Source organism: Gouania willdenowi, chromosome 8, assembly GCF_900634775.1.
Source record: "Gouania willdenowi chromosome 8, fGouWil2.1, whole genome shotgun sequence".
Lineage (NCBI taxonomy): Eukaryota > Metazoa > Chordata > Actinopteri > Blenniiformes > Gobiesocidae > Gouania > Gouania willdenowi.
The window spans coordinates 30,841,366-30,898,125 of NC_041051.1; the positions used below are offsets into that span (position 1 = coordinate 30,841,366).

At 37.7% G+C, this 56,760-nt stretch overlaps 4 protein-coding genes and 2 non-coding genes across 8 annotated transcripts; all 6 read left to right on the forward strand.

Annotated features, from left to right (window-relative positions):
• Positions 1-532: 532 nt before the first annotated feature.
• On the forward strand, positions 533-13,865 carry slc25a39 (solute carrier family 25 member 39). Of its 2 annotated transcripts, XM_028454268.1 has the most exons (12): positions 534-812; positions 4,746-4,837; positions 4,917-4,976; positions 5,751-5,801; positions 8,082-8,191; positions 8,261-8,328; positions 9,421-9,545; positions 9,634-9,807; positions 11,368-11,477; positions 11,556-11,640; positions 13,083-13,163; positions 13,254-13,865. In XM_028454268.1, exons 2-12 carry the CDS (start codon positions 4,753-4,755, stop codon positions 13,370-13,372), a joined length of 1,068 nt encoding a protein of 355 aa, XP_028310069.1. In that variant the 5' UTR covers positions 534-812; positions 4,746-4,752; the 3' UTR covers positions 13,373-13,865. The 2 variants fall into 2 exon arrangements, with proteins under 2 accessions (XP_028310071.1, XP_028310069.1); XM_028454270.1 differs by lacking the exon at positions 5,751-5,801 and having other exon boundaries at positions 533-812.
• A 1,458-nt stretch (positions 13,866-15,323) lies between these two features.
• rpl3 (ribosomal protein L3) lies at positions 15,324-22,516 on the forward strand. Its single transcript, XM_028454264.1, has 9 exons — positions 15,324-15,386; positions 15,649-15,841; positions 19,476-19,644; positions 19,920-20,055; positions 20,558-20,744; positions 21,388-21,650; positions 21,726-21,821; positions 21,994-22,113; positions 22,416-22,516. The coding sequence occupies exons 1-9, from the start codon at positions 15,384-15,386 to the stop codon at positions 22,458-22,460; spliced, it is 1,212 nt and encodes a 403-aa protein (XP_028310065.1). The 5' UTR covers positions 15,324-15,383; the 3' UTR covers positions 22,461-22,516.
• On the forward strand, positions 20,397-20,489 carry LOC114469097 (small nucleolar RNA U83B). The gene has a single exon (XR_003674722.1). It is a non-coding gene; the product is annotated as a small nucleolar RNA U83B (small nucleolar RNA).
• LOC114469092 (small nucleolar RNA SNORA54) lies at positions 22,210-22,342 on the forward strand. Its single transcript, XR_003674719.1, has one exon. It is a non-coding gene; the product is annotated as a small nucleolar RNA SNORA54 (small nucleolar RNA).
• Positions 22,517-25,470: 2,954 nt separating the features above from the next.
• grna (granulin a) lies at positions 25,471-43,930 on the forward strand. Of its 2 annotated transcripts, XM_028454263.1 has the most exons (11): positions 25,471-25,570; positions 26,677-26,817; positions 27,998-28,126; positions 28,589-28,643; positions 32,810-32,907; positions 32,994-33,260; positions 33,341-33,478; positions 35,222-35,389; positions 37,745-37,984; positions 42,371-42,610; positions 43,421-43,930. In XM_028454263.1, exons 2-11 carry the CDS (start codon positions 26,677-26,679, stop codon positions 43,562-43,564), a joined length of 1,620 nt encoding a protein of 539 aa, XP_028310064.1. In that variant the 5' UTR covers positions 25,471-25,570; the 3' UTR covers positions 43,565-43,930. The 2 variants fall into 2 exon arrangements, with proteins under 2 accessions (XP_028310064.1, XP_028310063.1); XM_028454262.1 differs by lacking the exons at positions 42,371-42,610; positions 43,421-43,930 and adding an exon at positions 38,795-39,304.
• An 807-nt stretch (positions 43,931-44,737) lies between these two features.
• rundc1 (RUN domain containing 1) lies at positions 44,738-54,398 on the forward strand. Its single transcript, XM_028456263.1, has 5 exons — positions 44,738-45,256; positions 48,710-48,868; positions 50,169-50,367; positions 51,366-51,443; positions 52,742-54,398. The coding sequence occupies exons 1-5, from the start codon at positions 44,876-44,878 to the stop codon at positions 53,617-53,619; spliced, it is 1,695 nt and encodes a 564-aa protein (XP_028312064.1). The 5' UTR covers positions 44,738-44,875; the 3' UTR covers positions 53,620-54,398.
• Positions 54,399-56,760: the final 2,362 nt, after the last annotated feature.

Consider the following 56,760-nt stretch of genomic DNA (forward strand, 5'->3'; position numbering starts at 1 on the left):
GCAAAAGATAAAGATATGCATAATGCTTTTATATCATATTTAATACTAATTGGCGATTATGTATGCAATGAAACACATAGCCATAACTCCGTCGGCCTAATATCCTAAAAAATACTGTAAAAAAATAAATAAAAATAAAAAATGTAAATATTGACCAGCAAGTGTCCTCAGTTCCTCATTGAGTAACGTTTGTAACCAAGGTGAGTAATTATAATAATACAAAATTATAAAATAAAAATAAAAATAGGCTTTCACGATATATGTAGCCTATATATTACAGTGCTAAATATTAGCACTAAATATTAACGAGCTGCATACACACACACACACACACACACCTCTTTCTCTCTCTCTTTCAGCAAGCTGCAGATGTATGCTAACCTATATTACAGTGCTAAATATTAAAGCTACGGGCACTGCACTAGTATCTGAAAAAGCAGTTCTGGAGGTGCACTGCAGCATTTGTCCGTTAGAGGGCGCCAGAGAAGCCTCTACAGTGAGCGGGGCCAATCAGCGCTGACCTGTACACCACACGCACGAGCCTTACGTCTTTAGCTAGCATAGCCGCTAACGCTCCACACCTTTGTTCGATCTGTGCGCGGGATACGTGCGCAGTGGGCCTGCGTGTAACCCTCATTCATATGCGGGCTTTTAGCCCCACAGAACCGACTGTTCACAGGCCTCCTGTCACCGATGGAAGACGGAGAGCGGGTAGCACGGAGCGTGTTAGCCGCTGAGGGACGTTCTTCAGGCGGACTCATGGACGAGGACAGTCGGGTTTCTCCAGCGGGCTGGAAGAAGATCCAGTAGAGGTGAGCAGACAGGCCGGCTGGAGGCCTACCAGGCCACAGACACACTGCAATGTTATCCAAGTAGTGTTTGTTTAATGTTTAATCTACAATAATTCAGCAGGAAAACATGTAAACAAAGGAAGAACGTGTGAAAGTACAAAGTGTTCCCAGTCGCTGTGGATCACCTGGGAATGTGTTCCAGTTCACCTTAGAACCAGATGTAAACACATTAAATCCACTCAAAAGTATTCATACAATGAGAATTATTCATTTATGGACACTTTGGATAACAATTACTAATACTAATGCTAATACTGCTGCTTTATTAGAAACATTTCACTACATTATATTATTTTAAATAATGCGACAAACGCATCAGAGTAAGTAAAGCCCCACGTGCTGAAGGAGAACAAGCTGCTGATGTCACTCATGGCCTTTAGTAGAAAATTATTATTATTGTTGTTATTGTACTAAGCAGAAAGCAAAATTAAACACAATAGTAATAAATATAACTAACACAATAATAAGAAGAAATGAGGAACAATTTTCAATCGTTTGAAAATAAATATCTCTTGTGAAAAAAATACACAAATCATGATATATTTAAATCCTATTAGAAGTTCCTCTATTATAGAGAATATGTAAATTCAGGAGTCACATTCACTATTCATAGAATAATTAATGTATCATGTACTGGCATGTTTTATTCATGATTAACTTATAGATCACAAGTATATAAAACATTTGAGTGATGATGAATAAAGTCTCTGAAGGTTTGGTGAGACATTGTTCTTCTACTCTCTTTAATCTTCTTTCATTTCGTTATGTCCGAATATTATTTTCAAATGTTAATTTTGTGAACTTGATTAATACTGTTTCATGTATTCACTTTGGTTTGGATTAAATTAAATCAGAACAGTCATTATATATATGTATATACATATATATGTATGTATGTATGTATGTCATGGACAGTGTAAGGAGTCTGATTTAGAATGAAAACATCTGAACTCGGCCTTTAAATTCCAAACAGTGAAAAAATGGACAAAAGTCAGGATTTGAACCTTTTTTTTTCAGTCACTGTAAGGTATGTACATGTGGGACAACACATGAACTACAGTGAAACCAACGCAGCTGTATTTTACTGCAGAGAACTCTGATCCTTGTAGGGATCATTAACAGAAGTGCACGGTCATTGTCGTCTGAAAGCAGCTGCTGCAGTGCGACGCCTCTGTTAAACCGTCCCAGTAAAACCAGATAGAGCCAGAAAACACCAGAGAACTCCACCAGAACCCTCCTTTATGTTTCTGTTCTCTGAGCTGGGAGTTTGTGTGATTTGTTGTGTGTTTGTGTTGGTGTGTGTGTGTGTGTCGCACACGTTGAGAGGCGGGTCAGCGTTAGAGAACTGCATGGAACAGATAAGATATCAGCCTTTTTTTAACGTCCTCACATCTCCGCCCAGACTCTCTAATCGATCTGAAACCACCTCTGATTATCTCGGCTTATTCAACCATCTCTCACTGACCCTGAAACACACATTTAAACTGGGATCCTCCACCGTTTTTTTACAAATGTGACCTAAAACCTTTGAAATGTCCTTATTAGAAGATCTATGCCTAAAAAACACATTGTTTTGCGCCATATTCATTTTATTATCTTTTAAAAATGGGACTAGTTTACCGTTGGAGAGCCTGTGCGCCGCCATGTTGAAATGACATCATTGGCCACGGTTACATGATGTTTTTTAATTCCGAATTAAATCATTCGGAATTAAAGTGTTCCGCTTCGTGTTTACATGGAAATGGAAATTCCCGAACGAGGTTTACATGGAAAACAGGTTTGTTTGGCTTTCGTTAATTCCGCTTTAGGTCTGTGGGTTGGGAAGGCTCTGATTGGACGGGGAGAACGTGACGTATCACGTCTATCAGGAAAAACACACAACAAACCTTTAATTGTCTGTTACATCACAGAACACCACACATGAGAACTGTTTTCACCGTGTATACTGAGGTCCGTGTGAAAGTCTGCATGTTTATGCCTCCGTCCATCCACTCTTTTCATTATATCCATGTCTTTTAAGGCTCTTATTAAATAGTCTAGGCTGGAGTCCGGGCCGCCGTTATCTTGGATTATGTTGTCACCTGCGCCTCATCGCGCAAGCGCAAATCGATCCGAATTAACTTAAAGCGGAATTAGGCAAGTGAAGTGTTTACAAGAAAGAGGAATTATCTCATTTGGAATTAAAAACGGAATAAATCAGCCACTTAATTCGGAATTAGCTGTAATTCGGAATTGAATTAGCATTAGGAATTATATGGGTACAAGGACAGGTTAAAGAGGAATTAACTAACTTGTATTCCGCTTTAAAGAGGAATTAAAGCTCCCATGTAAACGTGGCCACTGATGACGTGAATCGCCCCTTTTAGTCCATTTAGTTCTATATGAGGTGAAGCATTCAGGATCATTCAATTCAACTTTATTTATTTAGATAAATACAACAAAGTCATCTCAAAGTTCAAAATTTATAGTAAGAAAGAAAGAACCCAACAACAAACAAGATTTAGCAGCTTTTTCAGTCAAAATAACAACTTGTGCTGCTTTGGGTTGCTCTAAAAATCAGTGAAAGTTAAAAAAGTCGATGTAAACCTCTTTAGTTTACCGAAATTTGATAAAGAAAATCCGTGAGCTGAAAATATAAGTGACCTCAGGCAGTGACAGTTCCAACTGCTGTTTTGTAGACGACATGAAGAGAGAAGAGCAAAAAATCTGGACTTAAACCATTAAACCAATAAACCAAACCCATTATTGCAACACACAGATTCTACTTGGGTCAGCATTAATGAGCAGCAGTCGATCCTGATTGCCTGTATTTATATGTTACTCATGCTTGGTATAGGTCCTCCACTAATAATACTCACTAACCAGACACTGTAGAGACAAGAAATAACATTTTGTTCAAAAAAAATTTTTAGAGATGAAAATTAACAGATGAAAGCATTAAAATATGGACTTTTATAATGTTTATTTTTAGTCAAAAAATTACAATTAACAATAATCTCACCAGCAACTAACAAAATGACAACAAAAACACACAAAATAAGAGAAAAATATACTGACTAATAAAAAGAACTGACAAATAACAACAAAATACACAAAATGACACCAAAGACACGCTAAATGAGAGAGAAATAACCAAGATCACTGCAAAATACACAAAAATAACAGAGAAACATACAAAACGACATAAGAAACAACTACACAACACCAAAAACACACACACTGAGAGAGATTAATTTAAATAAAACAAAAATATTCTGAATGATAAAAACAACAAAATGACACTAAAACACACAAAATGATGATAGAAATGATCTTGATTAGAACATGAACTGATGAACCAACATTCAGTCTTCATCCCACATCAGAAGCGAGATGACCAGAAATGATAAAAACTATAGAAATAAATCTATTCAGGATGCACTAAATACTGTTTATTTCCACATATTTACTAAATGAGTTTCTTTAAAATGTGTGTTATCACTCATTCATTCATCATTATGATTTATAGTTGTTAGTCAACAGAATTCTGAGTAAAATGTAGTATTCAAAAGTTAGAGAAAGGGGGTAGTTGAGCATAAAACGTTTGATAACCACTGCTCTACAGCACCACCTGCTGGTGACTTTGTTTACTTTCTCTGTGTTCTCGTCCTGTCTGTCTCTTTGTGTAACTTCCCAAAGGGTCGTGTGTTACAATCCTCCTGAAATAACAGGGGACTGATCCACACAGGGTGTAAGGTTACACACACACACACACACACACACACACACCACTCCAACCTAATTGTTTTATGTAACACGGATCCTCCTGTGGTGTCACACATGTCCAGTCTGCTGTGGTGCTGGGAGACGCTCCCTAGTCCCTGGTTTGACGTTCTTCTCCTTCCTCCCCGACAGGTGCTTCATGATGGGGGAGCGGACCACCTCCATCTCTCCTGTGCAGCAGATGCTGGCCTCGGGCACTGGAGCCCTCCTCACGTCTGTGTTTGGTGAGACAGGAAATATGAAGAAGTGCAGGTGTTAGACATTATAGACGATGTTTTATTGGTGGTTTGTAATTGGCTGCAGTCACACCGCTGGACGTTGTGAAGATCAGGCTGCAGGCTCAGCAGAGGCCGTTCCACCAAGGTAGGACCACGATTTAATAGACACACAGACACACACACACACGCACACACACACCAAATCAAGGAAAATGTCAATTGAATTGAATTTCTTCAAAAGGAGCAGTTTGATCCTGAGATGATACAAGTTTAGCTTTCCTTAGTTTAAGATGAACCTTTTTTTTCTGAGCTACTGATAAACATTTATTATTTAAATAAATAAATAAATGTTTAAAAATAACAAATCTATCTTAATAAAAATAAACAAAACAACACAGTGTGATTAAATCTTTTAGAACAGTGGTAATAAAGTTGTTTGAGTGCAAAGAAAAAAATTATTTTTCAGCCCGACATGTCATGACATCACGTCCCCTTTAGGGTGCACATCCCCCAGTTTGGGAACCACTGGTTAAAAACATTGTTCAATAATAATGATGATGATAATAATAATATATTTATTTTTCTATTATCATGATTATTTCTTTAAAACAATACAATATTTTCTTAATACAAATTGGGAATTATATTTTGAAATAATATTATATATGGTATTGATTACAATTTAAGAGTCAAACTTTTACACCATCATCTGAGATATTTTATTTGTGAAAAATATATTGTGAAAATAAAATTCACACAATCTTTGAAGTGGGTGTGTGTGATGCAATTTGGGTGGAAGCCAGAGTTTGAAGAAACAGGTGTATGAGTGCATGTGATGCTGGTTTGCTGCTTTGCCTCCAGTTCTCATCCTGCTTCACTCGTGTCCGTCTGCTGCTCTTTGTTCTGCTTCCTCTCGCAGCTTTAGCCTGTGGCTCGGCTTCTTGGGCCGGCGTCTCCCGCCCGTCAAAATGTGAGTATCACTCAGAGCATGCAAAAGGAACAACAAATATATGCACAAAACCACAGGAAAATGTACACAATTACGAGCAAAAAGATGCAAATTCACTTCTAAAACTACAAAAATGGCAGAAAAATTCATAGCATGATAACAAAGATACACAAATGGCTCCTTAAAACACACAAAATGACTAAAATACACACACAAAATAAAAATAACTACACAAAATGACAGAAAACAACATGATGCCCAACAACATAAATACACAAAATGACCCCATAAACACTCATAACAACAAAATAAATACATTAAAACTTCAGGAAAATACATAAAAATGACAAAAAATATACGAATGACAGAAAAACATGTGACAACAAAGCTACACAAAATGAAAAAACACACAAAATAAACATAACACAAAATGACAGAAAAATATGCAGAACAACAACTGAAATGTACAAAATTACTCCTTAAACACTATACAATAATACTAGAACATTTACAAAATGATAAGATAAACATGTAAAACTACAAAAATTACGAAATGACAGAAAAATACATAGCATAACAACAAAGATACACAAAATGACTTCTAAAGTAGACCCAATAAAACAATACACACAATTGCTCCAACAACACACAAAAGAAACATAAATACACAAAAATGACAGAAAAACACATAGAAGGACAACACAGATACACAAAATGACTCAAAAAAACATACACAAAATAAACATAACTACACAAAATGACAGAAAAACACATAGAATGACAACAAAGATACACAAAATGACTCAAACACACACAGAATAAACATAACTACACAAAATGACATAAAAATATGCCAAACAACAACAGAAATACACAAAATGACTCCATATACACTCAAAACAAGAATATAACTACATTAAAATTGCAGGTCAATATAAAAAGTGAGAATATAAACACAAAAATGACAAATATACAAAATGAGAAAAGGTCTGGCTTGGCTTGCTCTGTCACTGAGGGGGCGGGACTTCACTGTCAAAGATCCTTTATTCATTTAAGATGGACGCCCACAGTCTCCTGTTTCACTGCTGGTTGATAAATGAGCGTCACTTGTCACATGGTGTAGAACAGGCACGTGATGATTGGTCAATAACACAAGAGAACTTCAGTGATTGATTAGATAGCCTGAGTAAAGAGAAGGAGCTGATTCATCGTAGCAGCAGAAGACCTAATGACGACACGTGGGTTGTCGACCCCTGAGCCATCGCAACTTCACTGTAATCAGCCGTGAGTAAACGGACGACAGCGAAGACGGCGTTCCTGTCCTCTGGTTACCATCGTGGTCACTGACACGACCGTGACTCGCTCACTTCTCACACACAAACCTGTTGTGTTTGTAAACATCTAAACGTGATATCGGTGATAGTAACCGTAGTTAAACTACTAGTCATGTCCCCCACTCACATGTGGGGGGCTTGTACTGTACTGTGCGTGAGTACACTGTACTAGTGAAGTAGATTATGTTACTAGTTAAAACACAAAGCTTGACTAGTGTTCCTTCCTAGTGACACAATTGTCTATTAGATGATTTTACTTTATATTATATATTTATATATATATATATATTTTTTTATTTACTGGTAAAACATAATTGTTTACTAGTACACTTAAAATCTCTTGAGTAGTACTTGTTTACTAATGTTACTAGTAAAGCTAATGCAAATTAAGTAGGGTGGCGCAGTGGTAGAGCGGGTCCTCCAATAACCGTAGGGTTGGGGGTTCATATCCCACTCTATCCAAGTCATTGTCGTTGTGTCCTTGGGCAAGGCACTTTACCCACATGGGTATGTTGGTGGTGATCAGAGGGGCTGTCTACTGGTGCCTATCTCCAGCTTTCTTCAGGCGATAGGGGGCGGGGCTATTCCCTGGACAGGGTGACAGTGGATCGTATTTCACATATTAATATTGCACTTATCCATAGTTGAATCTCAATAATCTCCACAAAAGCTGATCTACAGAACAGAACCGAGTGGATTTCCTTCTGTTCCTCTCCAAGGACACAATGGAGTGTGTGTATGGCTTTGTGCTTCTCTTTGTGTTCACTACACCTTTATATATCACTAGACCTCCTGAAACTCTATGCTCTACTGGCATAAAGACTTTTCCCTTGTGTTTTAAACTAAATAAACACCTCTCACAACATGTTAAAGTTTGGTTACAACAGGCAGCATTAAAGGTGGATTGTTGACAACGGTTTTGCACAGGCAAACATTTTGTGACTAAATTAATGTGTTCCTCCCACAGGGAAGTGTTTTCTGTATTGCAACGGTCTGATGGATCATATCTACGTGTGTCGGAATGGGACCAGCTGCAGCAGCTGGTACGCAGCCCCCACTCATTTCAGCGGGACTCTGGTGAGCAACAACACACACACACACACACATGCACACACACACTTCAGACTGAAACTGGTTTTCCTTCAGGACGCGTTTGTGAAGATCACGCGTCACGAAGGTCTGCGTTCTCTGTGGAGCGGACTCCCACCAACGCTGTGAGTGTTTTTTCACGCTCAGAGAGAACATGCAAACTCAGCGTTGAAAAGTATTCAAGCTTTGCTTTTGATAACGCTAACTTCCATCACACCAACTGACTTAAAAGTGATGAAACCTGTCACATACTTCAGTTTAACATTTACCTAAATATATTTGTTGTTTTTTAGTGTTTAAAGATATATTTTTGAATTTATTACAAATTTCATCCTTTATTTTTTTTCAGCTTATATTATTGGTAAAAAAAATAATTAAACCTAAATCTGGCTCTAATTTCAAGAGTTTTGATTGAACGACATGCAGAACATTGTCGGATCAACACAAGCTCAGAGAGAACATGCAAACTCCACTTAGACTGACCTGAATGAAAATCACATTTTATCATCTCGTCTCTTTATTAGAATAAGAGCTGATTATTATGAATTGGAAACATTTAGAAATGTGTTTAATCCTATTTAAAAATGACAGAAAAACACAGTATGAAAACAAAAAAACACAAAATGACCAAAAAACACGTAAAATAAACAAAATGACAAAAAAATATGCCCAACAACAACAAAAATACACAAAATGACTCCTTAAATGCTCAAAGCAAGAATATAAATACATTAAAACCACAGGAAAATATACAAAAACACAACATAAACACACAAAAAAGACTGAAAAATATACAAATGACAAATGACAGAAAACACATAGTATGACAACAAAAAAAACACAAAATGACTTCCAAAGTAGACTTGATAATACAATACACAAATTTGCTCCAGAAACACACAAAACAACTAAAAAATACACTTAAAATAAACATAACTACACAAAATGACAGAAAAAAACTCAAAACAACAACATAAATACATTAAAACTTAAGGAAAATATACAAAATTACAACAAACACACATAAATACTCAAAAATGACAAAAAAAACCACAAAGATACACAAAAAGGCTCCAAAATACACACAAAATAAACACAACTACACTAAATGACAGAATTTAAAAATTAAAATCAGTCCAACTGAGGCAGTAATGTGTCAGGTTTCTTTCTACTTCCTGTTTGTGGAGCGTTCCTATTGGTTCCTTCTCTTTTTGCAGTGTCATGGCCGTTCCCGCCACCATCATCTACTTCACCTGCTACGACCAACTACGAGACGCTCTACGCTTCAGTCTGGGTTTCCAGGGCAACCACGTCCCCCTGTTAGCTGGCGGCCTCGCCCGATGTAAGCGCCCCCCCCCCACACACACACACACACACACACACACTGTGCTCCCGTCGTGACCCCAGCCTCTGACTGCTCTGCGTCCCAGTGGGAGCCGTGACGGTGATCAGTCCTCTGGAGCTGGTGCGCACTAAGATGCAGTCCCGTCGGCTGCCCTACAGCGAGCTGCGTGTGTGTATCCGCTCGGCAGTGGCCCAGGACGGTGTGCTGTCGCTGTGGAGAGGGTGGGGGCCGACAGTCCTGAGAGACGTCCCCTTCTCTGGTAAGATCTCCAACGCCACACGGGACAGCAGTGGAAATAAATCACACATCATAATCAGCCCCCCAAAGCAAACGCACAAAACGTCTCCAAAAACACACAAAACGTCTCCAAAAACACACAAAACAGCAAAAATACACACAATAACTGTTTTTGAATAAACATAAAACGACTGCAGATGTACACAAAAACAACATAATAATAAAATACACAAATTTACTCCAAAAATACACAAAGTAACTCCAAAAATACACAAAGTAACTCCAAAAATACACAAAATAACTCCAAAAACACACAAAACAGGAAACCTATACAAATTACATTTTTTTAAAAACATAAGACAACTGCAAATATACACAAAAATAACAAACAATATAATGCACAAAATAACTCAAAACACACAAAGCAATCGAAGAAATTCACACAACTTCAATAACAGACAAAACAAGAATAATACACAAAATTACAAAAAATAAAAAAACAAGACAACTACAAATATACACAAAAATAACATGTATATGGCAATTTCAAAACACAAATACTCATTATGACTCATAAAATACAAAGCAACAACAAAAATGGACAAAATGGCATGAAATCATAGACAACAAAAATACACAAAATAACTCCTGAAACACACAAAACAGGAAAAATACCCAAAATGATTTTATTTGAAAAAAAAAAAAAATATATATATATATATATATTATAAATAGTACACAATTACAACAAAAATACATAAAATGACTTTTTTTTAATCATGAGACAACTCCAAATATACACAAATATCATGATTAATACATGTTTTAAATATTAAAACAAAAATACATAAAATGACTCCAAAAAGACAAGAAAAAAATTACATAACTTCAATAACACACTAAACGGGGAAAAAACAAAACTTTTTTTAAAAAACACGAGACTACTGCAAATATACATAGAAATATCATTAAAAAATTAAAGATTAAAACAAAAACTGAAAGGCTCAAAATCAGGAAGAATACACAAAATTACTTGAATCTTAAAAAAAAAATTGACAACTGCAAAAATACACAAAATGACTCCTAAAACTGACAAAACGACTGAAAGCAATCACATAACATCAATGGTAAATGAATTTAATTTATATAGCACTTTATCCTTACACTGAACTAGTCTCAAAACGCTTTAAAATATCAGCCCACTGTCTCACAAAGGGAAGTGTTAATTTTGACGGAGCTTACAAGTAAAATTCACTACAGGTACGGTTTAAAACGATAGCAGTGGCCATTATTGTTTGTTTTTTGCACCCCCTGGTGGCTTTTCTCCATACAAATTTACAAATCACAACTCTAAGGAGAAACCATCTATTTTGGGATATATATATATATATATATATATATATAAATATAAATGACCATTTTCATTTCATGTCATTTTAGTTTTTTTGAGCTATATGAATACAGTTGAACATGGTTATCAGGATATAAATCATAATATAACATACAACATATCGCACACCACCAGGTCCAGCTGCTGAAGTCACCAACAGTTTTATTGTGAAAGTTTGTGTTGGTTTTTCAGCTCTCTACTGGTTCAACTATGAGCTGGTGAAGGCGTACCTGTGTGAGCAGGCGCGGACGCCGCACGCCAACTTCTCCATCAGCTTCACGGCCGGAGCCGTCTCTGGATCTGTGAGTTCATCTGGACTTTATCCATTCTGTCCATGAATCCAGGACCTTCTGACTCTGTCCTCTCCTCGTACGTTTCAGATCGCTGCCGTCCTGACACTGCCCTTTGACGTGGTCAAGACACGAAGGCAGATCCAACTGGGAGAGATGGACACACTGGGAGGAGGTGGGTGTGCGTCAGGGGGAATGTTGGGATATTCAGCGGGTGACTGTAGTCGGTGAAACCGTCGCCCGCAGGAATCTCTGAAGAGGAAAATTAGAAAAGGGTTTGTGCATTGATTCAGCTGCTGATCGTAATAACTAGTGACATGGAAGTTGGGACTTGATTCAGTTTCAGCGTTCACACGTATCCGTTTCGTTTCTATTTCATCTTCTTGGAAGTGGGAAAAATGTGCAGAAAAGGCATTATTGAAATTTGATGGAGAAATGGCAGAAATGGGAGTAATGTAGCAAAAGTGCATTAAAAGGAGCAAAAAATATGTGAAAAAGTGATTAAAATATGTTAAGTTTGACGTAGTTGCAGAAAGAGGGTAAAAAATAAGCAAGAATTAGCTGAAATTGTTTAAAAAATATTCTTAGTTTCTTGAAGTCAAATTAGAGTAGGGATAGACAGATATAGATTTTTCAGGACCGATACCGATTTTTTTTTTTCCCCATCAGCCTGAGCCGATGACCAATACGGACTGCTGATTTTCTTGAGTTGATATTTGAAGCCGATACTACTTTTTCTCCTTCAATTTACATCATAAAAATTACACAATGGTTATAACAAATGGTACAAGTCTCCATTTTTTAAAAAGGAACATTTATTGAAATTAACAAGGTTGCGGTACAACGACAAGTAAAAAATATTTAACAAATATTAAAAAAAGTACAGGTGCTATTGGTATATTTACCAAAGTATATGTACGTAACGCCTTAGGGTTAGGGTTATAACCCTATATCACAACAATTTTTAGGGTTAGGTTTACGGTTAGGTTTAGTCTTAGTTACGTGACCTAAATTGGCCAATGAGGGGTGCTGTGTACAAATAGAATGTTGGTATATTGATAGGGCAACCGTACGGATAGCCACTGCCAAAAACAGGTGATGTAGAACAAGAACAAGTAAAACATATTTCTGCTCTCTGTAAATAATGCGGATCAGTGAACGCAGCAGCCCGCATCGGCCGATGCGTTACACGTAAAAAAACCAAACATCGACCGATTATATTGGCCGGCCGATGTATTGGTCTATCACTAAATTAGAGTGGCCAAAAATGTACAGAAAAAGTGATTTAAAAACAGTTCAAAGTGTCAATATTGGCTTAAAAGTTGCAAAAATGGAGGGGGGGTTGGGGTAATGTAATTAAAAAAATAGGAACAATTAGTTTAAACTGGCAAATAATGGGCATGACAAATTGTGAATGTGGTTAAATTGGCAAAAATAAGCATAAAATATGATGAGAAGAGGTTAAACGTGAACATAATGGGTCAACATGTGATATTAGGTGGAAAAGTGGTGGAAAGGGTTTATTAATGCTGAAAATGTCCTGAAAATAGAAATAATGTTCAGAAAAGGCACTAAAATTTGATGTGCGCACTAACAGGAAACTCCTGCTCTCTCTAGTTTCCTCCAGGACTCGCACATCCACGTGGCTCATCATGAAGGAGATCTGGGCCGACCTGGGCTACAGAGGCCTGTTCGCAGGTACCTGATGCTGCTCCGCGTCAAAAACAAACATCTGATCCTGCTTATCGCCGTGGTCACACTACGATCTATTTATTTTTTATTCTGCAGGTTTTATGCCCCGCGTGATCAAAGTGGCTCCAGCCTGCGCGGTCATGATCAGCACCTACGAGTTCGGAAAGGCCTTCTTCCAGAAGATGAACCTGGATCGGGAACGTCTGGGATCGTGAAGGCTCGGGAAGTTCTCATCAACGGGATCAAATGACACAGATTCATTCAGAAGCAAAAAGGCCTGGATTTACTTTCTGCAAAAAAATAGAAACACAAAAAAAAGGCTTCAAAACGGATGTAATCTCAGGGACCTCAGACTTTTGTACGTACCCAAATAATTTCAAAATAAAAGCCTAGGAGGCGCAGAAAGTGTTCAAACACTGGATGGATTTTTCTGACTTTTCCTGTGCTGTGAATTAATGAAACCATACGAGTTATGGTTATCAACGTTGTATGATCGGCTGAAATACTTTATAGAAACGCACACTTTCTCTGCCATATTATGGGATATGTTTCATCTGCATGATATTCAGGAAATATGCACGATCCTCCGCTGTCCGTCAACTCTCAAACGAAAGATGGAGAAAACAAATCAACACTGGGATGCATTTTAAGATACGACAATAAACGGAAACTTTATTTAAACACAAGATTACAGAAATCTGCTCGTGTAAAAAAAAAAAAAAAATGCATGTGTGAATGTCTAATTTTATAAATAAAAATGCCTTGTTTTGTTTCATTTGGTGATTTGTTTTCATTCTTAAATAACGTAATGGCAGTTTAAGTGAAGTTATTATCAGATGTATTTGCTGAAATTACAGCTGTGAAGAATTAAAAAATAAGTCATGCACCACGATGACTGAGACAACATGAATAATTGTGTAAATGACCAAATAATTCAGTTGTAAATATCTCAGCACCTCGAAATACACAAATTTAATAAAAACTACAATATTTGCAGGTTCTCACAGTTTCAAGCAGAATGTAAACTGGCCCTGGAACTGGCATCAAGCTAAAAATCAAACATCCCCTTTTCAAAATAAAAGCATATCTTGTCTTCCATTAGTTTTTTAACCCGTAAAGTATATAGAAGACCAGTGCTTCCCAAATGGGGGTACGTGTAACCCTAGGTGTAGGCAATGACACTACTTAAAAGTGGAAAATTAACAAAGTGTCAGTCTTGGTTCTACCCCTGGTGTGAGATGACAGTAAATGATAAAAACTATAGAAATAAATCTAATCAGGAGCCACTAAATCAGTCATTTTCAACCTTGGGGTCAGGACCCCATATAGGGCCACCTGGAGTCTAAATGGTGTCGCGTGAAATTTCAAAAAAAATTTAATAGGTTTTTGAAATTTTGTAATTATTTTTCTTATTTAAAACACTATCTTCAACAACTGTATTTCTATACTTTCTCTTTGTGAATATAGTTCAACTGAAATGCAGTAAAGCAGGGGTTCTCTACTGGTTTCACCCTGGGATCCACATTTTGCCACGGTAATTAAATTGCGACCCACTTTTTTTTAGAATTCAATCAACCAAATTTAGTGTTTCTAAAATAACTGTTAAAAACACACATGCAGTATTTTTATTTTTATTTTGATGAATCTATATATTTTTCTCTGCTACATGCATTTTACAACATGCCTGTCAAAATAAAAGCTTCTTTCAAAATAAAAGACATGTCCAAAATGAGAGACATTAAGTATTTATTTTTAACCAGCTGTCCGCGACCCACCCAGTACAGCTCCGCGACCCACTTTTGGGTCCCGACCCACCAGTTGAGAATCGCTGCAGTAAAGAATATGTATATCTGAGCGAAAACTAATTCTAGAAAAAATTGTCTTTGGGGTCGCCAGAAATTTTTGAAATGGGGTCACGATCCAAGAAAGGTTGTGAACCACTGACATAAATAGTTTTTATTTTCACTTATTTACAAAATGAGATTATTTAAAATGTGAGCTATCACTCATTCATTCAATCATGATATAAAGTTGTTTTAAAAACTAATAATTATTATTATTATTAGTTACAATATAATCGTGATAATTAGTAGTAAAATAAATAAACGATCATAAACTGCGACTTCTTCCGGTCTCATGCGTAAAAAACATCTCGCGATACTTGCGGCCCAATATAAACACAGGCCGCCTTTCCTTTGCTCTCTTTCACATCGGACCAGAGACGTGATGGTGAGTGTCCAACGATCTGCCTGTAATCCACAGCATCGGTCACTGTCAACATGTCTTCATCACTACATCCAGACAGTTGTATGATGTTTAATCTGCATGACTATTTATTGAGTGGATAATCTTGACGATGAAGCCATAAATAACAGTTTTTAGGGACGCATGCTTTGAGCAACTCAGGATCCAAAATGGCTGCCAGCAGCAGGCCGCGGCTGCATTAAATGGCTTATTAAAATGTTTTTAAATGTGTTGTATTTTCCCACAGTCTCACCGAAAGTTCTCAGCTCCCAGACACGGGTCTCTGGGCTTCCTGCCCCGCAAGAGAAGCCGTCGTCACCGCGGTAAGGCCAAGAGTTTCCCCAAAGATGACCCGACCAAACCGGTCCATCTGACCGCCTTCCTGGGCTACAAGGCCGGCATGACTCACATCGTCCGGGAGGTCGACAGACCTGGATCAAGTAAGTTGGGCTACTTAAAACTTAAAGGGAAATAAAGTCTTTATGTAAAAAGTCAAATATATATAGTTATTACTAACCAATAATTTTTTTTTCCTATTGTAATTCACAACATGCATGTTCAATGTGATTCATGTTTTATTAAGCATATGAAACCCAGACATTAAAACAAAATGTTTATTAATGTGAAATAGCCTAAAATATTTTTACACTTATTTAATGGACACTTGTGGTCAACTCATTTTGTAGCTGTAATTGGGAAACTGATTTATGTACAGTAATTTAAAAAAATAAATAATAATTTGTTGCAATGAAAGATTAAAAATAAAAACAGTAACATGCTATAATATGTGCATTAAAGAAATATAACAGGCAAATGAATGAAATAATTTCTTACCACATTTGTGCTTTTAACCCTTAACACTAACATGTTCAGAGAGATGTCATTAAGGCCACTACTCCCCCCTCAGCTGGGGTGGGGGGGGGGTGGGTGGCTGGGTAGGTTCCAGGACAGGTTTCCCATAGAGGTTGCAATTTATATTTCAACTTTTGCGACAGAAAGTAGTAAGTAGTACTTCTGCATTGGGTCAGAGGTCAAGAGGGATAATGTCAGCATAACTGATGGTGTAAACAGATATTTAGATTATTTTTCCCTGTTGAAGCATTGATTCTTTGTGCATCTTGTGCAACAAATAATCATGGACCTGGTTAGTGAATGGTGGACCTCGTGAATTTCACTTTTTAAAGTGAGAACTCAAACAGTCCTTTTCACACTCGGAGATCTCGCTTTACCATAAATAGCAACAATACATTTTATTTATAAGAACTTTTCAAAAACAATAAAGGTAAATAGTGAAAATACAGGAGTAGGAAACCAAAGCTTGGTTTCTTTAATACTGTTTTTCTTTTTCTAATTTTATTTATTGTGGTTTATTAATTGATCACAACACACATGGCTCATATTAATTTGGCCATTCTTATCCAATAATTCCATATAATGTTATTTGGATTAACAATATGATCTACCTGGGAGAAACACTGGTTTCTCAACACTGGCCATCATTTACACCAACCCCCAAAGTTTGTCACTGCCCAGCTGCACATTCCGATCGAATGGCTGCATTTACATAAGAAAGGTGGCCCACTGAGTTGCAAATCAGTGTCATTTGGCAACCTTCCACAAAGCACAATTCACCTCGAGGTGAATAAATATCCCTCTTGACCTTTTACCCAATGCAGAGGAACTGAACCATAATGAAAGTTTGAAAAGGCTTATTGTGTGCTTTGTGGAAGGGTGGGTGCATGTGTGAACGATGATGCCTGCGCCCACCCTTTCACAAAGCACAATTCACCTCAAGGTGAATAAATGGCCAACTCAGGGCTGATATTTCACTGACTCTGACTGAGAAGCAAGGATGTCGAAAGTTTACAGCTCTCAGCAGACTTTGGAGATGATCCTAAATTGCGCCAACCCCTGGGACTCCGATGGAGAAGAAATATCCCTTGAGCTGAGTTCTGACTCTGAAATTTCTTCCGGTAAGATTTTCTAAACATCCTTTTTTTTGTTTGCTGATTATGGCAGTTGTGTTTTTAATGTTTAATTAATCACATCTCAAAAATATGATCACCCTATAGATGAGGATTCGCCACCTTCAGAAAAGAGAGGTCGCCTGAAGACACACGAGTGGCTGACAGAGACTGCAAAAGACGGCACAGTGTGGCGTGAAGAACAGGTCGGAAGGCCTCTCCATCACAGCCCAATTGAAGGTCACGTCACAGATGGAGAGCCAACTGCTTTGGCCAGAACAAAGGTGACGAGTCGCTTACAGAGTTTCCTCTGCTTCATAACTCTGGAAATGCTTCGGACCATTCAGGAGTGGACTGTCCAGCATGCACTCCAGACACAACATGAGAACTGGTTCATGGCCATACCTGAACTAATGGCGTTCATTGCTATCCTGCTTCTGCGGGGGATTGTCCGCCTTCCATCGCTGCATGACGCATGGTCAGCAAAACTGGGACTGCCCCTGATCAACAGGATTATGGCTCGGAACCGTTTCAAGGACATCATGCAGCATCTACGCTTCGACGACAAGGACACACGCGGTGAAAGAGTTGCGACTGACCGGTTTGCTGCAATCTCTGACGTTTGGGGGTCTTTTGTTGCCAACTGCATCACTTCGTACAACCCAGGCAGGCACATCACCATAGATGAGCAACTTTTTCCAACTAAGGCTCGCTGCTGTTTCTTGCAATACATTGCAACGAAGCCGGACAAGTTTGGTATCAACTTCTGGGTAGCATGTGACCTTAAATCCAATTATGTGTGCAAAATCATCCCATATCTTGGCAAAGACCCCAGTCGTCCACCTGGGGAGAGACTATCTGAAAATGTGGTGATGGAGCTTATGGAACCATTTATGGACAAAGGAAGAACTGTTACAACCGACAATTTTTTCACTTCATTGTCACTAGCACGTCGACTGCACAGCCGGAAGACCACCCTCCTTGGCACAGTCGATAAGATTTGCCGGGAGCTTCCAGATTCAGCTAAAAAGAATTTGGCCCGTGAAGAATTCAGCACACAAGTGTTTTCAACCTCTGGTGCCACACTGACTGTTTATGTGCCCAAACGAAAGAAGACTGTCTGCCTCCTCAGTAGCGTGCACAGCGTGGTGAAGACTGAGGTTTCTCGGAAAAAAAAGCCGAACACAGTCACCGACTACAACCGCATGAAATGTGGTGTGCACATCATGGACCAGATGGTTCGAAAGTACACTGTGCGTTCAGGAACACGGCGTTGGCCAGTCGCTGTGTTTTACAACATGATTGACATTGCAGCGCTGAACGCACATGTGCTTTATCAGGCATGTACTGGGGTCAAGGAGAGAAGGGTGGACTTCTTGCTGGAGCTTGCAAATGAGCTTGCCTGGTCTCATATGGCAGCCAAGGAGGTTAATGAGCAAAACCTTCAGCAACAACCACCCACACCTGATGTGGGGAAAAGGGCATTGTGCCAGGTGAAGTGTTGCTGCACGAAAAACCGTGCCACCAAGCGTTGTATGTATTGTGACAAGTTTGCATGTGGCAAATGCATAAAGGAGGTGTGGCAGTGCCAGAAATGTTCACAAAATCTCTAAGAAATAAATTTCACCAAGAACGCAAACAAACTGTGTTGACGTCTCACTATTTCTACTTTCTGTTGCAAAAGTTGAAATACAAGTTGCAACCTCTATGTAGCTGCTGTATGGAAAACACAAAGGAGAATACAAAAGGTCTTTGTGTCGAACCTACCCAGCCACCCCCCACCCCCCCACCCTAGCTGAGGGGGGAGTAGTGGCCTCAGTAACACAACAATAGTCACAAGCTGAGTTGTTCACACCCGCCATCTGACACCAGCTTGGACTTTAAAGGTATAGGTGTCAAATGACATCCTCTGGACATGTCAGTGTTAAGTAGAAGCAGTACTGCACATGTTACTCTGCTGTAAATTTCTGCCTGTGATGATCCCTCGACGGGCGGACATAATGGGTTCAAAGCCCTTGCTGAATGTCGAGTTCTGAGCACAGTCCTTATGCACATGGTTCTGTTTGTGGTTAAAAGTAAACTCGTACTGAGCGATCAATCATGTTTTCAGAGGTGAACAAGAAGGAGGTGGTGGAGGCCGTCACCATCGTGGAGACGCCGCCCATGATCGTGGTTGGAGTCGTTGGATATGTGAACACGCCCCGTGGCCTTCGTTCCTTTAAGACCATCTTCTCTGAGCACATCAGCGACGAGTGCAAGCGCCGCTTCTACAAGAACTGGTGAGTTTGGATTCAGTGAGCTGTGGAGCATGTGTTGGCTGCCCGTGAAGACGCACACAGAGCAGTAACATGTCGGTGGCCTTCTATGGCAGCTCCGCTCAGGTGCCGCTTTGCGCCCTGATGAGCTCCGGGCTCCTCTGGCCGGTGGAAAGTGCTTCTTAGAAGCCGAGCCATGAGCCGAAATCTTCCCCTGGCCTGGCGCGGTGTTCTTCCGCTGACCCTTAGGGGTCATGAAGGACCCGTGCCGACTTTTTCCGTTCCTGATGCCCCCGCAGGTACAAGTCCAAGAAGAAGGCGTTCACCAAGTACTGCAAGAAATGGCAGGATGAGGAGGGGAAGAAGCAGCTGGAGAAGGACTTCACTTCCATGAAGAAATACTGCCAGGTCATCCGCATCATCGCTCACACGCAGGTCGGTGCATCAGCTTTTCCTCCAATCAGGTGACATCAAGAGCTATTTTAGCCCCTCCTACTAACTAGTGAAAACTGAGCAACAAATGAATCATTATGGAATTAAGAGCTGATTTTTATTTTTTTAATAAACAATTGTTTTAGAAAAGCTATTGACATTAGTAAAATATGCATAATTTAGTAACAATCAAGTATAAAGGAACATTTTATGCAATTAATTCTATGCAAAACTTTAAAGTGGTTTCAGAATTTTGTTTTAATTGTAATTAAATCAGCCTCCCACTTAAGCTTAATTTTATCATCGGTATAAGAACTTTTTTTAAATCAAACAATATGATTTCTGGTTGTCTGTGATGAGACCACGGATCTCGCGTCAGGCATGGCGTCCGACTCTTATGAGGATACGTTCCATGCTGCCTTCCTTCTGAGACTTCCCATCCTCACTGTGAAGCAGACGTGTTGTCCTAAAACTCCACTGACATCCTTCTGTATTATTAATACAGATGCGCCTGCTGCCAATCAGGCAGAAGAAGTCCCACCTCATGGAGGTGCAGCTGAACGGTGGCTCCATCTCTGATAAGGTGGACTGGGCTCGTGAGAAGCTGGAGCAGGCCGTGCCCGTCAACACCGTGTTCACCCAGGACGAGATGATCGACGTGATCGGAATCACAAAGGGACACGGATACAAAGGTGAGAGTCGAACATTAAGTGTATTACAGGGTTACCACGGATCCTCAAAGTCTTAAAAGGCCATATTTACAAAGAAAAATGGCATTAATTGTCATTAAAATGTAAATTTAAAAAATTGCCTGACAGTAAAGATTTTTCTAGTTTTTTATTTTTGTTTAAAATTTTATTAAAAATTACTTAAATTTAGTTTGACTAATGCTGTAGGAACCCTGTATTATCTGATTTACTAATTAGTACATTTAAAAGATTTTAGGTCTGATTTGTAATCATAAAAAACTAAGGGTTACTTTAAAATTTGTTTATAATTTTAATTGGATTGTTTAATAAGAACTGTTTTGAACTTGATGCCCTTTAAAAAAAAAAAAAAATTAGTTTTATTTAACGACTACATTTTAAATTTACATAACATTAAAAAGTAACGTCAGTTACCGTTAACATTCCAACCCAGCTGTAAATTTTTGCCTGTGATGATCCCTCGACGGGCGGACACAATGGGTTCAAAGCCCTTGCTGAATGTCGAGTTCTGAGCGCAGTCCTTATGCACATGGTCCTGTTTGTGGTTAAAAACAAACTCATATTGATCGGAGGTGAAAGTGGTGGTTGCTGTGAAACTGCTCGTCTAATAGTGTTTCTTGTCTCGTAGGTGTCACCAGCCGTTGGCACACAAAGAAGCTTCCACGTAAGACCCATCGTGGTCTGCGTAAGGTGGCCTGTATCGGTGCCTGGCATCCGGCCCGCGTCGCCTTCTCTGTGGCTCGCGCCGGTCAGAAAGGTTACCATCACCGCACGGAGATCAACAAGAAGATCTACAAGATCGGCCAGGGCTTCCACACAAAGGATGGCAAAGTGGTGAAGAACAACGCCTCCACGGAGTACGACTTGTCCAATAAGAGCATCAACCCTCTGGTAGGAGACGCTCACACCGTCCATGTTTGTGCGTTTGCCTGGAAATGCACGTTAATGTTTCCTCTGTGATTGCAGGGCGGCTTCGTTCATTACGGAGAGGTGACCAATGACTTCGTCATGGTGAAGGGCTGCGTTATCGGGACCAAGAAGAGAGTGCTGACCCTGAGAAAGGTGAGCATTTGCAGTTAGTGTGGAGATATATATGATAAAAGTCATAATTATTTAATACAAAATGAGCTAGAAAAATATATCTATAAAGGTAATGTTTTTTCTGGATTTCCAAAATGAAAAAACTAAATACATTGCACAGCCCTACATATGACCAACTCTTTCTCCTCTCCAGTCTCTGCTGGTGCAGACGAGCCGTCGCGCTTTGGAAAAGATCGACTTGAAATTCATCGACACGACGTCCAAGTTCGGACACGGTCGCTTCCAGACGGTGGAGGAGAAGAAGGCTTTCATGGTGAGTTGGTTTGAAGTTTTTGTTCTAAACATATTTAAATTAGTGCTCGTTTGAGGAGAAAGAGAGAAAAAAGGATAATACTTAAGTTTTGCGTCTCCGCACTGTTCGTAACCTGGTTCAGTTCCCAGTATGAACTCTGGTTCCATTCCAGTGCCACAGTGAACTCCAGTGAGGCAGGGGAGTGGTGCCTGTTTTGTGCCAACTCCCTGTTCACTCTCTGGGAACACGTTAGCTTAGCATGTTAGCGAGCAGCAGGTGCTGCACGTTCCAGCAGACCCTGATTCCTTTCCTCTGTTTTACAGGGCCCGCTGAAGAAGGACCGTCTCACCAAAGAGGAGACTGCCTAAGCTCCGCCCCCTCTGCTGATCTCAACAAGCCTCTAATAAAAAATACTCTCCTGTCATCTTGGTGTTGGGTGTTTTCTGTTGGTCCTTCTGACTTACGTTTCTTTGAACTGAGCTATCTAAAGGTTTCATATCACATGCAACAGCCTGGATGCCACCATAAGGTTAGATACTGAATTTGGGTATTTTAAATTAAGTGTGAAATATACCATTACAACAAAAACCACTTAAGTCCACTCATAAAGAACATAATAATTCAAATGTGCTTAGTAAACACTTACAAGATATATACAAACCAGAAACCGATCATATATAAGCAATAAGGCTACTTTAACATTGCAAGCCTTAATGCTCAAGCCTTCTTTTGTGTTTGTAAGAGAAATGTGTGAATTGAGACTGCCCTGATGTCGCGGGTCAACAAACGTCACCATTGGCTGATAAAAGTGAATGATTCATTAGCCAATCAGGTTTGTTTGCTTTCAGCCAATCATGGCTTCTTACATTTTCTCCACACTTTTAAACCAATTGCAGAGCTACTGATATGTGTGCGCATACAGTGTTCAAACAAGAATGTGGAGAGATTGTAAGAAGCCATATGATTGGCTGAAAGCGAACACACCTGATTGGCTGCTAAATCTGTCAATTCTCTCAAATACAGACATTTCACAGTGCAGAAGCAGTTTGTAAATGCACATTCAGCAATTTGCATCATTTGTGGATTTGTTACAAGTGTGCCTCAAAATCATATTTGAAGTAGAGCGTGTGCATTTCTGAATTTATTATGCAAGTTTGCATAAAATATATATTTGCAAAAAAGAACTGAAACAAAGCATGTGCGTTTGTGAAAAACCCTGCAAGTGTTCATTCATTATGATATTGTTCTGATTAAATACCTATTTGCCTTTATACACTAACCATTTATATGAACCTTCAAGCTTTGACCTGAAGCTGACGGGCATTAGGTATTTATATCTGTGCCCAACCTTAAACTGACAAAACCTACTTTTTCTTCATACAAATGACATATTTACGTTTGGTAAGACAGTTTATTGCATCTATTTACATAATCCACGTATCAAATATAAGGATAATCCATGTTCTTCTGCAGAAAAAGGATTGATTCAACAGTGGATGTTATCCATGGTGATCAGAGGACAGTTCACAGCTCCAGCTGTTAATCAAACGCGTATTAAATCCCCCTTGGTTGTAGATAGATGCAACATGGCCTTTCACACTGCAGTCGCATGGCAATATAAAGGACATATATCGGATTCAGGACTACATATACATATCCATGTGACATGGGTTGCATTTTAGAAAAAAATGGATTTGTTGTTCAGACTACCATAAAAAGATCAGATACAGGTCGCATAGGAGCAAAAAAGATCGAATTGAGTATTAAAGGTGCCTTCACACCAAACGCGACTGCAGTCACTTCAATCGCTCGTGATGAGTCGCTTGAACATTGTGGCGCTTTTTGGTCGCTCCATCACCCCAGCGACGTGATGACTAGGGAACCGTGTGCGTAGCCGATGACGGGAGAAGAGGGCTGATCACTTCTTCTCTGCCTGTAAGTTTACAGCACTTATAGACAGCGCTGCTTTTATGGTTTAAATGATCAACTTACGGAGTTACAAAAGAACGTAGGTTTATTCAAGAACTTAACCGCTTTAATTTTCCCACTGTGAAACAAAGTGTACAACCTCCTGCTGCTGCCTTGGCTCTACCCACTTGAAAAGTTCAAATTTTTCAATTTTGAGCAACTAGGTTGCGCAGGACCCAGTCACTGGAATCACGCGAGTTGGGTCGCTTGAAGTCGCGTCTTTTACATTGGTTTTGAATGTAATCTAGTCACTTCAGTCGCGTTCGGTGTGAAAACACTTTAAGTGACGCAATATCAGTCCCAAAAGCAATTTCACTTAAAATTTTATTTTTTGTAACCAATTTCTATTTAAAGGAAATATCCAACAGTTTAACATTAAAAATGGCTGTAATCATGTGATATTAGGATGGGGCAAATGGAGCATCTGCAAATATTTGAAGTTTCATTTATACACTATTCATGTTTTCACTGTGATGACTGTGCACCTCAGTGAACTGGCTGCGCAGGTGTTTCTCCGAAAGGGATGGATCCAGACCCGTCACCACACCTCAGATCAGATAGCGTCACATTTTTGTTGCCCTGCTGTTATCAAAGTTGCCTACCTCTGCTTTTCTGTGAGATTGAAATAGATTTTATTTGTATTGCACTTTATACCAGCAGACCGCAAAGTTTTAAATTCAGTCTGGCTAAATAAAAGTAATCATAAAAGCTGCTCAAATGTGATTACTTTATAGCATTTGTTTCCTTTTACTTTTTCCTGTTGTGTGTTTCTGTTTAGTTGTGTGTTTCTGTTTCTGTCATTTTGTGTGTTTTCAGAGGCATTTTGTTTTGTGTGTTTTTTCATGGAGTCCTTTTTTGCAGTTTTGTGTTTTTGTTTGTTTCTACATTCATTTTGTCAGTTGTTATTGCAGTGTTGTGTTTTTGTCTGGTATCTTTTAGGATCATTTCAGGTCATAAAAATGATTATTGTCCAAATATTATATGATCATTTTATAAGGAAAAGAAAAAGTTGCCTACCTCTATTTTTCTGTGAGTTTTAAATAGATTTTATTTGTACTGAACTTTGTACGAGCAGACCACAAAGTTTTAAAACCATAAAAGCTACTAAAATGTATTTAGTATTTTACTCTTGGTTTTCGGAGGCATTTTGTGTATTTCTGTTTATTTTTCAAGTAGTTTGTGTGTTTTCAGATTCATTTTTTCAGTTTTTGTCGCTTGTTTTTTGTCTTTTTCCATGGAGCCTGTTTTTGCAGTTTTGTATTTTGTGTTTTATTCCTTTGTTTTTAGTTTCTTTTTGTCATTTTTGTTGCTGTTTTGTGTTTTTATGATCATTTCTGGTCATAAAAAATGAAAACGATTGTCCATATATTTCATTACCATTCTAAGGAGGAGAAAAACCTGTCCAGGTGTGTGGATCTCCTGTTGGGTGTGTTCATGGTCTATTTAAAGCAGCTACTGTTACTAAGCTGAGACTCACTTCAACGTGACGGCTCGTGACAAACTCCCAAAGGTAAAAGAGATTTTTATTTTGAATGATTCTTCTGCATTCTGAAGCCTTAACATCTTCAAACATTCTCTTCTCTTTAAGCTGCACATTGATCTTTAAAAATAATGTAATGAACTGTTTTTTAAAGGGGAATTTGCTTTTCTTTAAAAGTGAAAGTAACATTTTGTTAGAGGACGAGATGTCATGCTTTTCTGTAAAAAAAAAAAAAAGTTCTAATGATATGGTGCCCTGTATTTTATCATTAATACATTTAAACTACTAGTTAATTAGCTCTTTTTTATTATTATTCTCAGACATAAATTCACTGATAATTATCATGACTGTAAATTAATATTAATAGCTGAGTCCAAAGTCAGATATACGATTAAATATGACTGTGTCACTGTATTGGTTTGTGATAAATGAGAAAAGTAGGACCTGTTTTAGTCTTTTTCTTGCTCTTTATAAAGTATTTAAAGGCACAATTCTGATAGGCACCCCCTCTGCACCAGTGGTTTTCAAATAGTGGGGCGCGCCCACTGTTGTGACGCGGGGGCTATATTACTTTATTATTGCTGGTCTAATATATGTGTTTGCACATTTTGTGTTTTTTATGAGTTTTGAAGAGAAATAATCAAGTTTAACCTTTTTTAAAGTCACATTTTCTTGAGCATTTTGTGTGTTTTTGTTTATTCTCCAGTCATTTTGTGCCGTTTTAGATTGATTTTGTCAGTTTTTCTTTCGCTGTTTTGTGCGTTTTTTCATGAACACTTCTTTTTTGCAGTTTCTGGTTTTGTTTTTTTAGTCATATTGTGCGATTGTAGATTGATTTTGTCAATTTTTGTTGCTGTTTTGGGTTTTTTTTTTTATGGAGTCCTTTGCAGTTTTTTGAGTCATTTTGTGCATTTTTTAAATTCATTTGATCTGTTTTTGTTGCTGTTTTGTGTGTTTTTTAGTCATTTTGTGCATTTTTAGATTTGTTTTTTTCTGTTTTTGTTACAGTTTTGTGCTTTGTTTAATTTCTTTGAGTAGTTTTATGTGTTTTTGGATTATCATCATAATTTAATTGGTGGAGAGGATAGTCAGGTTCCTGCTACACATCGCTGTGCTCTCATTTGTCTCTGATGCAGATGTTGAAGCTGCTTCTGCTCATCTGGACGCTGCTGGCTGCGTCTGCTGCTGTTGAATGTCCAGATAAAGGAAACTGTGATGAAGGTCAAACCTGCTGCAGCAGCCCTAACAACGAGTACCAATGCTGTCCCTTTGAGCAGGTCATTTCACTCCTGCCTCCTCCTAAACAATCCCATTAAGTCATTACTGTGACTCTGCACTGCAAGCACAGCACTTACCAAAGTATCTTTGTGGTAGATTTATGTTGTTAAAATGGCTTTTAGCAAATCTAAATGTGTTTATGGTATCACAGTAATCAAGTCAATTCAAAGTCCTGAATATTCTACAGATCATTGTCACAAAATGTGTTTTTAGATTCATTTTGTCTGTTTTTTGTTGCTGTTTTGTTTTATTTTTTTAGTTTTCTTCTAACTTTTTTTGTGTTTTTAGATTCATTTTGTCAGTTTCTTGGAATTAACCAGAAATTGGGAGTAACTTCTAAATATCTGATTCTATTATTTTAGATGACACTAAAATATATTTTCCTTAACATACTTAACATCCCTGTTAAGGGCAAAAAGAAATATTGTCATTAATTTTTCATTCCCGTTGAAAGTTTGCAACTTTATGCAACCCAAGTTGAAATGTCATGTTTCTTAATTGTATTATTTTGAATGAATGCTAATACTTATGTTCGGATATGATACATTTATTGAAAATTACTTCCAATTTCCAATTATTTCCAATGAAAGTTTATATTTTTGAATGTTCCGAAATTTCCCAAGCTTTAGCTCATGTTGAATTTGTCAGAATTTCTCCGTCCCTTTGCAACCTTAATGTTAACAAAACATAATTAGACCATGATTGGAAAAAAATAGTTTGAATGAATGTCTTTTAGAGCTTTTTTGTCCTTTTAATTTCAAATGTAATGCACTTCATATATAGTTTAATTCATCCTGCCTTTGTTTGCTTTCATTCATAGCCTAGCTAGATCAAAAAAGTATTTAAACAACATAAAAAAAAATAGATAAATCGATTATCATCATTCAAGTGCAGCAGAGAAGTTTTTTATGCTTGGTTTCTCATAAACTGACTTGACAACATTACACTGCAGATCACATGGCACATACCACATTCCATCATTAACAATAACATTTTAGAACAGTTGCAACAACAGTTTTTGAAGGCAATGATTTAGATTTCTTTCACTGCACTGAATGATTAATTAAATGTGTTTTAATCCACTTTTCTCGCGAACGTTTCTCTTTGTTTCTCTTTTTTTATTCTCCTTTTTTCACCTCTTTTCTGACATTTCTCTGTGAATTGCGTCTCTCTCCTCAGGCCGAGTGCTGTGAAGATCACATCCACTGTTGTCCTTCATATACTGTTTGTGATCAAATCAGCAGCAGCTGCATCAATGCCACCGTCTCCATTCCTTGGATGGATCGAACGTCTGCAGCTCATCCCACGGTAAGGAGTACCACCATACCTGTCAAGTTTTGGATTTGAAAATATGGGAAATATGTATCTTTTGGCTTATTGTTTATTATTGTTATCACCAAACTTGCTGCAGTTGATGTCCATATATTAGTTCAATTATTTCTACTTTTGTAGCCTTCGATAATGACAAATGGCTTTATATTTCATGTAAATCTTTAGGTTTTTTTTTGGGCGGACTACAGATTTCTGTTTTTAAAACATGATTTATTGTCAGTCAGTATCACATATTTCCTAAATTTCACATCTTCTGTAACGACTAGAGGTCCTACTTCAATCTGAACAAACATTAGCCATGTAGGTCATGTAGAAGCTTAGAAAAACGATACACTTCTCCTAACACTTCTCCTAATTAATGCGGTTTCATTTTTATTACGTAAAATAATCCAAGATATTATCAACTGTCTCCTCTGTGTAACTTTATCACCTGTTTAGACAGAGACTTCGTTCTGGCAGGACTGGCTGAGAACAAAGCAGGGAAAGCAGAAAGGTGAGAGTTCTCTCATGAATAACATTACATGGTTTATTTACTGCGTTCGTCAGCTGATGAGGCCAAAGTGGAAAATCCCCCTGAATTCACCATCAGTTTATCTACTTTAAGTGAGAAAGAAATACTCCCGTCATCTCTCAACTCAACAGCTGAATCATCAAAAACCAACGATACATTACAATTAAGAAAAATAATGTAGTGTATTTATTTAACTTGACACAAGTATGAAATGCATATATTTGTAATAAATATATGTTTAAAAAAACATTAGATTTATTTCTGATTTTGGCTCAGGGGCCACATGTGGTTCCTCGGTCTAATTTTGTGTGTTGTCCAAAGCTACCACACAAAATTGGTCCAAAAAACCAACAAAATGACAGAGAAATACATGAAATAGACTCCTAAAACACACACACTGACAGAAAAATGCATGAAAATAACTCCTAATTTAGAGAAAAATACTCAAAAGACAGATAAAGACACAAAATGACAACTGAAATACACAAAAATGAGTCCGAAATGATTCAAAAGGACAGAAAAATACACAAAAAGACCACTAAAATACATGGAAATGACACCAAAAACACACAGAATGACAGAAAAATACACACAAAGATGACTAAAATACACACAGGATAACAGAAAAATACACAAAAAGACAACTAAAATACACAATATTGACTCAAAAAAACAGCAAAATGACAGGAAAATACATGAAAATTACTCTTAAAACACACAACCTGACAGAAAAATTATAAAATGCCTCCAAAAAGACTGAAATGACAGAAGAATACACAAAAGACAACTAAAATACACAAAAACGACTCCAAAAACACACAGAATGGCAGAAAAATGCATGAAAATGACAAATAAAATGCCTCCTAAAACATAAAAACCATAGTTATTTCCTGTGTTAGTGCTCAGATTGGTTATTTTTCTAAATACTGACATGAATGTTAGACCACAACATGTTTGTGGCCCCCGCTGTGATAAACGTTGCCTGTCTCTTAATCAGAGTTCTGAATTCACAGTTGGAATGATTTACAGGCTCGACCAGTTATTGTTGTTGTTGGTTCTGTTTTTGGAAGTTTTCAACATTTGTCCCAATGAAGGAAACATAATGACTGTCAACCTGTATGGAATGGATGTCATTACTTTCAGGTTTATTTGCCTGTTCAATTCTGAACCAAAGTGTTCCTAACATCTGACATACTTGCTAAGGCTAAGGGAGCCATCCAAAAAAGTTCATTATTCTATCTAATCTTATGGTATTTTTAGAGTAAAAGTATTTTTTAGTGTTTGTTGTTGTGAAAAAACAAGTTTGTGCAATTATCCTAATTTGTTGTGTTAATATCTTATTTTTGTGCACTTTATGTCCCCTTTTTACTGTTTTTTATTTTTTTTATTTGATTTTTAATGAATGTTTTCTTTAGTTTACGTGTATTTTTTTAGGTAACTATTGATTGGGTTCTTGTTTTCTAAAAATAAAAGTAATGGTGAAAGACAAAGATATTCAGGTGCTTGTGTCTAAATTGAAAGTGACATTTACTGTGATGCAAAGGAGCGCCACTCAAAGCCCCACATTATTTAGCACTGCTTTCAGGGTTATTTTTGAGTTATTTCAACACTTCTATTTGTGAGACTTTCCTTTTTCTGACGTAAAAACTGAAACACCGTCATTGTAGTAGAGAAGGTGAAGGCGCTTTTTTGTGACTTTACCGTCACATTTAACAAGTTCAACCAGAAACTACAACCATTTCCTGTTCATTGTTAATCAGTCCTGGATTTCAGATACTTCCTTGTTTCTTCCTCTCAGTAACGGCTCCTCAAACCAGTTAGGCTTGTTGCTGCAGGAGGTTTTTTCATCAGATTTGCACGGCCTCAAAAGAAAGATTATCAGTGTTTCTTTGCCAATCGCAGCTGAGTTCCTGCTCTGAAAGAAGTGTGTGTGCTTCTAGTTTTTCTCTAAAAGGCACACAAAATGTTTCCTTTATTTTTTTAAAGATATAAAGAAACTAACACATACCATGATAAAGCCATTATTAAGTCAGAGATGCTCATTATGTGACTCTTTATGTCTTAATTTTAATTATTATTTCCCCAGAAAACTTAAAAAAGGGAGAAACTTTCAACCCCTTTTTACCATCTTTTTGGCCATTTTGTAACTTCCTTTGTCCAGTTTTTGCCCCTTTTCCAAAACATATTACACTTTTTAGTTTTTTCAGATTTTAGCTCCTTTTGCCAATAAATGTCACTTTTTTTGTTTTTGACACTTTCATCCAAATTGTGTCCTTTCTTTAACCACTTTTCATCCAAATAAGCTAACTTTTTCCTAATAAATAACGCTTGTTTCCTATTTCCTACATTTTGCCTCTTTTTCTTTGACATTTTTGCATTTTTTCCACCATCGTTTGCCACATTTTGCTCATTTAAGCTACCTTTTGCCATGAGACCACCTGTTTCCTCTTTTTCGTCAATTTATATTTTTGCCACTCTTGACTGCTTTTGGCTCATTTTAGTCACTCTTCACTCTTTTCCAGCCATGTTTTTGCCACCTGTTACTAATTTTTTGTCACTTACTTGTCGCTGTTAAGTCTTTGTATACCTTCTCAGAATGGCAGCTTCATCAAATGGCTGGTTGTGATTGGCCTAATCACTGTTCAATCAAACTAACTGGACCAATACGTTTTCAACAATGAATCCCTCTGTAAAAAATGAGGAGGATGAATTTTGGTTTTTATGAAAGTACGAGTGTGAAATGTGAAAGAAAAATGTGAAAGAAAAAAAAGGGTTTGGGGTTGGAGACAAAAGAGTTGAGGTGGGGGTAGAGAGTGTCCTGTGAGACTGTACGTTTATACATGTTTACCAAAATCTGTGCAAATATGTAACATATATACATACACACATATCTACACGCACGCACACACACACACACACACACACACACACACACACACACACACACACACACACACACACACACACACACACACACACACATTATACAGCATATATATTTATTTTACCTTTAAAATAGTGCTGCCTTAACTTCACCATGAGTGAACAATTATCCTTTCAATATTAACTCACACACTGTCTGTGTTTTTTTTTTTTTTTTTCTTAGTAGAGCCAAGGGTTGATGTTCGAATCCCTAAACAGCTGGCCAGCTATGTAAAGCTTGTCTACGACCAGTTTTGAATTTTTGCCTCTCTGTCGGTTTTCCTTAAAAATAGGATTTAAGTTTTTTTTTAAGTTCCCGACCTTTACTTTTAACCTCGATTTTCTGCTGAAAGTGCAGATGACGAAGTTTTTCAGCAGAGCCTCTGTGTCGTCGTTGGGGGTTTCTTGTCTCGCATACTGCGAGATTGGATATCCAGGACTGTCTCTTTAAGAAGCTTGTTTTCATTTTTTAGCTCTTTCACCTCGGAGGTCACCGCAGATAAAGCCAAATGGATATCATTATTGTCTTTTTGTAAGTCCTGAATTTGTTGGTGCAAATTCCAGGCTGGCCTTCATTTCCTGAAAGTCTTGGTGCAGTAAATTAACCACACCCAGCCTTTTTTTTTTATAGATTTAAGGATCTTTGTCTGAGACTCTGCCTCCAGATCTGACGTATTCGTAGAGGAGTCGTTCTTTTTGCGTTTTGCAGCCTTACCTGATGTGCTTGCGGTTTTCGGGCCGGTTTCCATCACATACTCAGCGTAATATTGGTCGAGGAACTCTTTGAGTTCCTCCACTCTGGCTGGTGAGAGGGCGCGTGGTCAGCTCTCATTGGTGGCATGAATTTAACGGTAAGAAGCGTTAATATGTGCAAGTAAAAATAGTTGGTGAACTAGTCAAGGCAGAGGGCCGCCATGTTGAATTTTCAAAGACTGTCACGTGACTCTCAGAACATCTCGTGTAACTTTCCTCTCTCGACTGTTTGGGTTTCAACAACTTTAAATCAACTACGATAAGAACAACCAGAAGTGCAGCTAAAAAAGACTGTACTATACCATAAAGAAAATCTGCATTTGGCAAGAGACTACCCATGAAAATGAGCATTTCAGCAAAGTTCAGATTTACATTTTTACTATGTTTTTTTATTAATGTGCACAGTCCCTCTCAAATACAGATTTTTTTCTCTCTTTGTGTGAATGTACAGTTTAAACCCTTTTGTCCTGCAGACAATAACATTACCTGTAATGGGACGTCATTGTGTCCTGATGGCTGCACCTGCTGCATGGGCACGGTCCAGAAGTGGGAGTGCTGTCCTCTACCTCAGGTAGCTTTCACGCACAATTCATGAAAAGCTCCCTATGAAATCAAATGTAAAAGGTTCCATTCATAAGTCCGATCAATGGTTCCCAGGCTGTTTGCTGTGCGGACTATCGCCACTGCTGTCCTCATGGCCAGAGATGTAATCTGGCAAATCAGAGGTGTGACACCGACCTAGAGTCTATGCCTTGGTTTGAGAAGATACCTGCGATCCAGAGGAAGGACGTGGTGGTGAAGGACGTGGAGGTGAAGGAAGTGAAGGTGAAGAACGTCTCGTGTGACCAAACTGCTGCTTGTCCTGACAAAACCACCTGCTGCAAAACATTAGATGGAGGGTGGGGGTGCTGTCCTTTCCCAAATGTAGGACAACTCTTCGCTTTTCAAAAAAGAAATGCTTAAATATAACATCCACAAATAAACACTCTATCGATGGTTCCCAGGCTGTTTGCTGTTCTGACTATCGCCACTGCTGTCCTCACGGCCAGAAATGTAACCTGGAAAAGCAGAGATGTGACACCGACCTACAGTCTCTGCCTTGGTTTGAGAAGATACCTGCGAACCAGAGGAAGAATGTGGAGGTGAAGGACGTGCCATGTAACAAAACCGCTTCTTGTCCTGACAGAACCACCTGCTGCAAAACATTAGATGGAGGGTGGGGGTGCTGTCCTTTCCCAAATGTAGGACAACTCTTCGCTTTTCAAAAAAGAAATGCTTAAATATAACATCCACAAATAAACACTCTATCGATGGTTCCCAGGCTGTTTGCTGTTCTGACTATCGCCACTCGCTGTCCCTCACGGCCAGATGTAACCTGGAAAAGCAGAGATGTGACACCGACCTACAGTCTCTGCCTGGTTTGAGAAGATACCTGCGAATCCAGAGAAGGATGTGAGGTGAGGGAAGTCCAAACGTGTTGTTTCCGACTCTTCGGCCCCATCCACATGGAGCGAGTTGTAGTTTAACATGCCATACGTCACACAGCAACAAGGGATTTGGAAGCTGAATATGATAACTTCTGAAAACAGGTCCCAGAGTGAGAAAGTCTGTGAACGCCACCCGCTGTATACGATACTCGGCAAAGATGATGAAATAGCCCCAACTCTCTATTAATACGCATGGCGGCTTCTTCTTAGTCTTCTTCGTCTTCCTTCTTCTTCTTCTTCTTCTTCTTCTTCTTCTTCTTCTTCTTCTTCTTCTTCTTCTTCTTCTTCTTCTTCTTCTTCTTCTTCTTCTTCTTCTTCTTCTTCTTCTTCTTCGTCATTTATGGCAAAGTGGATGCCACAGGGCGTATTACTGCCCTCCACTGGTCTTTATTTTCACGACTAGATCCTCCCGTATTTTCCAGTGTCAGCACAGCCTTAAAAATTACCTGGTGGTTGTTTTTATGACCAAACAAAGAAAAGAATGAAAAAACCTCCACTCCAAATTCAGACATGCTCGCAAATAGATGCTGCCTTTCTCGGTGTCTTCTTCCCTGTTTTGGTGAATTTCTATGGCAGCGTTACAGCGCCACATAGAGGCCCTTAATGTTTACTACAGCGTTTTCTGCCTTTTCATGTGGAAGCACACATAATTACCTATTTTATGGGGAAAACGCTTTCGTTTTGTCTCCGTGTGGACGGGGTCTCAGGCTCAACTCAGCCTTGTTTATGTAACACCAAATAGGAGATGATGATGATGATGATGATGATGATGATGATGATGATGAAGAAGAAGAGGAACAACTCACTTTCAACAGAAACTTCCAGCTGAATCAGATTTAGTTAGCAGAGTTAATTTTGTTAAGTCAGCTTTCATAGACAAAAACTTTTTTTCGTGACAAAAACAAGACGATGACTGATTATTTTTTTTAAATTTCATGAGAATGAAAAAGATATCTAAACTTTCTTAGGATTTGTCATGTTAGTTTGACTGTATGGACAATAACTTGTGTTATATGAAAGAAAAGGTGAATATGTGTGTGTCAACATGCAAAAATCTCAAATCTTGACAAATTTATTCAACTAAATTCTGGCAAAAAATTAAAAAAAATCCTTTGATGTATTTAAAAGCCACTGATGTTATTATATATCATATTATATCATAACAGTGAAAGTTACACATTTAATCCAGGCAGCTTTAAATATTGGCCTTATTTCGGATTGACAAATGTTTATTGACGTTTTACAAAGGCGACTAAACACAGTAAACGTCGTTTTTTTTTTTTGTTATTTTAGCTGATATTTTTCGAAACCATCAAAATGGCGGTTGAAATTCACTTACAAGGATGTTTTGATATTTGCTTTTATTTTAATTCTGTGTATTTATTTATTTTTTTAAAGGCAGATTCAACGGAAGACAGTGATGAAGAGGAGGGTGAGGATGATGGGAAGATGGAAGCAGAGTTGCAGCCCGGGATTAAGTGCGATGCAACCTCCAGCTGCCCAGCTCTCACCACCTGCTGCTTCATGGAGGATTTTCACAAATATGGCTGCTGTCCACTGCCTAAAGTGAGCACAGAGGCTCTCCTGCTTCTTTTATATATCGTAACATTCTTATGTTACAGTAAGAAATTATTACACATGTGAAAAGAAACACAAAGAAAGGGCACATATGTGATTAAAAAATAAAAATAGAGACCGAGACAAATATATTGACACAAGAAGTGGAAAGGGATTAAATATGGATGGAAATATTTTTGTTTTTGTTTTTATGTCGCTCATTTTATGGATTTTCTTTTTTTGTTGTTGTCATCTTATATATTTTTCAGTCGTTTTGTGTATTTTTGTGTCCTTCTGGAGTCATTTTAGTTTTCTTGTTGTTTGTGAAAAATGTTATATTTTTGTATTTTTGGTGGGTTTTTTTGTTTCCGGATCCATTTTTCTAATTCTTTTGTTGTTGTTTTTTTTAGTTACTTTGTGTATTTTTGTTATAATTTTGTGTTTTTTGTTTGTTTTTTATGTCATGTTGTGTATTTTTATGTAATTTGGGGGGTATGCTACGAAGCGAGATTACCTCTTATCGCGCTGGCTTCCGGGATTTAAACAGTTCGCTAACGTCTTAAGGAGCTAAATCACCATGGTAACTTAGGCTGAACGACTAGCCTGGTCTGGAGAAGGTTTTGTTCTGGCTAGGATCTTAGCGAGTGCTTAAGTCCCACCCCCTGACTAATCAGATCTCTTAGAAAACGACCTGCCCATTGATAGAAGATCCTGGTTGGTGCAGATCTGACAGCTGCGTTTAGGAAAGAAAGATTATTAATGATATATGCAATTCTTTTATTTACAGATGACATCCTTTAGGAAATATATAGATTTATATCTGATGGACTGATCTACAGTCAGCTGATGAAGCCTGTGTCTCTGTATGTGCGGACGATGGGTGAAGTCATTCATTCATTCATACGCTATAGTGAGGCTAACAGCATCAGCAGGAACATACTACAGTACAATGTGCTCTCATCCCAGTGTGTGATAAATAGGTCTACTGGAATAGAAAAACATATGTGCTGTAATAAAGTTTAACTGATCGATGCTGTCCGTTTATCATCCAATGGATTCATATCATAAATAATTTCACACTTTTACGCATTAACAGTATCACAGCTTCCTGCCTGGGTTCTTTCGTTCCAGCCTTTTCTGTGACAACAGTGTTGTTTTTGGTCTGAATTATAGATTTTGATTATTCATCATTTTAAACTTAAGCAACACCTAATCTGGTCGGGTCCAAGTTATGAAGTGGATCAGATCTGAGCGAGTATAAAAGCTGGTGCGAGCAGCACAAACAGTGTTGGTCATTGCTGTCATCATGGATTTATATTCATTATATTTGTTTTTACGATCAAAAGCTGTTCCTCCATTGTAAAGACACTCGCTCTACCAGTTTTATTCATTGGTCAGACACTGCTGTCTCCACCCCTTTTATGTGAACGCGCACGTACCGAGGCTGAAATCACTTGGCTTAAAGGTGGGGTAGGGGATTTTCTCCAGATTCACTTTTTAAGGGTGAAGGCAGAGCCGTCGGGGAAGTTACATTCAAAATCACCCACCCTCCCTTTAAATTAGCGTGTTGTGATCGACCGTCGTAAGACAGCTTCTCTCTGACAGGAAATGTTCGGTTAGGTGAATCCCGCTAATGGAGATTAATCCAGGATGTAACTATCTATTTGTGTCATTCCCCCGTGAGTTATTGAGTCTATTCTTGTTTTCGTTTAGTGTTTTTGTTGTCATTTGGTGTAATTTTTTGAGTCATATAATGTATCTGTGTTGTTTTTTGTGTGTCTACATCCATTTTGTGATTTTTTTTTGTTTTTTATTTAGTGTATTCTTGTTGTCATTTAGTGGGTATTTTTGTAATTTAGTGTTTTTGTTTGTAATCTGGTGGGTTTTTTGAGCCATGTTGTGTGTTTTTGAGTCATTTTGAACAGCTGAGGCCTACTAATGTTAGAACATTCTGGTATGAGACGTTTCTTAGTTGAAAGTGTACGGTAGCCATACGGACAACCCCCAATGTTATTCGTACGTTTACCAAAGTACAAGTACGTAGCATCTTAAGTTTAGGGTTAGGTAACGTATCAATATCATAACTATTCATAAATACGTAGCATGTCCGAAACAAACAGAAATACAAGTACGCAGCGTCTTAGTTACAAGACCTAAACTGGCAAATGAGGGGATATGGCTACCGTACGAATAGCCACTGTCTTCTTGTTTTACTTTGTTTCTAAAGTTTCCACGTTCTCTGCAGTTCACTGTTTCCCGCCTTCGTTCCTTTCATTTCATTGACATTTCTCTGGTGTTTAGTAATACAGTCTCATGTTTCCCTGAATAATAAACACTGAACTCTGACCCTTCTCCTCTCATCAGGCCGTGTGCTGTACTGGAGGGATGTACTGCTGTCCTGAATCCTACACATGCAATATGCAGACAGAGAAGTGTGTGAGAGGAGATGAGGCGATCCCCTGGTTCTCAAAGCGTCCCATCCTGACCAAAGCTGCCACGTTCCAACCCGACTACCGTCAGTGTGACGGGACGAGTCAATGTCCGGCCCTCAGCACCTGCTGCAGGCTGCCTGTGGGCGAGTGGGGCTGCTGTCCACTGCAGGACGTAAGAAATAATGTTCAAAACAACAAGAAAAACACACAATGACTCCAGAAATACACAAAATGACAATGAATTTTGCAAAAAAGCAACAAATATACACAAAATGACTCCAAGGAAGCACACAAAACAGCCAAAACATGCACAAAATGAGAAATAATATTCAAAGCAACAAGAAAAACACACACAATGACTCAAAAATATACAAAAAACAGCGAATTATACAAAAAAGCAACAAATATACACAAAATGACTTGAAGGAAACACACAAAACAACTAAAAAACGTACACAAAATGAGAAATAATATTCAAAACAACAACAAAAATACACAATGACTCAAAAATATACAAAATGAGAATAAATTATGCAAAGCAGCAACAAATATACACAAAATCACTCAAAGAAAACACATAAAACAACAACACACAAAATGAGAAATAATATTCAAAACAAGAAAAACACACAATATGTATCTCCAATATATATATATCCATAAATATACAAAATGATGTGATAAAAGTTGCCCACGATAGAAACTATGGAGCTGCATCTCATAGTTTTCTGATTCCACAAATAAACACATCAAACCTGAAATTAATTTTCCAGAAGAAAAGTGTAAAGAAATGTAATTTTCTTATTAATAAAAAGTAAAAGTGCTTAGCAGTGAAAGCCATGAGTGTAAAAAGTGTGATTAGACTCAATTGTTTTAAAAAAGCAAACAAAAAAACAATCCCCCTTCAAAATAAAAGTATTGTTCTACCTACGCTGATGTAAAACCTGTGTGTTTTTAACATTGCTTTCCTTCCTGTCTGCAGGCGGTTTGCTGCAGTGGCTCCAGTAGCTGTTGTCCTAAAGGCTACAGCTGCAGTGAGGAGGGCCAGTGCATCCAGAAGGCCAGGTTGGACTGGTCCATGTGGAAAATGCTCCTCTCTGATAAAAAAGACCCTGAGTTCATGTGAAGACTTCACCTCTGCAGGGCTGCATTTGTTTTTTTTTTGTTTTTTGTTTTTTTACAGGCTTATAAATGAGTTAAAACACAGTGCTTTGGTGAATTAAAGGAGAGGGAAAACTGAGAAACTGAATCACACTCAGGTTTTCATTAAGTTCATGTCTGATTAATGTGCAAAATGAAAAGAAGGGTACCAAAGGTGTCAGTTTGTCTGTGTTCACAATCAGACCGTGGGGGGGTTGGGTTTTATATCTGCTTGTTATAATCATCATTTTTACAGATTGTTGCATGTTATTGTGTTGAATTTGGAAGCAAAGAATAAATCTTCTCCAGATCTTTATAAAATCATTTTTTTTAAATAAAAGATTGAATTGTGTCCGTTTGTGAGCAGTGATTTAATTTTGCATCGAGTGTAATGAGTTTTATTTTGGTACATGCAACACAAAACTGGAGAAACAAATAATAGGTATATCTTAGTTATCTGTCTGAGCATTTTTTTTAAAAAAAACAAAGTTTAATGAAAAAACAATCGAATAAAAAAAAATTTAAAAAATGAATTAAAAAAAACAAAACAAATTGAATACAAATAAATAAATACATTTAGAAAATCAATTTTTCTTTAAAAAAAAAAAAAAATTCTGTATATGGATTAAATACATAGATTTTAAGTTTATCACGGCCATTTATGGGCCACAGATAGTTTGGACCACAGCTGTAGTTGACAATCTTCACCTTAACCACAGATATACGTCTTCACCATTCAATAACTGCATAAATATACAGTCAATTTTATTTATTTTTCCACAGGAATCTTTCAAGGGTGCATTTGCTCAGCACAATTTGCTCGAAAATGAAGTATTATGTTTGTTATTTTCTTACTATTTAAATTTCTGTGATTCAACTGAATAAGTTAATTATAATAAAATTAATTAAGTAAATAAATTATACATAGTGGATGTATCCAATGTATAAGGTTGTGGAAATTAAGTACATTGACATTTAAGAAAGAATGAGAAACAAAACAAATTAGCAAACACAGAACAATAAATATGTACGTATTTTTATATTATTATTATTATTATTATTATTATTAATTAATTAATAATTTATTGTTTAGTTTAGTTTTTACATATATATGTTACAGTAAGAAATTATTACACATGTGAAAAGAAACACAAAGAAAGGGCACATATGTGATTAAAAAATAAAAATAGAGACCGAGACAAATATATTGACACAAGAAGTGGAAAGGGATTAAATATGGATGGAAATATTTTTGTTTTTGTTTTTATGTCGCTCATTTTATGGATTTTCTTTTTTTGTTGTTGTCATCTTATATATTTTTCAGTCGTTTTGTGTATTTTTGTGTCCTTCTGGAGTCATTTTAGTTTTCTTGTTGTTTGTGAAAAATGTTATATTTTTGTATTTTTGGTGGGTTTTTTTGTTTCCGGATCCATTTTTCTAATTCTTTTGTTGTTGTTTTTTTTAGTTACTTTGTGTATTTTTGTTATAATTTTGTGTTTTTTGTTTGTTTTTTATGTCATGTTGTGTATTTTTATGTAATTTGGGGGGTATGCTACGAAGCGAGATTACCTCTTATCGCGCTGGCTTCCGGGATTTAAACAGTTCGCTAACGTCTTAAGGAGCTAAATCACCATGGTAACTTAGGCTGAACGACTAGCCTGGTCTGGAGAAGGTTTTGTTCTGGCTAGGATCTTAGCGAGTGCTTAAGTCCCACCCCCTGACTAATCAGATCTCTTAGAAAACGACCTGCCCATTGATAGAAGATCCTGGTTGGTGCAGATCTGACAGCTGCGTTTAGGAAAGAAAGATTATTAATGATATATGCAATTCTTTTATTTACAGATGACATCCTTTAGGAAATATATAGATTTATATCTGATGGACTGATCTACAGTCAGCTGATGAAGCCTGTGTCTCTGTATGTGCGGACGATGGGTGAAGTCATTCATTCATTCATACGCTATAGTGAGGCTAACAGCATCAGCAGGAACATACTACAGTACAATGTGCTCTCATCCCAGTGTGTGATAAATAGGTCTACTGGAATAGAAAAACATATGTGCTGTAATAAAGTTTAACTGATCGATGCTGTCCGTTTATCATCCAATGGATTCATATCATAAATAATTTCACACTTTTACGCATTAACAGTATCACAGCTTCCTGCCTGGGTTCTTTCGTTCCAGCCTTTTCTGTGACAACAGTGTTGTTTTTGGTCTGAATTATAGATTTTGATTATTCATCATTTTAAACTTAAGCAACACCTAATCTGGTCGGGTCCAAGTTATGAAGTGGATCAGATCTGAGCGAGTATAAAAGCTGGTGCGAGCAGCACAAACAGTGTTGGTCATTGCTGTCATCATGGATTTATATTCATTATATTTGTTTTTACGATCAAAAGCTGTTCCTCCATTGTAAAGACACTCGCTCTACCAGTTTTATTCATTGGTCAGACACTGCTGTCTCCACCCCTTTTATGTGAACGCGCACGTACCGAGGCTGAAATCACTTGGCTTAAAGGTGGGGTAGGGGATTTTCTCCAGATTCACTTTTTAAGGGTGAAGGCAGAGCCGTCGGGGAAGTTACATTCAAAATCACCCACCCTCCCTTTAAATTAGCGTGTTGTGATCGACCGTCGTAAGACAGCTTCTCTCTGACAGGAAATGTTCGGTTAGGTGAATCCCGCTAATGGAGATTAATCCAGGATGTAACTATCTATTTGTGTCATTCCCCCGTGAGTTATTGAGTCTATTCTTGTTTTCGTTTAGTGTTTTTGTTGTCATTTGGTGTAATTTTTTGAGTCATATAATGTATCTGTGTTGTTTTTTGTGTGTCTACATCCATTTTGTGATTTTTTTTGTTTTTTATTTAGTGTATTCTTGTTGTCATTTAGTGGGTATTTTTGTAATTTAGTGTTTTTGTTTGTAATCTGGTGGGTTTTTTGAGCCATGTTGTGTGTTTTTGAGTCATTTTGAACAGCTGAGGCCTACTAATGTTAGAACATTCTGGTATGAGACGTTTCTTAGTTGAAAGTGTACGGTAGCCATACGGACAACCCCCAATGTTATTCGTACGTTTACCAAAGTACAAGTACGTAGCATCTTAAGTTTAGGGTTAGGTAACGTATCAATATCATAACTATTCATAAATACGTAGCATGTCCGAAACAAACAGAAATACAAGTACGCAGCGTCTTAGTTACAAGACCTAAACTGGCAAATGAGGGGATATGGCTACCGTACGAATAGCCACTGTCTTCTTGTTTTACTTTGTTTCTAAAGTTTCCACGTTCTCTGCAGTTCACTGTTTCCCGCCTTCGTTCCTTTCATTTCATTGACATTTCTCTGGTGTTTAGTAATACAGTCTCATGTTTCCCTGAATAATAAACACTGAACTCTGACCCTTCTCCTCTCATCAGGCCGTGTGCTGTACTGGAGGGATGTACTGCTGTCCTGAATCCTACACATGCAATATGCAGACAGAGAAGTGTGTGAGAGGAGATGAGGCGATCCCCTGGTTCTCAAAGCGTCCCATCCTGACCAAAGCTGCCACGTTCCAACCCGACTACCGTCAGTGTGACGGGACGAGTCAATGTCCGGCCCTCAGCACCTGCTGCAGGCTGCCTGTGGGCGAGTGGGGCTGCTGTCCACTGCAGGACGTAAGAAATAATGTTCAAAACAACAAGAAAAACACACAATGACTCCAGAAATACACAAAATGACAATGAATTTTGCAAAAAAGCAACAAATATACACAAAATGACTCCAAGGAAGCACACAAAACAGCCAAAACATGCACAAAATGAGAAATAATATTCAAAGCAACAAGAAAAACACACACAATGACTCAAAAATATACAAAAAACAGCGAATTATACAAAAAAGCAACAAATATACACAAAATGACTTGAAGGAAACACACAAAACAACTAAAAAACGTACACAAAATGAGAAATAATATTCAAAACAACAACAAAAATACACAATGACTCAAAAATATACAAAATGAGAATAAATTATGCAAAGCAGCAACAAATATACACAAAATCACTCAAAGAAAACACATAAAACAACAACACACAAAATGAGAAATAATATTCAAAACAAGAAAAACACACAATATGTATCTCCAATATATATATATCCATAAATATACAAAATGATGTGATAAAAGTTGCCCACGATAGAAACTATGGAGCTGCATCTCATAGTTTTCTGATTCCACAAATAAACACATCAAACCTGAAATTAATTTTCCAGAAGAAAAGTGTAAAGAAATGTAATTTTCTTATTAATAAAAAGTAAAAGTGCTTAGCAGTGAAAGCCATGAGTGTAAAAAGTGTGATTAGACTCAATTGTTTTAAAAAAGCAAACAAAAAAACAATCCCCCTTCAAAATAAAAGTATTGTTCTACCTACGCTGATGTAAAACCTGTGTGTTTTTAACATTGCTTTCCTTCCTGTCTGCAGGCGGTTTGCTGCAGTGGCTCCAGTAGCTGTTGTCCTAAAGGCTACAGCTGCAGTGAGGAGGGCCAGTGCATCCAGAAGGCCAGGTTGGACTGGTCCATGTGGAAAATGCTCCTCTCTGATAAAAAAGACCCTGAGTTCATGTGAAGACTTCACCTCTGCAGGGCTGCATTTGTTTTTTTTTTGTTTTTTGTTTTTTTACAGGCTTATAAATGAGTTAAAACACAGTGCTTTGGTGAATTAAAGGAGAGGGAAAACTGAGAAACTGAATCACACTCAGGTTTTCATTAAGTTCATGTCTGATTAATGTGCAAAATGAAAAGAAGGGTACCAAAGGTGTCAGTTTGTCTGTGTTCACAATCAGACCGTGGGGGGGTTGGGTTTTATATCTGCTTGTTATAATCATCATTTTTACAGATTGTTGCATGTTATTGTGTTGAATTTGGAAGCAAAGAATAAATCTTCTCCAGATCTTTATAAAATCATTTTTTTTAAATAAAAGATTGAATTGTGTCCGTTTGTGAGCAGTGATTTAATTTTGCATCGAGTGTAATGAGTTTTATTTTGGTACATGCAACACAAAACTGGAGAAACAAATAATAGGTATATCTTAGTTATCTGTCTGAGCATTTTTTTTAAAAAAAACAAAGTTTAATGAAAAAACAATCGAATAAAAAAAAATTTAAAAAATGAATTAAAAAAAACAAAACAAATTGAATACAAATAAATAAATACATTTAGAAAATCAATTTTTCTTTAAAAAAAAAAAAAAATTCTGTATATGGATTAAATACATAGATTTTAAGTTTATCACGGCCATTTATGGGCCACAGATAGTTTGGACCACAGCTGTAGTTGACAATCTTCACCTTAACCACAGATATACGTCTTCACCATTCAATAACTGCATAAATATACAGTCAATTTTATTTATTTTTCCACAGGAATCTTTCAAGGGTGCATTTGCTCAGCACAATTTGCTCGAAAATGAAGTATTATGTTTGTTATTTTCTTACTATTTAAATTTCTGTGATTCAACTGAATAAGTTAATTATAATAAAATTAATTAAGTAAATAAATTATACATAGTGGATGTATCCAATGTATAAGGTTGTGGAAATTAAGTACATTGACATTTAAGAAAGAATGAGAAACAAAACAAATTAGCAAACACAGAACAATAAATATGTACGTATTTTTATATTATTATTATTATTATTATTATTATTATTATTATTATTATTATTATTATATTTTAATTACGTGTAAAGACAGTTACGTCCAGCCTCTGACGTCATTACGTTGAATTACCTTGACGTGTCCACGTTTTGACGTATTATCACAGCTGACCAAAATGGCGGATGCACCTGTTAGTCTGATAATGACCGTATGCGCAGCGTTGTATTAAACCTCCAGGAGCTCTACGGGTGGTTAAAGCAGGGAAAGTAGTGGGTGAACATGTCCACGGACGAGTTGTCAGCCTCGGACAGCGAGGCGGTGTTCGCCGGAACCGGAGAGCGATGGGCTCCGGTGGGCGCCGTGGCGAGTCCCGAGGAGGAGAGCGGAGGTCTGCCGGGGAAAAGACTCTCGTTGTCGTCGAGCGAGGATGGGATGACCGGCCGCCTGCGGAAGCTGGAGGAGGAGCAGGAGCAGCTGAACTCCTCTCTGCTGGCTCTCACCTCGCACTTCGCCCAGGTTCAGTTCAGGCTGAAGCAGATCGTCCACGTCCAGGGCGACGACAGGGATCGGATGCTGGCCGAGCTGGAGGAGTTCGCCTTCAGGGGCTGCCCGCACGTCGTGGGCTGCCGGACCGCGGACCCCACGCTGCTGGAGAACTCGGTGCGTGGTTTGACACTGACACACACAGCCAGGGCAAGCTCAGAAACACATTACAGGGGATTTTACCACAATAACAATGATATCAAATACGTGGTTCACGGGTCTGAACTGCGGCCGTTGGTCTAAGTTTGTGCGGCCCCCAACATAAACATGCAAAACTACCAACAATCCTCCCAAACACACAAAATGACTACAAAAACAAACCAAAATAACACAACAATATACAGAGGTGTAAAAAAAAACTAAAATAGAAGTACTCAACATTTTCCCTATGCTTATATCGCGTCTTAAATTGGTATAAAGAAAAAAAAAAAAAAAATCCTGCAATTTTCTTCAAATTATTTAACAAAATTTCCCCAAAGTACATAAAAATTGACCAAACAAATCTGAAAAATATAAAGTGAAGATCCTGCAGAGACTGATGTGATATCAGTGCCAAACCTTTTTTTTAATATTTAAATATAATTTATTTAAACATGGAAGTGCAAACTAGAGCACAATATTGATTAAATTACTCGTTTTCCTGCCTAAAATTTGCATCTCACTTAAGATAAACAGCTCCGTATTTGAGCACTGATATATCCTACTTAAGTAGAAGTACTGTTAATTGATTGAAATTGTACTCAAGTACAAGTAAGTCATACATAAAATACCCAAGTACAAGTAAAAAGTAGCTCAATTAAATAATACTCAGTAAAAGTTACTAGTTCATTTCACCCCATGTTTATTTTTGGTAATAAATCTTGCCATGGTTCCTTTGCATTTGCAGTAAACATCTCATGTATAAACTTAATGTTTTCCACAAAGGCATCTGTATGAAATAAAAGGTTAGTCAAAATCTACAATTCTTTTTTAAATTAAATAACACCAATGAATTCAATTAAAAATAAAAAAAATTAATTATTAGGTTCTAAGTATAGCTACATTTATGAACTCTAAAACAGTGCCGTGTGGGTAACAACATAATAGTATATATTATAATAATATACAATAACCACAACCTGAACTAGGGCTGCACGATTATGGCCAAAATAGTAATCACAATTGTTTTGATCAATATTGTAATCACAATTATAATCACAATTATTTAACATATTAGGGAAGAATCTGTGTTTTTAATGCACTACTTTAAAACAAACAGTATGTGTACAGTTTACAGTGCCAAATCAACCTTTAAAATTGAATTATAATTTTAAAAAATTTAAAAAAATGACCCCAGGAAGTGAAAATGTACCAAAGGCTAACTGATTAAATCCACTATTACAGCATGCAGAGCCCGTATTTTAAATGTAAATATTGCCGATGATTAGGTTAATTTAATCGTGGCACCCAAAATTGTCATCACGATTAAAATTTGATTAATTGTGCAACCCTAGCCTCAACCATAGAAAGTGGCTGGGTGTTGATCAGAAATGGCACGACTAAGAACATATGGATTATGTTTAATGTGCCTTAAAACAGAAATAGAAAAAATAATCACAAAAATAATTAACTCAGTAATGGATGGGCATAGAAATGTAATTAATTACTTTTTTAAAATGTACTTAAGTACATGTAAAATGACTGATTTTATTTAGAAATATACTCAAAAAACTACAAGTACCTATAAAAGCTACTCAATTACTGTAACGTGAGTATTAGTAATCTGTTACTTTAACCTCTGACAATTTATACAAAACAATAACTGAAATACACAAAAATTACTGTAAGAAAAACACACAAAAAGCTTAAAGCGAAAAAAATACACAAAACGACAACAGAACATACATAAAATGCCTCGAAAAAATTAGCAAAATTATAGAAGAATGCACAAAGTGACTCCATAAATTATTCAAAATAACAGAAAAATATACAAAATGTCTCTAAAATCACCTAAAATGAGAGAAAAATAGACTCCAAAATGACAGAAATAGACAAAAAAACGGTTGTTCTTTCCTTTTAAATTATCAGGGCTCAAAAATGTAATGTCGTTTGGCATCTTTAATGGATATTTTGAGTTCTTTGTGTGGTTTTTCCCTTAGTTTCACTGCATTTAGTTGCTATACGGTTTATTTTTCTGTAAATCAACGTTGAGAATAAAAAGAAAGCATATGTCAAAGCTATTTCTAGGTTGTAAACGTGGGTTAAAATAAATGAAGAGCTGATTGAAACAAAGTGGGAGAATGTTTTAGTCTAAAAAATGGCCTTAAGCAGATTCGTGCCTGTTTATTAGAGGCTTGTGTGCACACAGAACAGCCATTGTTTACCTCACACATACACTGTTACATGTTGTCATGACCTAAAGCACACGAGTCAAACTCAAGGCCCGGGGGTCAAATCCGGCCCTTAAGGGCATCCAGTTCGGCCCACAGTAGGAAGTAAATAAAAAGTTAGAGAAACCATGAAATAGAGCTGCTCAATTATTTTAGTCATAATTAACACTAAAATCAAGTATGTTCACCTTTGCAAAAAACAAAACAAAAACAAACACTTCTTGCATGTGATGTGTCTTCATCATCAAACCCAAAGGCCAGCTTTAGCTTTGAGAGGGGCGGGGCAGGAGCTTGCATGCGCATGCATTAAACAACTCAAAGTTAATATTAATAATTGTGTTTTTCTCGTGTTTGCCAAGATTTATTCATTGTAGATATCCTAAGTCATGAAAGTTTGTTTTATTTAGCAAATAAAACATTTGTAAAAAAATGTTTAAAAAGCTTTTAAATAATTGTTTTTTCTCAATTATGTTATTTTTGTCATCGTTGAGTGTAATAATCAATTTTGTAATCAAATTTTGATTAATTGCACAGCCTTACCATCAATCATTGTGTAAATTACCAACTAATTGAGTTGTAGATATCTCAGCTAGATATCTCCAAAGTAAATTATACACAAAAGCACAGATTAAATGAAACTCCACAATATTAGAAGGGTTTACATGTTCCCTATGCTTATATCACATGATGACAGTCCTTTTTAATCTTAAATTGTAAAAAAAAAAAAAAAATGATTCCAGCAAATTTCTTCAAATTATTTCACAAAAATTCCCCAAATTACATAAAAATTGGCCACAAAATTTAAAAAAAATTAAGTGAAAATCCTGCAGAGACTGAAATGTGTCACTTACTGCTTTAATGTTATCAGTGCCGTACATATTTTATAATTCATATACACGTGATAGTGCAGACTTGAGCACAATAATGATTAAATTACTAATTTTCCTGCCTCAAATCTGTGGCCCACTTAAGATAAACTGCTCCGTATTTGGCCCCTGAACTAAAAGAGTTTGACAGCTTTGGCCTTAAGACTCCTTGAGCATCAGGAAGTGTGTCGAGCTTCACTGACTGAAGGTGTTTTTCTGGATTTTTCTCTCCTGTGGCATGCTTTTCTGCAGGGAGATCTGGTGAGTAGGAATGTGTGTGTTAGAGCTGCTTCCATGTGTTTTGAAACCATTGTTTGTGGTGTTCCTTCGATCAGACGGAGCGGGAGAAGCGGGAGCGTCTGGAGGCGCAGCGGGAAAAACAAAAAGACCTGATTTTCCAGCTGAAGACGCAGCTGGACGATCTGGAGCGCTTCGCCTATCAGGAGGGCAGCTACGACTCGCTGCCACAGTCCGTCGTCATGGAGAGGCAAAAGGTGATGAGTCAGAATCAGATACGCATTAAAATAGCCGCTCACGCACAGCCCTGTGAGTCCTTCCTGGTTCTCAACACTGTCAAACATTTCCCCTCAGAACGCTGCACACCACACTGCCTTTGTTTTAAAGGTATTATCCACTGTTTCTACAAATGTGGCCTAAAACTTTTGAAATGTACTTAAAAAAAACACAATATTTTTGTACCATATTCATTTTATTAACTTTTGAAAATGGGACTACTTTACAGTTTTAGAGCCACATTTGTAAAAACAGTGGAGGATCCTTTTAAGCTTTGGTCTCTTATGCTAAAGAATAAAACTCCCAAGACTTGCACTTCCTCCTCCCTGAACCTCTGGGATCTCGAATGTCTGCAAAGTTGAAATGTTAATTATGGGAATTTTTTGTGGGTTTATTTGTGAGAAAATTGAAGCATTTAGTAAAAAGATTTAGGGAAATGACTGCAATCATGTAACAAGCAGAGCACAAATAGCAAATACTGTGTAAATCAGGAATTTTTTTTAATTTGTGAGGCTGAGATAAGTTGATATAAACTATGTAAACTTTCTGCCGTCAGAAACTTTAGGTCCTAATAACTATTAGTCTTTTATTTTGAAGCTACAGCGTTCAGAAATTTTCACATATATGAACTATAAATAATAGTCGAGGCTTCTTCTGACGATGCATGTGGATTTCTTTTTTTTTTAATTCTACAAAATGACGGCATCCCGCCACTAGATGTCAGTGTTTCCACATCTGCGTCTTACTAAGGCGATTTTCCAAGTGGATTTGAATTTTTTTAAAAATCAAAAGATGATCTGAAAATGTTCCAGAAAAGAAAAAATGATGCAGAAAGAACTCCAAATAATAAAATATTGGAAAACAATTAAATGTTTGCGCCTCAAGGAGAAAAGTTGTAATGTATTCTGAGGCGTTTTCAGTGGTTGAAGTACAATAAACGTCAGCATTTTGACACCAAACACTGAGCTGACTGACTTAAAAAAACATTTGTCGAAGGATTAAAAAGCAAACTGCATTTACAGCGGAATACGTTCAAAAAAGCTTGAGACAAATAATGATGGAGCACATTTGTTTTACCAAAAATGTTATATCTTAATTTACTTAAGAAATTTGATCTTTGATTGGTGGTATAATGTGTTTTTTTTTTAACCTGATAAATGAAAAGAATTAAGGTTATAATACCAAAGAAATAAGCTAACATATATTTTGAAACCCGTGTCGATCCCTAGAGAAATGCTCTCCCTGCGTCTGCATAAACTGACTGTTTGTCACGTGTTCCAGGTCATCATCGATGAGCTGATCACTAAGCTGGACGTGAACCTGAACGAGGACGTGGGGAACCTTTCCCCAGAGGAGCTGAGACAGAGAGTGGACGCCGCCATCGCTCAGATCGTCAACCCGGCGCGAGTCAAAGAGCAGCTGGTGGAGCAGCTCAAGACCCAGATCAGGGACCTGGAGATGTTCATCAACTTCATTCAGGGTGGGTTCCATCTCTGGGCTTTGGTCGTTAATACTGCACCAAAAACACAATACATAACACCGTATTTCTTAGTTTGCTCCTAGTCGCATGATTGGCCACGCCCCTTTACTCATTGCCCCTGCCCCATGTAGAACTAATCTATGCTTTTGAGTTCCTTTTCAGTCTGAGTGGAGGAAGCTCATTCACTGTCTGCAATACGTGGAACACAAAGATTAGATACACAAAAAGACATGACAAATAATATTAAAAAACAGAAAAAAAACTGCAGTATTCCACTAAATGACATCTAAACTACACAAAATAAGTAATAAAATACACAAAATAAGTCTGCAAATACACAAAATAAGTCTGCAAATACATAAAAGTAGTCATGAAACACACAGAAATGGAACTTGAATACACAAATGACAATAAAACATACAAAATGACACAAAAAAAAACCCAAAATGAAGCAAAAACTATACAGAATGAGTCACAAAATACTCAAAATGACACTAAACATCACACCTCAAACACACAAAATGACAACATATAAAAAAATGACAATAAAAACACAGTAAATGACCATAGAAACAAACAAAAATGACAGTAAAAACATACAAAATGACAACAATAACACTAAAAACACACCAACCAATTAAAATGCACAAAATGAGTCCAACCAACACAAATTAGTTCCCCCTCCATCAACATAACATAACTGCATAGACACAAAAAACAACAACTACACAAAAGGACACAAAACAAACACTTAGGGTAGGAATATGAAACGGCTGCTGCACAGACTGTTTACCTTTTCTTCCAGTTAAACAGCTGCATGTTAATGTGCCTTCACTGTAATGTTGGTACATTTAGGAGCAGATCTATTCTTTATACATCTGTAATAACTCACGGTCAGGTTTTATGTTGCTGCCCATAGAAGTTTAAATATATTTCTGGTATCAGAACAGTTAGAAATGATCCATCCTGTGGTAACATTCTGTTTTTTCTTCCTGAAGACGAGGTGGGAAACCCGCTGCTGTCGGATGGAACGCAGCAGCAGCCGCGATCAGCAGCAGCAGGAATGAAGAAGAAAGGTCAGCATGAGCTAAACTTCCACCAAACATGAAATCAACAACTTCCACAGACATTAAAACTCAATTTCCATCCTGTGCAGATGTATTTATTGAGATAAGCTGGATATTTTATTGAAGACTGAAGCAGAAAAACGCATATTTAAGCAAAGCTTTAATGGAATAGGCTTTTGTTTTGCTGTTATTTATTTATTTTATTTTTTTTTTCCCCCAGTGTTAAAGGTGCAGTCCGACTCTGAGATCCCTCTCTCCCCCTCCCTCCCCCGCTGCTCTCTTGCCCTGCCTCCAAACTTTCCAAAGTCCCTCACTCAGAGGAGCTAACAAGCTAACGTTAGTCCGACAGCAACGTCACAGTAATATAACATGCTCTGTTAAAAGCATATTAGCAGCTCTTCTCTCTCTCAATGTGCACACACCTCAGCAGCAGCAGCAACAACACAGTGTCACTTACAGTAGCCACATGGAGGCTGCTGTGCGCACATGAACATGAGTTCTAGTGTAACAATTACAAATCAAACATAATGTAAATCAAGCAGCAGTAATTACCTTTCAAGCAGAAAAGTCACCAATTCCATCTTCTACTCCTCCAGACCATACACTGTAAAAAAGACGGCACTACAGCCCCGGAAAAGGGGTGGGGACTGTGAGCAACAGCTGTCAGACAGTGCATAAAGCACAATTCTGGTTCTGATTGGTTCTTTTTGCTCGGTCGCGGTGCATTCTGGCAGCAGGGGGCGGGGATCAATGCGCCTGTTTTTTTTTTTTTTAACACAAACTACTACTTTGATGTAAAGCTGTCCTTACATAGTGACAGGTTTAGCAAATATGACAAAAAAAAATCACTTTTTTAAGAGTTGCAGACTGCACCTTTAATGCTAATGCTCAGCACAGTCATTGTCATTTTTTAATTTCACTTAGTGATTTTTTTTCTTTTCAAAGAAATATTTTCACGTTTTATGTGATTTTGATAAACTTTATACATTTCATCACAAAATGTGTATTCTATCATTTTGATCTAAATGATATTGGCTCGTTAAATCTTATATGTATTTAATTTAGTTAAAAATATAGAAATAAATGTAAAAAAATTCGCAATGTAAATATTTTCAGTACTTTTTTTTATGACTCAATGATAATATTTGTAAAATATTTCCAGCTTTTTGTTCATGCTTTTGTATTTTGAGGACTTTATTTTGACGTTTTATGAGAAGCAGATGGGCTTTCTGTTTGTAGGAATGTGTAGGAATGTAGACATGTAATACATAGATGTGTACCTTCTCTCTCTCCCTGTGGTCCTGCAGTGGACCCGGAGCAGGCTCGGAGGATGCGTGAGTCGGGGCTGCAGCTGATCCAGAAGGCCATCGCGGTGCTGCAGATCTTCGCTGCGAGTCAGTTCGGTTGTGCCGTGACTCAGGTTCCTCCGAGCATGTGGCCCCAGGATTCCTGCGACCAGGACTACGGACCCCTGCTGCAGCGCCTGGAGGCCGCCGTGGAGAAAGTGCGGGTGCTGGGCTCGCGCAGACACCCGTCCGTGGATCACGTGGTCAGCTACAGCAGCGGCGGTGGTGGCTCCTCCTCCTCGCTGGGGGCCCGCGACGAGCTGACGGCGTTGGTGAGGAAGGACCTGTCGCTGGCACTGAAGGACCTCCTGGCCCACGGACTCTTCTTGCCCTCGCAGACCATGAGCCTGGTGCTGGCCCCCATCTCCTGCCTGCTGCCGTACAGCGCCGGCCCCCAGTCCCTACACCCGTGGGAGCTCTTCGTCAAATACTACCACTCCAAAAACGGGAAGGCCTTCGTGGAGTCTCCGGCCCGGCAGCTGTCGCAGTCCTTCAGCCTGCAGGTGGGCGGGGGCCCAGTGACAGTCACGCCCAAGCAGTCGCTGCTGTGGGCCGTGCACACCGTGCTAAAGGAGCACGGCCGCTACAAGCGGGGGCCGGACTCTGAGCTGAAGGCGCTGGTGTGCATGGCTCTGAACGAGCAGCGCCTGGTGTCCTGGATCAACCTGCTCTGTAAGTCCGGGACCCTGGTGCACACCCACTACCATTCCTGGAGCTACATGGCTCAGACCGGCTTCGAAGGGGCGCTGAGGATCCTCGGCCGCATCAGCCACCTCCGATTCAACCTCCCCGTCGACCTGGCCGTCCGACAGCTGAAAAACATCAAAGACGCTTTCTGAGCATCACCTGATGCTGCTTCACTGAAACTAAACCGTCCTCAGAGCTGTGTGAATGTCCAGGGTTTTCACTCCTTTCCTGATCCTGGTTTCAGGTCAACGTTCCCAATCATATTAGCTGCTATCTCTCACTCTAAAGCTGCAACAGTAGAAGATCACATTTCATTATCTTGATCCTCCAGATCAGAGATGGGCAACTTTTATCACAGAAAAATTTGATTATCTGATCTAAGGGCAGCAGGATAGAATGACCAATCAGAGCATTAATACAGGAAATGCTCGCTTTTCTTGACTTTTATTGTTTTTGTTATCATTTTGGTGTTTTTGCAGTCTCTGTGCATCTCCATCATCCATCTTCTGCCAATTATCTGTAGTCGGGTCACGGGGGCACCATCCTTAGCAGAAGGGGCATATTTTTTGTTCGTTTTTGTGTTTTTATAGTTATTTTGTGTATTTTGTTGTCATGTTCTGCTTATTTTTTGTACTTTTGTGTTTTTGTTGTTTTGATGTGCATATCTTTATTGTTTTTGGGGTCATTTTTTGTGTTTCTGTTGTATTTTTTTGCTTTTCTTTTGTCCTTATTTGTGTTTGTGTCATTTTGTGTATATTCATCATCCATCTTCTGCCGCTTATCTGTAGTCAGGTCGCGGGGAGGCACGTTGTCATTTTTTGTGTTTTAAATCAATATGTGTTTTTTTGGTCCATTTGTGTGTTTTGCTGTCATGTTATGCATACATTTTGTGTATTTTTTCCATTCCTTGTCATTTTAGGTATTTTTTTTGTCCTTTTCTGTGTTTTTGTTGTCATGTTGTGCATATGTTTTTGTCTTTTTGTGAGTTTTGCCCAAATTTTTTCTGTGTTGGAGTCATTTTGTATATTTTGTTGTCATGTTCTGCTTATCTTTTGTACTTTTGTGTTTTTGTTGTCATTTTGTGTGTTCTTGGAGTAATTCTGTGTATTTTTGTTGTTATTTTGTGTGTTTGTAGGTCTGTTGTGTATTTGTATTGGGGCTGCACAAAATTAGTCTGAAAACTACCAGTTGCTCATGTCTGATCTTGATTGCCGTGGGGATGTGATGCATTCACTGTCATGTGCTGCAAAAGGCTGCGTTTGTTCGTTAAAGTATCAGAGGTGATGCTTTCAGGACTATAATCGGGATTATGCTTCCTGTAGGTTGTCAAAAACTCACGAGTGATTGTAGTGTTGAACCGAGGCTCTGGTTAGTTGTGTAGCTGTAAACATGCCTTATACGTTATATACGTTCCCCTGAACAGTGAGCTGTAGCTTTACCTCCTGCACTTTCCAATGAGAAAAGGAGTGAAGTGTGGGAATGTGGGAAAACACAAAGATTATCATTTCACCTGCTCATACATGTTAAATTTACTTTGTGTTTCTTTATTTGTCAGCATTGCCCTTTAAACACGAGCTGTGACCCAAATCCATCAGATATAACGCATACATTTCTGAGTTTATTATCCAGAAACTTTTAACAAAATATTTAAAACATGTAAAAGTGTCCATTATTGTAAATTAGAGGCTGAAAAACACGACTTAATTGAACCTAAAGTTAAAAATTCCTGCCTCATTTTGTTAGTAAAAGGATAAATATCCTACGGGCCTTCAAAATAAAAGCACAGGATCATTAGTTTTAAACGTGAATTCTCAATGAAAATGGCCACGACTCACTTTTGGGTCCTTACCCATGAGTTAAGAACGTCCTTTAAATGTTAGTGCAAAGCCATACGGTAATAAATCACAGCTAGGAGGCTGTCCGTTAGAGTTCCTGTGCTTTCTGATCTTTTTCAGGGGAGTTTACATGTTCTCCCTGAGCATGCACGAGGCACTCTGACCTCTGTCCATTGTCTAAACACAATGAGCTTTATTATACTTTCATGAAAAATGAAGCATTAACTAAATAAACAATTAGTTGGTGAATTTTGAGAGTAAAACATCACTGCATCAAGACAGACGTTTAATGATGAAACCAAGAAGTTGCTGAAAAGTATGTAAAACAAAGCAAAACATTACAAAGAACTTAAAGTAACCCTATGTTAAATGCTGAAATAGAGAATAGCATTCTATTCTGCCACCTAGTGTCAAAATTCATAACTATATCCATAAATGCTGAGAACTATTGCTTTTGCCACTTCCTCACTGACTCTTGCTGTTAGATTCTCCACATTCTGCTCTTTTGATTCTGTCGTTTAGAGGATTGAGTGTTTTTACCTCCTTTTTTTAACTGCATTTGTGCAGCACATTCCTTTAATCTCAAGTTTAAACTACTGTAAAAGCGTACAGTGTTCAGTAGTATTCTTTCACTGTTTTATTTCATATATATTTGAAATCGTCCCATATCTGCTGCATTGCACGTATCATCATCCTCCATGTCTGAATGTATAAACAATAGATGCCACAGTTTGATTATTTGTGTTCAAATCCATTTGTGTTCCCTAATGCTAATCTTTCTGCTGTAATCAGGCTGAAGTTTAGCTGTTTTTATGTTGTATATTATTTATAAGTTGGCCTGGCCTGTGGTGGCTTGTATTAAAATGTGTTTTATTTATTGAGATGAAGGGAACACGTGGCGAGTTAAACTGTAGCACTTCAATCAAGGAGACACTGAATCATACAGATTTTAACTGGTGTTTGAATATGATGAGAAATGTAAATTGTTCTTTTTTGTTATTTTGATCATGTTCATTGCTCTGTGTAAATATTAAATAAACGTCAGTGCTGCACACAACTCTGACTCTACGTGCCCACGTGTGTAACGTACAATACATACATACAGAATGAATGACTGTTGCAGCATGAAATTACAAATATAAAAATAAAATAAAGTAAAAAAAAAACAAAAACCCTGTGATTCGTCGGTAGTAAACATGGTAAGATTTTTGTTTATTTTTTGTCTTTGTTTTCTTTGTGTGATTCATTTTTGTGCAATTGTGTTGTCCTTTCTGTCATTTTGTGCATTTTTTGAGAAATTTTGTGCTTTGTGTTTTTTGTGTGTATTCCTGGAGTCATTTTGTATGTTGTTTGGAGTCGTTTTGTCTATTTTTGTGCATTCTTGTCCTTTTACATATTTTGTCATTTTGTGTATTTTTGTTTTCTTTGTGTTTTTTGGAGTCCATTGTGTAATTGTGT

Excerpts from the sequence above, each read along its gene's own strand:
- grna (XM_028454263.1), top strand. The coding sequence starts at position 26,677 with ATGTTGAAGCTGCTTCTGCTCATCTGGACGCTGCTGGCTGCGTCTGCT. Across the intron at positions 28,127-28,588 it reads CGTCTGCAGCTCATCCCACG|ACAGAGACTTCGTTCTGGCA; the intron begins GTAAGGAGTACC and ends TCACCTGTTTAG. Across the intron at positions 28,644-32,809 it reads AAAGCAGGGAAAGCAGAAAG|ACAATAACATTACCTGTAAT; the intron begins GTGAGAGTTCTC and ends TTTGTCCTGCAG.
- rpl3 (XM_028454264.1), top strand. Across the intron at positions 21,651-21,725 it reads ATAAGAGCATCAACCCTCTG|GGCGGCTTCGTTCATTACGG; the intron begins GTAGGAGACGCT and ends CTGTGATTGCAG. Across the intron at positions 21,822-21,993 it reads GAGTGCTGACCCTGAGAAAG|TCTCTGCTGGTGCAGACGAG; the intron begins GTGAGCATTTGC and ends TCTCCTCTCCAG.
- rundc1 (XM_028456263.1), top strand. The coding sequence starts at position 44,876 with ATGTCCACGGACGAGTTGTCAGCCTCGGACAGCGAGGCGGTGTTCGCC. Across the intron at positions 45,257-48,709 it reads CCACGCTGCTGGAGAACTCG|ACGGAGCGGGAGAAGCGGGA; the intron begins GTGCGTGGTTTG and ends TCCTTCGATCAG. Across the intron at positions 48,869-50,168 it reads TCGTCATGGAGAGGCAAAAG|GTCATCATCGATGAGCTGAT; the intron begins GTGATGAGTCAG and ends CACGTGTTCCAG.
- slc25a39 (XM_028454268.1), top strand. The coding sequence starts at position 4,753 with ATGATGGGGGAGCGGACCACCTCCATCTCTCCTGTGCAGCAGATGCTG. Across the intron at positions 8,192-8,260 it reads CTCATTTCAGCGGGACTCTG|GACGCGTTTGTGAAGATCAC; the intron begins GTGAGCAACAAC and ends GTTTTCCTTCAG. Across the intron at positions 8,329-9,420 it reads AGCGGACTCCCACCAACGCT|TGTCATGGCCGTTCCCGCCA; the intron begins GTGAGTGTTTTT and ends CTCTTTTTGCAG.